Source organism: Rhinichthys klamathensis, unplaced genomic scaffold (genome assembly GCF_029890125.1).
Source record: "Rhinichthys klamathensis goyatoka isolate OS25496 unplaced genomic scaffold, OSU_Roscu_1.1 h1tg000046l_1, whole genome shotgun sequence".
NCBI lineage: Eukaryota > Metazoa > Chordata > Actinopteri > Cypriniformes > Leuciscidae > Rhinichthys > Rhinichthys klamathensis.
Genome location: NW_026606593.1, coordinates 2,058,850 through 2,111,711, shown reverse-complemented (window position 1 = coordinate 2,111,711; position 52,862 = coordinate 2,058,850). Strand labels below are relative to the sequence as shown.

The window sequence follows — 52,862 nt, the reverse complement described above, 5'->3', positions numbered from 1 at the left end:
ATTGTTGTCTTTTTATTATATTTTAATTGTGTGAGAGAGAGAGAGAGAGAGAGAGAGAGTGTATGTATGTGTATATCTCTCATTCCCCGTTTACACAAAGGGAAGACGCAGATATTTCCCTGCGGTTGAGCCTCTCATTTACATGAAAACCCCGTTTTTATCACAGAAAATGATTATTTCTAAAAACTCCGGCCAAAGTGGAGATTTCTGATAACGCCGGTTATGTGTTGCCGTGTCAACTGGGAGAAACGGGGTTTTAGGTTCTCAAACGTCACCTTATGCACCAGAAAATCTGCAATTGCAGTTATTCGCGGTTTATCAGCTTTACGTGAGTTGTGCCTCGGCACGGCACAGCGCGGATGAATCCAATGTTTTGAGGAGAGAGTGCGGCTGTCAGTCGGTGTGGATACTGGCATTCAGAATCACAGATTATTCTTTTTGGAAGAATGACCAACATAATAATTTTCACCAGAAAATGTCATCTGAACAAGTAAGTAACATCCACTTTTGTTCTGACCAACGAAGGGAAAAAATCATTGCAGTAAATCACGCTGATTAAATCTAACGTTCGCTTAACAATCATATCACGTAAAACCGTGCAAATTATACTTTCTTCTCAAATTGTTAATGTTCAACATCAGCATTGCGTGACTACATTTAATGCCCTTCCGATATTTATCCTTGTTTTCGCATGGGCCCGGTTGCAGTCGGTCATTGTCGTTTGAACCTTTCTGGATCCGCCATCAAATTAATAAGTTTAATTATATCAAGTGCTGTGAGAAAAGGCTATGAATCTCCACCTCCAACATCCTCACTCAATATAGCCTACTAGCCGAGACTCCTTCTTTATGTGTACAGATGTGACGTAATGACGCAAAGTCATGCTCGAATTTCCCGTGGAAATCCACCAGTACCACTGGAGTTAAAAACATTATTACAAGCTTACCGCTTTGAATCGAGCTAGCAGATAATTTTGAACACTGGCTGGTTATGTATTTGCTCAATTTTATTTTGGATAATTTTTAACCCAAAAAAGTTACGGACTGCAGCTTTAAGTATCAATGAAATACCATGGTGTACAGCGTTGCCAGGCTAGGATACAATGATCAACTTTGCAGCTCAAGCGTTAAAAAGGATATATTGTGGTGACATCATTTTGGTGGAGGAAACCACAATGCTAGTTTCACAAGCATTGCATACAGAAGACGATGAAAAAGAGCATCCTGTGCACTAAAATGAATTTTGAATCAAGTATGCTTAAAGGATGGAGACTTGAATTGCAATTATATATGGATATTATTCTAAAATGGTGAATATATTATGGTAATATTATATTGTGTTTAAATAAAATATACAAATATAAAAGATTTATTAATTTTCTATGTTTAATATATTTTATAATATACACCACTTTACCGATATTAATTTGTTACGTTTTTCTTTAGAATTATGGGCAAAGAATTGCCTTGTAATGCATTAGGAATTTAGCATTTAAACACGATTGAATTAATTAAATAAAATGTAATCACATCCACAGATTTCATAGTAGGCCTGTTTTCAAAGAGGCCTTAGAGAGAACTGGAGATGTAATGGACTCCACACACACCTACATCCCAGTAGTGATGGGAGAAACCAAGGCTGCGACTGAAATCGCATACTGTCTTGAGTAGGTTTTTATTTTGAATGAGTACGTACTTTGCGAGTGTTCAAAAAGTATGTTCTATATACGAATGTCTTTAGTATGAATGTAATCTGGATGTACTACAATCTGGATGTTCTCTTTTATGAGTACTGTGAATTCGGACGTACGGATGACGTGGAGCTGGAGAGGGGTGTAAACTGATTCAGTTGATTCCCAATTCTGCAGCTCGTATCATAACCCGGACTCCATCTATTCAACATATTACCCCATCACTTCAACAGCTCCATTGGCTTCCTATTAAATTCGGGATTGAATTTAAAATTCTCCTCCTACAAATCAATTCACAACCTCACCTTTCAGATCTCTTACAGCCCTACACCCCTCCTCGAAGTCTCCGTTCCTCTTCATTGGGTCTCCTCCATACACCTTCTGCTCGCCTAACCACCATGGGCCATAGGGCCTTTAGCCGTGCTTCTCCTCGCCTTTGGAATTCTCTCACAGTCAACATCCGTAATTCAGGATCGATAACCCCACTTAAAGTCAAACTTAAAACTCATATGTTCAGAATTGCTTATCCTCCATGATTACTTTGTGCACTCAAATCTATAGCCTACTTTTTTATTCTATTTATTTTATTTTTTAAGTTAGGGTTAGTTAGGGTTAATTGTTGCTCTCCCCTTATTTATCGTTCATTTTATGAAATGAACGCCATTGTTATTTACTGTTATCTCTTATTTTAATATTGTTGTTGTTGCTGCTACATGATGTATGGTGACCTTGAGTGATTTGAAAGGCTCCTTAGCTAAATGCATTATTATTATTATTATTAAACAAACAACGTGGAGGGTGGGGGGAGCCAGATGTTGGTCCAGAGACCAGCCAGGGTGAAGTCGAGGGAGGGAGGAGCCATTGGGAAAACTTGGCAGACAACACCCTAGGGATGACCGGTGGAGATGGAGCTGCTGGAGATGATGAGCCAAAGCACCAACGCAACTTCGATGGCGCTGGAGACCGAGATGGAGCTGTGGCGACAAGCATCCGAGGTGGAACGAGGGAGCCTGACAACTGCGGCTTAGCCGGTGGGACTGAGGACCAAGGTGGAGCCGGGAGAAAGACGGAGCTGAAGGTGCCGGCATGGCGGGCTCACGCATCTGGTCAGACTCTCCGTGTGAGTCAGGCTCCAGGGCGAAGTCATTCTCCGTCCTCATTGCAAGCTCAGGCTTGTCCATTGCGGTAGGCCGTTTTCCACAGTCTGTGGCGTGCTCTCGCAACTCCACCGTGCAGCTTGCGCAGCTGTGGAGTGGGTGCGGGTATCCTGAGGATCATCCTTCACCGTTTATGACATCACCAGCCCCACTCCAAACCCAGTGCCCAGCCAGAACCCATCTGTCGGGATAATGAGCCCACGGCAGACATCAAGCCCTTCTCCACCGCAAGCCAAATGCTGGCTATGCTATCCACCTCCAAGGGAGCTGTCGTGGAATCAGAGGGTATCAGTTGCACACTCGTTATAATGGTGCATTGTGGCATTGAATGAGTGCACTCAGTAACGTCCACTATGGTTTCAGACACCACTACAAATGGCTGACCCCTCAAATAGTGCCCATAGCTATTTAAGGGAAAAGGGGGCGATTTCGGACACAGCCTGGGTCAAATGACAGACACAGGGAAAACAGAACCTAAACAATCAAAATAGAGCATAAGTTATAATAGTTAGTGTTCTTTTTTGTTTTATTTTTGTTATTATTATTATTATTAGGGGCCAAGCACAGAATGTGCAAAGACCCATATTGTTTCCGTTAGTTGTCGTCTTCTTCTTCCACTCTGGAGTCTACGGCAGCCCATAGAATACCTTGTGGAAAAATAATGAAATTTGGCACACAGATAGGAGATTGTCTCAACATCTACAGCAAATTCCCAAAAGAAATTCAAAAAGAGTCTCTAACTTAAACCCCCAGTGCCACCAACTCAAATTTGCGCCAATGTTTATGCTAATAAGTAATAATTTTTTAACCATAAGGGCTGAAAAACATTTTCTTTTCTGATTCCTCGGCTCATGTCTTTCTGAAAACCCTACTTTTTCACACTTGCACTAAACATTTAGTCCGATTTTCACCAAAATTGGCTGTGATCATCTTCAGACCATGCTGGCAAGAAGTTGTTCAATTGACCAAACCATGCTCGTATAGCACATCAAGCTGTGGCATATTGTGACGAAATTTGGTAGCCTACCTGTCCAACAATCTTCTTCTTCTTCTTCTTTAAGAGTTTTATGGCGGTTGGCAAACCAGCTAAAAAGGTGCATTTCTGTCCAACAATCACAATCATGACTTGAGGGTACTTGCAGTTTCTAGACACAGTGCCACCAACTGGTCAGGAGATGTGACAAATTAAAATTTTGGCTACACAACCTATGTTTTTAAATCGTCCATTATAAAGGGCTTTGTTAAACTTGTTGTTCAGGTTGCACAATTATTGACATGCCTTGTCAAATAAAATGCTTATTATTTTTCAACATATGCTTCGGCTGTCATTTACTGAGGAATATTATTAAAACGATCATCACACTTTAGATTATGGTCAGGGGCGGAGTGGGACCAAAAAATCTACCGGGAAATTTCGTAGACCACCGGCCCTCGTCGCCGGCAGGGCCAGATTAAGAGGCCCCTGGGCACAATGTCTTGTAGGTCCCCTCTTAGGCAGGCCAAATGTATATTTTGTCCAGGGACATTTTAATATGGCATTTACAGTTTTACTGATTTAAAAGTAACTTTGTTGTACTATGCTGGAGTAAAGTTCATAAATGGACGTTCTTTCCCATAGGAATTTGTAAAACTATGTTGGGTGGACCTCTGTGCCTCTAGGGGGGTTCGGGGGCATGCTCCCCCGCAAGAAAATGTTTTACATTTTAAGGTTAAATGCATCAATCTTGTGCTCTTTGAAGAGATCAAAATTAAGAGCTTCAACCCATGAACTGCTCGTTGAACAAAGAAAAAGCATTGATTTGTACCAGGACAATAAAGAGGGCATCTTTTTAGTTATGAGAGTCTCCGTCTGCATTACATTATCAATGATGTTTTAGGATGCCAAACAATTATTATAATAATGTAATAATGATTTATATAATTATTCCTATGACGTTAAATCCATTTAGCCTATAAATGTACTATATAAATGAAAATTAATATTTCAAAAGTATATTTTAGCCTACATTACACTATAATATAGGACAATTAAAATATTTTTGTCCTAATTTCTTCACTTGCAAGAAATAAACCCTTGAGCTTTTATTTAGGAGAAAACACCAGATAACCATCCTGATCGCGTGAGCAAAGTAATCACGCAGCGCAGACAGGATGCCTATTCTTAAAGTCTTGTGCTGTTTTATAAAGACACAAAGCCATATCATGGTTTTAATTTTAGTTCGTTGGCAAAATATAACGCTAGAGACCTTAATGTTAGGTTATACATTTTACATCTTTACATATGTGTTGGGAAAAGGGAGAAGAGAGAGTTCGGCAAAAGGCGGATTCGAACTCGGGTCGAGCGCATCAAAAGCTGCTTTCAAGCACTTAACGACCTACGCCACTGTAGCTATTTCGTAACGGGCGTCTTTTTGCTGAAAAGACAGGCACTTAGTGCAAATATACGCTCCGTTATAGAAAATGTTAAAAAAATATATGTTTTCTTCCCCTCGCTTGGGCCCCAAGTGCACATGGCAAACTTGCAATGAATACATTTTATCAGACCGGCCCTCGCAGCCTCGAAACACTACCGGCCCACCGGGAAAACTCCCGACTCTCCCGATTGCCACTCCGCTACTGATTATGGTCCAATTCTCACTATTAACTAACTAAACTACTTTAGCCTCATTAAACTCCTAATCACTGGTTTTTAATAGGCTAGTTAGTAAAGTAGTTGTTCGTTTGGGTATTGGGCAAGATTAAGGAATATGGTCATACAGAATAGGGCATTTGTGATTTATAAGTAATAATAAACAGCCAATATCCTAATATGCATGCTAATAAATAACTAGTTAATAGCGAGAATTCAACCGTAAAATAAAGTGTTACCATTAAAACTAAATTAATGAGTAGAAACAGTTAACTACATGTTAAATAGCACTACTGTTTGTTTATATGTATCATGCAGGGCTCCTAGCAACAGTACAATCCATTACGTGATGCTACTTTTCTCCGCGCTGGCTATAATGGACCAATCACAGGTGTTTGTGATCACTTCATTGAAAATCCTTTGGTAAAGATTGTAGGATCCATTTATTTTTTTTAATTTATTGTCATTTTAAAATCATTTTAGAAAATACGTTTAAACTACGATACATTTCAGCATACAGATGTTTAGACTAAAAATGTCCTTAGATATAAATAGACTGTAAAATATGAACGCAGCTCAGTAGGACAAGCCCGTAAAGCGCCCCCTGGAGTATCAATCCTGCGTTCTCCTTTTACCCACAATTCTGTGCGCCGGAGGTGTTCCGTGATTAAATAAGATGGCGGACTCCTCGGTAAGCATCTCCCAGTCAGTGTGGTTTTATGCATTTAGTGATGTTTTAAAACATTTCTCTGTTCCAATTGACCGCTGTCGTTTATAATGGCATTATGTCCCAATAGGTGGAAATCATTGAAGGGTGCCGTCTTCCCGTGCTGCGAAAAAATCAAGAAAATGAAGACGAGTGGCGTAAGTAAGAATGTAAACAAAAGACTCGCAGTCCATATTAAACTGTTCTGTCGGTTTATTTAATTAGGTTTATTCTTCTTACCGAACGTTAATCATTTGTTATAAAACGCGATGTGGTGATGGTATGCTTTACTGTATGTGATATGCAACTGAATGCTGTGTGATTTAAGTTAACTTACATATTCCAAGATTCACATGTAGAATACCATTGTTGTGCTATACTACGTTTTGTTAGAGAGAGGGCAAACGTGTTTTTTTGTTTGTTTTTTTGGTCTGCTGGTGATGTGAACACATGACATTGTTTAATTCCTTATTATTAAGTTAAAATCTTAATCCAGCAAAAAAAAAAAAAAGCCTGTGGTTGTAACTTAAGCTGGTTTCACATGAGTTCAAGCTGCTCCAGGCTGGTCTGGATGTGTGTGTTGCTGGACTATCAGCTGGTGGGGCCACATAGTTGACATCTAGCTGAAAAGCACATTTCTAACGGGATTCATCTGAAATACAATTTTCCTTGTTTGATATGAATGGATCCGATTTAAGCTTTCAGCTGTGTGAATGCTTCTTTATCCTTTTATTCCTTTAAAGCGCTGGCTGAAATTCTCAGTGTCAAAGACATTCCTGGGAGAAAGCTCTACTATGTCCACTATATTGACTGTGAGTATCAAACATTTACCTGAAAATTAGATAAATCAGTTGTACCTGCCTTACGAATACAGTTATATTTTCATATTACGATTCTTTTTGATGCAAGATTTGTTCAGCCTTTTTGCTAACTGCAAAGAAAATATACATTTTTTTGGGGGCAAGTCAACAAGCGACTGGATGAATGGGTGACTCCAGACCGGTTGGACTTGAAGAAGCTCCAGTTTCCCAAAAAGGAGGCAAAGACCCCTACGAAGAACGGCCTGCCGGGGTCTCGCCCCAGTTCTCCAGAGAGAGATGTGGTAAGAACGTCATTTCAAATCTGCCTGCGATGTTAGGATTTCTGAGATGAAATGTGACACGCCCCCACCTCAGTGATTGACCTTCATTTTGAAACATTGTGTCACAAGCGGTTGTTTACGTGCCATGTAATCCTTTACCATCCTCTCTTCCTTTCTGTTCAAATTCAGAGGAAGAGTCTAGATCTCAACGTTCAGTCTGCTTCAGCTCCATCAAGAGGCAAAACCCTCCCCACACCGGTACAGACAAACCTGCCCATTTACACTAATAAAACTCAATCTGTCAAGCAAGAGCTTTTAATCAGTGGGCTGAATTTAGTTTATAAAAACTCATTTCATATTTTCCAACAAGTGAGAGGGATGCAATTTTTGCCTCGACTCAATTTACATTCCCGATTATCAAGCAGCTTGAACATTTTATGTAATGATAATGTTACCACTATTAAAAGTTTTTCGTTCACAAACGTTTCTGTCATTAGTTACCCTCATGTTGTTCCAAACTTTCTTCTGTGGAACACAATAGAAGGTTCTGTGTGTGTGTGTGTGTCCATCCATACAATGAAAGTCAGTGTCAGTGATGTTCATTGTTGTTTTGGATCTTATTGACTTTTTCTATAAGGACAAAACTCTTCAAATTGTCGGCCCTTTTTTTAATTTTATTTTTTTATATCTTCCACAGATGAAAGCATTACAGGTTTAGAACAACATGAGAGTAAATGATGACAGAATTGTCCTTTTGGGGTGATCTGTCATTTTAATAAGATAATATTTTAAACATTATCCATCCCATACAGTTCTATATGTAAGATGTAGTATCTGTTTCAATTCATAGTATCTGTTGTAAAGTTGTTGTTGTTTTTCCCCTCCTAAAGAAATCTATTCAGTGTTTTCTCAAAATGTATGTACACTAATGGTCAAAAAGTCTGCATGGTTTCAAGGCTGCATTTGTTTAAACAAAAAATACAGTAAAAAAAATTAATATTGTGAAATATTATTGCAATTTAAAATAACTTTTCTAATTTAATGTATTTTCAAATGTAATTTATTCCGGTGATGAAAAGCTGATTTTTCAGCATCATTACTCCAGTCTTCAATTCTTGAATGTCACATGATCCTTCAGAAATCATTCTAATATGCTGATTTGGTGCTCAATGTTTAATAATATATGCATTTATATATTTGTCATTTATTCTTAAAGTATTTATATATTTAAAAATTATTTTTCTTTTCTTTTGTTTATTTGTTTAAAAAAATATGAAGCAGGAAAAAAAATCACATTTTACGAAATATAATGTGAGACTAAAGACTGGAGTAATGATGCTGGAAAAATTGCTTTGCCATCACAGGAATAGGCTAACATTTTAAAATAAATTTGAAAAGAAAATTGTTGTTTTAAATTGTAATGATATTTAACTGTTACCGTTTATACAACATTTGATTAAATTCTTGCAGCCTTGGTGAGCATAAGATGCTTCTTTGACCTATTGTAATAATAAAAAAAAAACTTAATTAAATTTAAATTTTAACTTGTAGTGAATATGAAAGCATTTATCATATATTCTCATCACTCATTACCAACATACTCATTACTTCCTGTAACCTTTCTTTTAGAACATAAGGTAAGTGACTGGAATTTACTCACATCAGCTGTTATTTGTGATTATTGTTATTCATACTTGGGTTTAAAGGATTGTTCAAGTCCGTAAACCTAAGTAAATAACAGTTGGTGAAAAAATCCCATAGATTTACACTAAAGCAGAGACCCAAGCCGTATCCAGGGACCAGAATATAGGATAATATCAGGTTCGGCGCTCCTATTGGTTTTTTATTTGAGTGTTGTTGTAGGAGAAGACACACTACAGGACTGTGCATCAAATCTTCTGACACTGACAGAATTTTGTCGGAAGTAAAATTTGATAAATTTGATTTAGTGACTAACGATTTACTAAATTAGTCTCAGACGGCCAAACCGTGGTCAAAATCGTACCGTGTGAACCCTGCCTAATGATGCGTTCAAGTCCTGGGAAGTTCATCTTTACGAGTTGGGAAGTTGTTTATGATGTCAAGTCACTTTCGTCAGAGCGAGATGGTGGTGTACCTTCTCTTATTTAACTACGCAGAAATACAGCAAGGTTTTTAAGCTCTACTTCTAGAAAAGTTCTTGAGGAACAAATAATGTGCGTCAGGTGTGTTTTGCTCTTATGTTTTGAATTAATTTATGAAGCCACTGTAAACTTTGTTACATGTTATTTTGTTATATTACAATGCTATTATATTTTGTGCAGGCAATTAGCTTATTTTGTTGTAAATCAAACAGCCTGGCAATGTCACTCTTTCTCACTGACACGCCTCCAACTGGTAAAGATCGGGGCTTAAAGAAAATCCAGAGCTTCCCACTAGTATTTACGACTTTGTGGTGGCGTTTATGTGCGTTCAACTTGTAAACACGACCTTTCTGACATTCTGCCTTCACGTGCTGTTGGAAATGTCCTACTTCCCACTTCTGTAGTCGTGATTACGAGCTTGTCGCGTTCAAGTGCTATGTTATTGGAAATAAATCATGGAGGACACTAGGTATAGTCTTGGGGGACTATTTCCTATTTCTTGGGGAAATCTTATTAAAGCCAAAATGAATTGAAGATATTTACATTGACATTGAATTGACAAACATAAACATTGACTGTGCTATCTAGAGAGTTAGCCTGCTGGCAATTCTGGATTTTCTGTCAAGTTCATGCTATTTTTGCTGTGTATTAAACATACAATGCTTCAAATGGTTATGTAAATATGAATTACTGCAAACGACAAGGCGATGTAGCTGTTGTGGAAAAAAACAAATAAAGAATACCAGTCAGCAATCGTTCTCACCTCGGCTATGTTTAAAATTTATGGCCAACTTGGAAACTCAAAATTGTCCGATTTTTCCAGTTACCGGTTGTAAATATGACTTGAAAGGGCATTTATGTCCAAATTCTGACTAGGAAACCCGTATTTACGATAATTCCGATAGCACGTGAAGGCAGCATAAATGTGTCGGATAAGAGGGACATGCAAATGTGCAGAGTGGTGGGTTTCCAGGAGAAGAGTTGAAAACCACTGATCTAGAATGACCTAGCGCATCTTAGCTAACATATAGAAATGCCTTTTTTCTTCGTTTTTTAATTATTATGGTGTTATTTAAGAATTTTGTGTTTTACTGTCTTTGCAGAGAAAAAGTGATTTGTTTTTCTGATTGCTCTTTCAGAAGAGAAAAGCAGAATCTGTGTCTTTGGCAACACAAGTTACAGCAGCGATTCCAGTGCCTTCACTTCCTAGCTCTGCAGAGGCAAGTCAGGCCTCGGTTTATCCAGCCATGAGGGACTCCTCCTTCAGCATTAAATCCAGAGAAGAACATGAGCCGCTCACCTCTCTCTCCACGGTAAAAAAAAGACCCTTTTTTTTGCGTTGAAATGAATCATGGTGTCTGTTTAATCTGTCACAGGAGTTAAATAGCTGCTATTTAATTATCAGAATACAAAGAACATGTTGACAGCTTATACATTTTGACTTTGCTTTTTTCTTCTTGAAGAATGGAACAACACGTCGTCTTATTCCTTCTCAGCCAGGGAGAAAAAGGAAAAATTGTGGAGGAACGGATGAGGTAGTTTTACCATTTTTTAAATCTCTATCAAATCTTAAAATGGCTGAATCCCAAGTTTTGATTATCACTCATTTTTAATACATTCTTACAAATATCACACATTTTATTGTTATTTACCTAGAAGTTGCTAGCATAAAGTTATCATATCTTGTTGGTTAGCATGAATCTGGGTGTGTGTATCTTCAAAAGAATGTAAACAAGTAAATATAAAGTGATCTAAAAAAAACGTTGTGTTTTTCTCCACTTGTGTTTTTCTGTTAGATGGTAAAGGTGTTCCAGAATAACAACCCTCGCTGCTCCACCGTCTATTTGCCACCAGGAGAGGTCCGGCTCCTTTACTTCCAATTGCCTTGATTGTGTGTCTGTTAAAGTGGAGGCATTTAGGAGAGGCTATTTAGAGAAAAGTATGAAACTCAAACTATAGAAATTTAGCTAAAAAGCCATTGGATCTCATAAATGCAAGAGTCATGGAAGATAATAGTATTTCTTTTTTCAGTGAATTGAGTAATAGTAAATGAGTAATTCCTGCTATTTACAGTGATAGCAAGATTTCCCTCGAGATATGATAAAGTTCAGAGTTTTTTTTTTAATGCACAGGACATCTGCTTTTGTCATTGACTGCTGTTAGATCTCTCTAACTCTACTCTCTGCTCTCAGGATTCGCAGGACAGTTCTGATGGTATTCCCTCTGCCCCTCGCATGACTGGTAGTTTGGTGTCGGACCGCTCACACGATGACATCGTCACGCGAATGAAGAACATAGACTGTATCGAGCTGGGCCGGCACAGGCTAAAGCCGTGGTACTTTTCTCCATACCCACAGGAGCTCACCACCCTCCCCATCCTCTACCTTTGTGAATTTTGTCTTAAGTACCTCAAGAGCCTCAAGTGTCTCCAGAGGCATCTGGTAAGAGCTCAAGGACTGTAGTTAGACTGCTTTAGATAAACTGTCAAACCCTCTTACAGCATCATATTGGTGTCTGTTTTCATCTCAGTAAAACTGCACCAAAAAAAAACATACACTACTGTTCAAAAGTTTTTGAAAAAAATACTTTTATTCAGCAAGAACACAATTAATCAATTAAATTGATCAAAAGTGATAATTTATGTTACAAAATATTTTAATTTCAAATAAATGCTGCTATTTTAAACTATATTCATTAAATAACCCTGAAAAAATATATCCCAGTTTCCACAAGAACATGAAGCGGCAAAACTGTTTTCAACTTTGATAATACAGGTGAAACTCGAAAAATTAGAATATCGTGCAAAAGTTCATTTATGTCAGTAATTCAACTTAAAAGGTGGAACTAATATATTATATAGACTCATTGCATGCAAAGTGAGATATTTCAAGCCTTTATTTGTTATAATTTTGATGATTATGGCTTACAGCTTATGAAAACCTTTTCACAATATTCAATTTTTTAATTTGGGGTTTTCATAAGCTATACGCCATAATTATCAAAATTATAACAAATAAAGGCTTGAAATATCTCACTTTGCATGTAATGAGTCTATATAATTAGTTTCACCTGTACATGTTTCTTGAGCACCAAATCATCATATTAGAATGATTTCTGAAGGATCATGTGACAGTGAAGACTGGAGTAATGATGCTGAAAATTCAGCTTCACATCACAGGAATAAATTACATTTTTAAAATATATTCTAAAATAAAACTGCTATTTTAAATTGTAATATTTCACAATATTATTTTTTTCACTATATTTTTGATCAACTAAATGCATTCTTGGTGAAAAGAGACTTATTAAAATGTAAAAAAAAAAAAAAATCTTTTGAACTGGAGTGTATCTTTTGTAAAAAACAACAACAACATAAACCTTCCATCATATTTTAGTTTTGATGGTTTAATGCAAGGTACATTGCACATGAGTGTCATTTATGTGGGGGGGAAAAAACAAGGCATATAGTCTACCTAATTTGGTTCTAAGGTAATGTTGATATAACAGTCACAACAGATGTTTTATAGACTGTTCTATATTTGAATTGCTTATGTCCTTTATTTGTGCAGGTCAAACTATTCTTACAGGTCAATTTGTCAAGCTGTACTTGCATCTGGCGATGTTCTTACATTATTTAGCTGATTACATTACAGGTATTATTATTAAATTCAGTCTAATGAGATGTTTCAATCACAGTTAATCAAAACCCGATATTTCATATAATCAGTTTACCATAATCAGATTAATTTTTTTTTATTTACCTGATTTGCCGCTTACACTTCTTTTTTGGGTTGAAAGGCACCTGAGCACAGACACACTTAAAACAACAAGCTTTAGTGTGTTCTTGGCTTAAGCAACATACCCACAGATAACTGTCACCTCTCTATAACTATTACAGACAAAATGCAACCTTCGACACCCTCCAGGAAATGAGATCTATCGCAAAGGAACTATATCATTTTTTGAAATAGATGGCAGGAAAAACAAGGTGGGTAACCTCTAGTTTGTTATAATTTGCTTTAAACTGACTTATCGTGTGTGTGTGAGGTGAGTGAGAATAATCTTAGTGTATTTCTATTTTGAATGGGTGGAAAGATCACCATTTTAACTGAACGCATGAATGTCAGGGAATAGAAATATATTCATGAATATGAGACAATTGCCATTTTGTCTAAAATCTAGGTCACCTGAAATTGCCAAGTTTTTGCAAATGATAGCATTCAGCACTTTACTGCAGGGCCGTAACCACCATAGACGTTGAGGGGGATTGAGACGTAGAAATAGTCAAATTGTCCACACACCCCCCGCCTCCAATATTTGAAATTCTTGCTCTGCTATGCTGTACTCCATTACGCAGCGCTCTGCATGTTGCTACAATGACAAAAGTGTTTGGTTACACTTCATTTTAAGGTGTCAGTGTTAGTGTAATTATACATTTAAAGGGATACTCCACTTTTTTTGGAAATAGGCTCATTTTACAACTCCCTCAGAGTTAAACTGTTGAGTTTTACCGTTTTTGAATCCATTCAGCCGATCTCCGGTTCTGACGGTACCACTTTTAGCATAGCTTAGCATACATCATTGAAGTGGACAAGACCATTAGCAGTTCTCAAACAAAAATCACCAAAGAGTTTCGATATTTTTCCTATTTAAAACTTGACTCTTCTGTAGTTACATCGTGCACTAAGACCGACGGAAAATGTAAAGTTGCGATTTTCTAGGCTGATATGGCTAGGAACTATACTCTCATTCCTGCATAATAATCAAGAAACTTTACTGCCGTACCATGAGAGCAGCAGGCGTAATGATATGACGCAGCGCTTGAAAATAGGCTACCTTCCGTCAACACAACGGAACTATTTTCAGGCGCTGCGTCATATCATTATGCCTGCTGCACTCATGGTACGGCAGTAAAGTTTTTTTATTACTACGCAGGAATGAGAGTATAGTTCCTAGCCATATCAGCCTAGAAAATCGCAACTTTACATTTTCCGTCGGTCTTAGTGCACGATGTAACTACAGAAGAGTCAAGTTTTAAATAGGAAAAATATCGAAACTCTTTGGTGATTTTTGTTTGAGAACTGCTAATGGTCTTGTCCACTTCAATGATGTATGCTAAGCTATGCTAAAAGTGGTACCGCCAGAACCGGAGATCGGCTGAATGGATTCAAAAACGTTTAAACTCAACAGTTTACCTCTGGGGGAGTTGTAAAATGAGCCTATTTCCAAAAAAGTGCAGTATCCCTTTAAGTACTGAGTATTTACTATAGGGTTAGGTTTAGGATTAGGGTTTGGCTTATTTTATGCATTACTTGTAGTCATTAATACAGCAACTACATGTGACGTATAACAAGGACTAATAGAAGTAAAAGTGTTACCAAGGGTTTAAAAGTACACTTTTTAGTCTGGTCTGCCTCAGCGGTCTAACTACGCTTGTCAATGTCAAACTGATTGAGATGGCCAATCAAATCAAAGTAGGCAGGGTTTCTGTTCACAGAAGCAGAGTGTGAAGTACAGCGCAGCGTCAGTTTAACATTGAAAGAGAGTGAGGTAATGCATGTCAACTGTTTTACGATAGAAATGTTAAACGACCAATAGTAACATCAAGGGATCTAAACTACTCGACTTTTTTCTCAAATATGGCCGTTTTGAATTGAAAACATATTTGATTCATGTAATTCCTAACTGAGTATGACGAGACAAGAAACGCTTTACGTTTTCGGCATGTAAGGCATGCAAATAAAGGTACCTGTCCATATTTCAATGCAAATTTATGCAAATGTTACGTGCCGCTACGCGTGGGTTGTTTTTTTCCCCCATGTTTTATAAATTTTCTACTATGAAATAGCCAGTTAAATAAAGGCTTTTTATTAATTCCTAAGAAGAGTGCCTTGGATTTCCTTCTACTACATGTCATTGAATTCCCGACCCCAAAGAGCACCTTCACACACTTTTTTGAACTACTTTTTTGAACTCCTTGAGCACCCTGGACACTTTTTTTCCTTTTATGCAAATGTTATTTGCGAATGGTTCAAAATTATTAATTTCCCAACTAGAATTAGACCTATATTTTCCTTCACTGTTCTATTTCTTTATGCTTTCTAAAAAATTGTTGACCCTATTAAACCAAGACATGGTTACGGCCGTAATTTACTGGAGCTGGTATGGTTAAACTAACATGTTGGTTTGTGATGCACATGTTTATGGAAATATATTTCTTGATGGCCTGTTAAAATCTGTTTTTTTCCTTCTCCTATTGCACAGACATATTCCCAAAATTTGTGTTTATTGGCCAAATGCTTCCTGGACCACAAGACCCTGTACTATGACACGGATCCTTTCCTCTTCTATGTTATGACAGAGTATGACTCGAAGGGTTTCCACATAGTCGGCTACTTCTCCAAGGTATAATGTAGCTTTGCTTCCATCAGTGCACTGATATTCTAAGTGTTTTACAATTTTGGCTAGTCCCCTTTTTTGTATGATAGGCTTGCTTGCATTGTGTTTTCATTGGCTGTGTTTTCCCCTCCCATTAAAGGAAAAGGAATCAACAGAGGATTATAATGTAGCCTGCATTTTGACTTTACCACCTTACCAGAGAAGAGGCTATGGCAAACTACTAATCGAGTTTAGTGAGTAATCATACAGTTATGTCTTTTTACTTGGCAACATAGAATGTGATCACATAAGGATTTTTTTTTATTATTATTATTTTATTTTTACTATGCGTTGAAAGTTATAGCTTGCTATCTCAGAATAATGTGTAGGTCGTATAAGCAAACAAACATTTTTTAGTTTTTGTTCACATCTGTCAGGTTATGAGCTCTCAAAAGTGGAAGGAAAGACCGGTACTCCAGAGAAGCCTCTGTCGGATCTGGGTCTGCTCTCTTATCGCTCTTACTGGTCTCAAACTATTCTGGAGATCCTCATGAACCTCAAGTCAGAGAATGGAGAACGGCCACAGATCACCATCAAGTAAGGATCTTCTTCTTTAACCTCACTATCAAAAATCAGAACCATAAAGTGTATGTGGGGGGATTTTACTTAATCTCACTCTTTTCTTTTTCTCCGTAAAGAAATTTATTTTCATATTTTTTTGTATTATGACATTAATTTATTGGCAATTAGCATACACCCTAGTGTTCTCTCAGACCTCTATTTGAGATTCTCTGCAGTGTGTATTTGAATAAAAGAAGTATATAATCTGCGTGTTTCAGAGCGTCACTATATTCTTAAATGCGAGTAGCTTATGATATGGTGTTTTAAAAATCTCAGTGGTTTACATTAAATGTATCGCACTCCAACTCTGCAAGTGCTGAGAGTTTAACATGCATTTGGGAGCATAATATGCTGCAGTTATGCTTTTTCACCTTTCGTATAATTTCCAACATTTTTTGTGGATATATGATAATAGATTTGTAATGAGAAGTGGATGTAAACTAGACAGATCTTCCTGGAGTTTTCTGCCAAAAATAAAAGCTTGAGGGTTTAACTCTTGCAAGTGAAGAAATTCAGTTCTAAGTATTGTAATTTTACTAATTAAAGTAGTAATGATAATATACTTATGAAATATATATTTTTTTAATTTTACAATGCAGTTGTATTGCAATAGTAATATACATTATGTCTGTCATAATATAATAATAATGTTGTGAGGTATCTCAGACAGAGTTTCGGTTGATAGAAAATGGTATTAAATATTAATATTTAAGATATTGTACAAAGAACAGTATTGACACCCCACCCCTAATTATCATTACTGTAAGGATAAAAAATCTTTTTAATTTGAATTTTATTAGAGATATATTGAATTGTAAGTGTATGTACATGATAATATTAGTTGTACTGCCTTTAGTTTATGCAGATTTTAATACTAATTTAATTTTAAAAAAGAGTCTTGACCTGATGATTCCCATGATTTTTCTTGCAATAATGAGAATCTAATGATAAACTTGTTAAATGTGTTTAATTCTCAAAGTGTATTACAATGTGGAATGCAAAATAATTGACTTTTCCTTTGATTTGGGGGTCAGATACGACCCAGAAATGTCTTCCAGAGATTTACCACATCCATTATGATGGCTCAGTTTAAAAAAGCTTGTAATGAACATGTTTTTAACATTATTTGTGATTCTCTCAGTGAAATCAGTGAGATTACCAGTGTCAAGAAAGAGGATGTGATCTCAACTCTTCAATACCTCAACCTCATCAATTATTATAAGGTAAGCGATGGCTTGGGATGTGCTTCAGATTTCCCATCAACCCTAATTGTTAATATATCATTACAATTGGTGGTTTTCTCATTTTTGTTTAAGTTTATTGAGCTTGATTGATCTCCTTGCAGGGTCAGTATATCCTCACCCTATCAGAGGACATAGTGGAAGGTCATGAGCGGGCCATGCAGAAGCGTCACCTCCGTATCGACTCCAAATGTTTGCATTTCACTCCTAAAGACTGGAGTAAAAGGGGCAAGTGGTAAAGACTGGAGGAGGACTGCTAGCACCCAGCTAACACGTCACATCCCGCTCACAGAGCAATTCAGTTCAAGAGACTGTAGCTGTTCCACAAACAGACCTGACCTGAAAATGTGTGTGTACAAGAAGACAAACACAGTGTAATATTGTTAAAGATTCCACTGTCCACATCTGCATGTTATGTGACTGACGTTTACACATTTTTATATTCTGTGAAATTAATGTTAGTCTGTTATTTGTCCGTATGTGAGAATGGAAAATTGTATTCGATAGGTCCTCTTAGATGCCTATATTTATGGTCTGTGCCATGTTTTATTACTCTGACCAACAACAGTATTATACACACAGTGATCAGTGCTCTGTAAAGTGATATGACCTTGTTTATTTTCATTGACTTCCGTGATACAAGCGGCAGAAACCATTGGTGACAGGATGTAGGTTTTCCCAGCTATGTGACAAATAAATAAGCAGCGATTTTCAAGAGCAACTACAAATGCCAGTGAAGACACGTGATCCATCTCGTGTGTCAAGACTGAGAAGGTAATCATATATCAGTTGGTGTATGTAGTTGATTTAATGTTAAATCAAGGATACTTGCCACATGCAAAATTGCCGGCTTTTTTTGTTGTTGTTGAAGAAATGGCTTCCCTTTTGTTTTCACTTTTGTAATCAAACTGAGTTTTTTCCAGAGTACATCAGACAGTCTTCCAGCCTGAATGCTCTCTTGGATCCAGATAGCCCTCGACTTGCACATAGTTTTTTCTTGTATTATACGTTTTATGCACTGATTCCATTTTTAATATTCCTTTTCTCCAGAAAGTCTAATAGGAGAAAGAAAGCTGATTCGATTTCAACAACATGGAAATCTGTTAATGGCTTAAATGTGATTAGGCAACTAATAGTGGGGTTTTTTTCCCGCTAAAGAAAAAACATTTTGGAGAGATAGGGTTATTTAAATGGAATCTGTACATATGTAAGATATAAAAAAGAGGCTATGCCATTGTGGCCATGAATATGCGGCCAAAACAGAGACGTTTCCTATAAACAACTGGCAATTTGGTTGTGTTGAGTACTAGCCTCTATTTAATATAAATTTAAACTACTACATATGCTTACTCTTAACGTCTCTGTCTTGCCGACACATGAAATTCGCTGCTTGTTTGCATAAAGTTCAACTCTTGTCAGCTTTGCTTTGCTGGGCAGGCCTACATCCTGACGCCAATGGCCAGTGTGTCGCTGGAGGTCGGCAGCTCTCCATTGAAAATGAATCCAATCACACTTTATTGCGTGTCACTGGTGGAGTGAACTGGGCTGGAATGGTGCTTTACAGTGTCATCGTGTCTGTATATAATATACTACACGTAAAATAAATGTCTTTTCTACGCGGTATGGTATGTGTCTAGATCAAATGCGCATGGATGTATTTGGATACGTATTACGTGCACATTTATTACTTTTTTTTTTTTTTTTTACTGAATGTAAACCAGCAAACTGCACAAAATTGTTGTATTTTAGGTAAATTTTTTTTTTTTTTACATGTCTATTGTTAGAAATAGTAGCTTGAAAGTATTTAGCTAAAGTAATTTTCTGGCATTTTAAAATGTATCTTACCCTTGGTTTTTTTAGCCTACTAGCTAGCTTACCGAACCTGCTGACTTTATAAATCTATATAAAATAAAAACGGATAACAAAATAGATCCACACCCTTTGCAAAATCTGAAAATGTTAATAATTCAATTTACTGAATAAGATATTTTACATAAAAGATGTTTACATATAGTCCACAAGAAAAAAAAAATGCTGAATTTATAAAATTGTAAAATAATGTAATTAAATTAATAATTATTATTAACAATAATTAAAATTGTAAAAAAATGCTGAATTTATAAAATTGTAAAATAATTATATTGTAAAATAATATAATTAAAATTGTAAAATAATAATTTTTAATTGTTCAAAAGTTTCTGTACCCTTGATTCTTAGTACTTACCCGGATGATCCACGGTGGTTGTTCTTGAGTCCCTTGTTTGTCCTGAGCAGTTAAACTGCCCAATGTTCTACAGAAAAATCCTCCAGTTTTCCAGCATCTTTTGCATATTTGAACCCTTTCCAGCAGTGACTATGATTTTGAGATCCATCTTTTCACACTGAGGACAATTGTGGATAAAAACCTTCCCGTATCATCTCATCAGTTTTAATACATTATAAAACTTTGCAATATGTGGTTATAACTATTAACAGTATGATGTTTTATAACACACAAACACATTATATCTTCTTAAATTAGAGTGAATTATCATTCTCAGAGCATTTTTATATTCTAGGTGAGCTATTCCTTTAACTTACATAAGTGTAAGTCTCCACTGCCTGCATAGTAACAGTAAATCCTACTGTGAATGTTGCACAGAATCAGAAAAGCTGTTAATTCTGTTAATTCCAGGTTGCAATAGCTCTGCCCTTACGTGGCCTCGTGGGTTATGAGACCTTTTTACCACACTTTAAACTGTTGTGATGCTGTGCTGTGAACAAAGTTAAAAGATGTTACCGTGTAGACTCACTATCCAGAGTTCATTATCAGGACTGAAGTGAATGACCTGGACTCTATCGGCCGGGTGATTTCAGTTAAGTGTTTTCTCATAACCACAAAAGAAGACACTCAGTTTGTTCTGTTCCATCTTAAAATGTATCATACGTTCATTTAAATCTCATAACATTCATAACTTTTACATTATAACAGTGCAGTATTTTGTCCTGTCAAAGGTTTAGACTTTTAAATTATTGACAGATATACAGTATATTAGATATTTCCTCCAAGAAAAAGATTACACAATGGAAAAAAGAGCACTTTTTCAAAGCCACACGGTGACGTGTTCATTCACAAAGGCTTTTCTGTTTCATACTCACAACAATCTTCTTAAAAACAGCAGCTTGTTTGTCTGAGTCCCACATCCAACACATAACTTTCAAACACACGCTGTAAAGGAATTCAAGTAGCTGTTATCTTTGTCTATCACAACACAGGACAATATTTAATAATGTTAATAATAATAAGAAACCATACATGTTTGAAAACTTGAATAAAACTTGAGAGACAGCCATAACTTGTGTAAAACTTGACGTAATAAATGTTTTTTTTTTTACAGTCTACTACCTACCCCCCCCCCCCCCTCTCTCTCTCTCTCTCTCTCTCTCTCTCTCTCTCTCTCTCTCTCTCTCTCTCTCTCTCTCTCTCTCTCTCTCTCTCTCTCTCTCACACACACACACACACACACTGAACAGCGCATTTATAAACGCCTGTGACGTCAGTCGAGCGGCTCAGCCTCGGGGATGAAGATGGTTCTCATCAAAGAATAGTGAGTGTTACATTTATTTTTATTCATTTATTTTATAGATGTTTATGTTGCCTTATTTGATATTGAATAGTTTGTATTCCAATTTACCTATGCTGCTAGATCTCTACATAGTTTGCGTGACTTTTACATGTTGTGTGAACAGTGATGATGATGATGTTGATGATAATGTGTGTGTTGCGGGTGAACTCAGGTCTGGCCTACCGGCTCTGACAGCAACTAAACACATGCAGTTGATCATTTATCGTAACGTTCACATGAAGTCATTTTCATACCTCACATACTTTATAGTTTTGTTTTAAGGTAGACCGAGGCTAGCTGTCACAGGGATTATAAACTAAGCTAGCTATGATGGTTCGAGTCAATAGTCTCCAAATTCTTGTTTTCTCTATAGCAGTGGTTTTATATGTGTGTAAAATCTCTAAAATTCGATTTTTTTAATGAATTCTGAAAAAGAAATGCATATATCTTTGATAAATATCAACTGAGTGAGTCTATCAGATGTATCGAACTTGGCCATTTTTAATTTCCTTTTTTTAATTACCTTTAGTATTTGTATTGGAAAACTACCCTTTTGTCATGGTGCACACAAATGACATATTATAGAACTGTATTTAATTACATAGATTATACTTATATGTTTACAGAAACATCAGTATCTCAGCTCAGGATAGTTCTGGCTCCTAGGGACCAACAATTATCTCTAGAGTACAATAAAACAAGACATATGTACACATATAAACACTTTGTTCCTGTTCCTTAAAGGAATAGTCCTCCCAAAAATGAAAATGATCTTATCATTTATTTACCCTCATGCCATTCCATTTTATTTCTACTGTAAAGCAAAATTTAAAAAATGAAAATTAGGGATGCATTATATATCGGCCACCATATCAGTATCGGCCGATATATGTTACTTTTTAATGTTATTGTTATCGGCCCCGATAAGTAAATTAGGCTGATATCTTAAAGCCGATAAAAAATTGATTATTTCCTTCAGATGAGACACTTCAGATGTGCACTGTTGCCATGATGGTTTTGAATTGCTTGAAATATGATTGAAATCACTTCAAAAAAGGAAAAAAAAACAAAAAACAGTTAAGTGCAACATGTGCAGCCAGCGCAAGTCTGTCATATAGTCTACATAACATTATAATGAGAGAACATTATAATTATGTGCTTGGGACATGGCTTTTCAGGGTGAGACTTTTGTTTTAATCAGGCTCTCTAAAATTATGTAAAAATTTGGATATAGATTTATCGGCCAATATAATGGTTATCGACTGTCAAATATAAAGAATGATCGGTTATTGGCCAAAATCTTCATAGCGGTGCATCCCTACATTGAATATTACAGGTGTTATTTTTGAACAAACTGAAAATGAAGTCTGGAAAGTGAATGTGGATTATTCAATTGTGTGTGAAATGTTTATAGTTTAAATATTCACAGCTTGAATGTGTAGAATTTCAGCCCCATCCCCCCCCCCCCTCCTAAATGCAGGCTACTGGAATTGGACACGTCAACAAACAAAAATGTATGGTCCAATATGATAGTTCTATAATATATCTATAAATAGCATATACTTTTGATAACTTCAGTATACTGTGCAGCATATAAATATATTAGTGCTGTCAAATCAATTAATCACATCTAACATAAAGTTTGTAAATATATAATATGTATATATATATATATATATATGTATACATACATACAGTCATGTGAAAAAGAAAGATCACCCTTTAGAATTTTCAGGTTTTACATATCAGAACATAATAACAATCATCTAGTCATTAGCAGGTCTTAAAATTGGGTAATTAAAACCTCAGATGAAGAACAACAAATGACATTACACCGTGTCATTATTTATTTAACAAAAGCTAGGCCAAAATGGAAAAGCCATGGGTGGCAAACGAAGTACACCGTATGATTCAATTGCTTGTAGAGACACTTTTAGCAGCAATAAGTTGAAGGAATCGATTTCTGTATGACAGTATCAGTCCCTCGCATCGTTCTGGAGGAACGTCCCGCTCTTCTTTACAACATTGCTTCAGTTCATTGAGGTTTGTGGGCATCTGTTTATGCACAGCTCTCTTAAGGTCCCGCCGCAACATTTCAGTCGGGTTGAGGTCTGGACGTTGGCTGAGCCAGTGCAAATCCTTGATTCTTTTTCTTTTTCAGCCATTGTTATAGATTTGCTGGTGTGCTTGGTATCGTGGTTCTGTTGCATTTAGGCCAAGCTTTAGCTGTCAGACAGATGGCTTCACATTTGACTCTAGAATACTTTGGTATACAGAAGAGTAACAGTTTATGGTCGACTTAATGATTGCAAGGTGCCCAGGCAAGGTGTTTCACCTAACTTGGCACAGTGCGTTATGGCCAAACATCTCCACCTCGGTCCCGTCTGTCCGAATGACATTGTTCCAGAAGTCTTGAAGTTTGTTCAGATTCAACCTTGCAAACGTAAGCCGTGCTGCCATGTTCTTTTTAGAGAGAAGAGGCTTCCTCCTGGCAACCCTTCCAAACATGCCATACTGGCCCCGTCTTTTTCTAATTGTCATGAACTTTAACATTTAACATGCTAACTGAGGCCTTTAGAGTCTGAGGTGTAGGGTGAATTTGCTGGGACGTCCACTCCTGGGAAGATTTGCAACTGTCTTTAATGTTTTCCACTTCCTTACTGTAGAATAATGGACTTCAGATTGTTTGTAAATGACCATATACGTAACGTAACCCTTCTCAGGTCGATGGCAGCAACAATTGCTTCTCTAAGATCATTGCGGATGTCTTTCCTCCTTGTTATTGTGTGAACACACACCTGAATGCTCCAGACCAGCAAACTGCCAAAACTTCTGCTTTTATAGAGGTGGTCACACTTGCTGATGATCAGTTCATCAAAGACATTTGATTATCAGCGCCACGTTACTACTCACCCTCTTGATTCCTATGCAAGCTTAGTTAGTCACCTATTGCTTTTCAATTTTGGCTTAATATTTGTTAATTAAAATAAATAATGACAGTGTAATATCATAAAATGTAATACATTTTTAGTTTGCTATTGCTGGATCTCATGTGAGTGACAGGTTGTCCCACCCTCGCACCGATAAACACGTCATTAGAGAAGAACCACTTTTAGGAAAAAAATCCTTTGTGTTCCATAGATGAAAGAACATACAGGTTTGGAACAACATGAGGGTGAGTAAATGGTGAGTAAAAAAAGACATAATTTTCATTCTGGGTGACCTACAGTATCCCCTGTGCCTGTCCTGTTCTTTCCTCACCAAGAATATTATGCATAAATTATGTTGCATTGTCTTTTTGTGTGTGTATGTAAGTCTCACTTCAGTATCTCTCGGTGTGTTTCAGCCACATTGTTTTGCCATGCACTGTTGAAGAGGTGAGTTTATTATTGCTTTTCATTTTTTTTAAAGCAGCTGAATATAAATCTATACTGTCACATTAATTTATACATTCTTTAACTCATGCCTCTGTGCACATAGGTTGTAGTTTTACTACAGCAGCATATGGAAGTATTTACAGTAGCATACAGGCAAAAGTTTGGACACCTACTCTTTTATTTGTACAATTTTCCATATTTTAGATTCATAGTAAAGTCATCAAATCTAAGAAATAACACAAATTGAAGTATGGGAATTATGCAGTGACCAACAAATGCTAAACAAACCAAAGCAATCTTATATAAAAAAAAAAAAAAAAAAAAAAATGGTATAGTTCAGTGGTTCTCAACCCCACAAGGGGGCCTCAGCAAACTTCCATGTTGTTGCATGGTTGTTGGAGCCAGACGGGCTGGTCTGAATATTTCAGAAACTGCTGATCTACTGGGATTTTCAGGCACAACCATCTCTAGGGTTTACAGAGAATGGTCTGAAAAAGAGAAAATATCCAGTTAGTGGCAGTTCTGTGGGTGAAAATGCCCTGTTGACGCCAGAGTTCAGAGGAGAATGACCAGGGTGGATTGAGCTGATAGAAAGGCAACAGGAACTCAAATAAGCACTTGTTACAACCGAGCTCTGCAGAAAAGCATCTCTGAACGCATCTTAAAGCAGATGGGCTACATGTCCATCCCTTTATGACCACAGTGTACCATCTTCCGGTGGTTATTTCCAGCCAAAAAGCTCAAATCATCTCAAACTGGTTGCTTGACCGTGGCAATGAGTTGACTATCCTCAAATGGCCTCCACAGTCACCAGATGCAGTAAGCAGTGTGGTAGAATCCATTCTCAACATAGCCTAAATGTTGTTGGCTATTATGATTTGTTTCAGTATCAAGTAGGGCAGCTGTACTCTGTGGCAGAAGCCAGCAAGAATGAGACCGGTGGAGGAGAGGGCATAGAGATATTGAAGAACGAGCCCTATGAAAAGGATGGCGAGAAAGGACAGTACACGCACAAAATCTACCATCTCAAAAGGTATGCAGATGTGGATTTACACACCTGTATGCATACCAGTCATGACTGCGTGAGAAGCCTGGCTTTCAATACAATTTGACAATATATTATTTAACACGTTTTAGGAACATTTAAGTAATTCAAACATCATATGTGTTTTTCGTTTTGTATGTTCTACTGCCCAGCAAAGTACCAGGCTTTGTAAGGGTGATCGCTCCTGAAGGTTCGCTTGTGTTCCACGAAAAGGCCTGGAATGCGTACCCTTACTGCAGAACAAGTGGGTGGAAAACTTTGAAACAAGCTTATTGGTTATGCATCACATATGCACCAACCAGTGAAATAAATGCTTTAAAATGGTTCATTACAGTCCATTTCTATTCTAAACATTCAACCTAATTTAGTTGCACTTTCATTATGTATGATTAATCATGCTTAAATTTTTTATGTTTTAAGAATTTAAATGAACGTGAAGTTTACTTTTAATATATAGAGACTTAATTAGGATAACCGGTTGTAATTCATTGGTGTAACCTCTAATCGTGTCTGTGTTTTTCTATTGTTTTATATACATGTTTGCCACAGTTGTAACGGTAAGTGCACTGAAAACTTTGTTGGTTCTATTAAATTAAAATACCTCTTTTTGTTAATCACATGTAAGGAATGCCAATTTTCAAGACCCTGTGAAGCAATATGACAATTAAAAAAAAAAAATTCTTTAAATGCTTATGTAAATGTCATAGCCCGACTGCCCGACATAACCATAATTTGCTGTTTGCTATTGCTAGTCGATGACTGGTCATTCTAAAAGGCATTTTATTGGACAAATTTTTTGCAAACATGCATACAAGATTATTTGGACATTTTACTGAAAGTCTTTAAGTTTTACATTTGCTACAAGTTTATTTAGTCAACTTTTAGAAGTGCATTGCCATTTAGAATGCCACAAAGTTAATAGATATTGACTAAAAGTCACAAAACCTGTTCTTGATCTTCATTTTACTGGGTCTTTCATGCTGTCAATGCAATGGTATATGGTTGCCAACTGATAAATCAAATGAAATGTTGATTAATCCATCACAATTGCATAATAATCTCTCTCACAAGATATTTTTTTTATAGTAATCATGTACACTAATCTGTAAGATTATTATTATTTTTTTAAATTTTGAAACAAGTTTCCTGTCCTCAACAATTCTGCATTTATTTGATTTAAAATACAGTAAAAAAATGTAATATTATAAAATATGATTTAAAATAACTTGTTTTAAAATGTTTTTTTTTCAAAGCTGAATTTCCAGTCTTTAGTGTCACATGATCCTGTGATATTTCACTGATTAGGAATAAATCAATTCTTACTGACCCCAACCTTTAGAATGATAGCTGATATAGATCTCATTAATTCACCACATTTGATATTGAACCTGATATTGAAGCTTTTTGAGATTCTTAGCCTGTACATTATTTCATATTGTATGCACATAGACCTACCACATGTTCATTTACTGTAAAGACAATACAATGCTTTGATTTTTGTTTTCCCAGAATGAGTACATGAAGGATGATTTTTTCATCAAGATTGAAACATGGCACAAACCTGACCTTGGAACACTAGAGAATGTGAGTGCACTTGTATGTATTCTGTGTTTTCATAAAAAAACATGCTATCTGTGAATTTAATGGGCTCGTGAGAGGGAATACCTATTAAACCGGTTACATCCAGAGGTTGAGGTAAGAGTCAGTGTAAAATTATGATATCAGATCAAATTCCATTTTAACTTTATTATTAAGGTGAACGATATACCAGTAGACAAGTTAAACTGCTAGAAAACGTAAAAAAAAAAAAATGTTGGATTATTGTCACGGTTTCCCAAAGTGTTACAAAGGTTTATCCTTTGAATGCGTTTTGAAGCCTTGCCAGGGGTGCGTTTCCCGAAAGCATCGTTAGCCATATATGGTCGCAAGTTCCGTCGTTATCAGCAGAGTTCAACGAGTCGATGTTTCCCGAAACCATCGTTCCAACGAACATTCGCAAACAGCATCGCACAGTTGTGTGATTGGAACGACAGCTCTCGAGCTGTGGTTAGAAGCATAGTTTATAAATTGCATGACATGTGGACTTACTTAATAAATCCGTATATTGGGCAAAATAAGCAAGCTGACATTCAGTACAACCTGTGTCTTTTATTTAGAATACAAATGTGTTTGACATCTTTGAGTTTGTCATTTAAAGGTGACCTATAATTCAAAATTGAATTTACCTTGGTATAGTCAAATAACAAGAGTTCAGTGCCATGGACATGACATGAATCTCAAACTGGACTGTTTTGGCGTTCTCATTTAATTCACGTTTATGAAAAACACCCCTGAAAAACGGTCGGTTCTCTACACAATACCGACTGTGACGCAATAGTCGGGATCATTAATATGTACGCCTTCAAATATTTGCATAATGCCAGCCCTCAATGCCAGGCGGAACTGCGCAGCCGAAGCATGGCAGTTGCTCAGTGTGGATGTACACATGAACACAAAAGTATTTTTTAGTTCCTTCATCTGAGCCTCTGAAGAAACAATGGGTCAATTTTATTTTCTCTGGAAATTTCCAAACATTTCACCGAGTGTTTCCTCAACTTGGGCCAATACAGAGCTGGCCTCGGATCGAGCTACCAAGCAACACTTTCTGATGTGTAATTGTTCAAGTTCGGACAGGTAATCTTTCTCTCAAAATCGTTCAATACTGTTTATGCATCAGTAAGTCAAGCCAGTGACTAAAATATCAGCTTCACATCGTTTCTTTTAGTAGGATGAAAATAATCGTATTTAAATTGTGAACAAATTATATACAGAAAGCGATCAAAGAACAATCTTTCCACACAGCGCGAGTTTATCTGGACACTTGCCAAACTCGTTATGAAATCAATGACGCACGTTACTGCACAACGAAGCTCTTACTGTATTTACATCATCGTGTTTGCATTGGTGAAAGCAGAGAGAGTGCAGAAACTGCTTTGCAATGATAAGATCTTCATTCTCGCGATCAACAGACTGTCATCTGCTCAATGCTCACCATGGCAACATTTTATGTGATGGGAATAGATCTAAATACTTTAAAAACATCTCACGATTCGTTAATCTCGATAGCTGTTATAGTAAAAACGTATAATAGCAGTAGTAAAAGTATTCGGGAGAGAGTTTCACATGTAATGCGTTGCTATTTCATATGCAAGCATGTCAGCCAATCACAGCAGTGGCCGCGGTTACACTGAATCCCACAGCAGACACGCCCCTTCAAACAGAGTGTTCAAATCAGAGGCTAAAAGCAGGCTAGGAAAAATGCCATTTATTTCTAAATTATGAATATTTTTTATCTAAAAAACATACTAACATTATAAGGGTAACCCAGGAAACATTATAAAAAATAAAATAAAAAAACATTCTAGGGCACCTTTAAAGCACCGTTTTTGAAGACTGCGCATGTGCGAACGTGCTCTGTAAGAACGAGCCTATGATTAAATCTGGAAATAAAGCGAAATAACTGAGAAAAATTTGAAATATTCCTCAGATGCCATGTCTGTAATTTATATCAAAACATCTAGCATTAATTCGATCTCAAACAGTTTAATTAAATTAAGTTATTATTCCACCACGTGCGTGACGTCATAAACCGATGTGGTTGAACACCACTTTGCGACAATATGGTTTCGGGAAACAGTCGTGACTAGCTAGTTGATTTCTTCAACGATGCATCGTACCATGGTAGTTAAGCAGCGAGTTATGTCGTTGTACGGGAAACGCACCCCTGATTAACTCCCAGTTTCACAGACAAGGTTTAAACTAGTCCCAGATTAAAATGCATGTTTGAGCAGTTTGAACTAAAAGCAACTTGCACTGGTATATCTTAAAATATGTCAGTGCCATTGTTTTGTCTTAAGATGCACACCAGTCATGTTTTTTCTTTCTAAGGAACGTTTATAAAATCTACTTAAATGTTGTAATTAAACTAAGGCCTAATCCTGGCTTAATCTAAACCCTGTCTGTGAAACCAGGGGCACGTTCAAATTCAAAACGGTGCGCAACGTTTTGCTACGTTTTCCGGGTTGAACGTCATGTTTCCTGGAAACGGCGTGCACCGGTGTGCAACGGGGTTTGAGATACGTTTTCTCTTTTTTGGTGGGTGTTTCAGAACTGCAGTCCAATCAGCAGCAACATGTATATAAAGCACACGGTATTAAAGAGAACTCGCACAATGGGTTCAAGGAAAGTAATTTACTAATGTGTTCGATGCGGCTCGGTATACGCAACAACTGAGGATATTAGAAGACATGTTTGTCTTAAGTTTTATTGTAAAAATATAGGATATCAACATAATGATAGTTGATTATATTTTTAGCTTCATTGCAAGTGTATGGCATTTGGTATAGAAATAAACAATGGTAATTAAGTGCTTTTCCTAAAAATGAGAAAGAAAATACAGGGTATTAAAACAGTATGAACTACGAATAAAGTCAGTATGTGAGGCTAAATAGATGTGTTTTAGTCTGAATTAGGTAAGATGTGTGCTTCCATTTCAGTTTCCACAAATCCCTTCACTCGATTGGGATGTTCTCTTGTGTTCTGGGTGGCAAGTGCAGTAACTGTAACATCGGGCATATTTTGTAGTATTAAACAAATATTTATACCAACTTCATCAGGCTCCGAAAATTCTTCACAAAGAACACAAAGAATGGCCTTCTCAGCTGCCATAGTTGCAACTCTTGCGTCACCAGAACAGTGCGTTCAACGCATCACCGTTTCTGTTTAAAAAACATTGTGCAACGTTTTGTCGGGATTGAACGCAGCCCTGGCCTAACTGCTTATTGGATTTAAAGGGTGAAATACACACAAAGTAAAATGCAGAAAAGAAAGTCGGATATATTATAATTGTTCCAATAATTAGGCTATAATCATTTAATTGCTGGGCAAAATTACATTGATGTACATGTACATGTACATTTTTTTTTTTTTTTACACACAAATCTCACAAAGGGAACAATAATTTTGATTAGATAAACTCTCAATGTTACAATAAAGATAATTACATCCGATCCCAGGATGGATCAACCACACTTTTTTATTGAATGGATAAAGAGCACAAACAGTAGGCCTATAGCTTTGAAATATTTGTTGTGAGCATTGTTGTACTTATTTGTTGTGATCATAAATCCTCTAAATTATGAATAATAGGTTCACAAATTGGACAGTGGAACGTGGAAGACTGTGGAGGTCACACCCATTGACATTGCAGACAAAGAACAAGTAGCCCCTGGTGTAAGTACCCTGTTCTATTGAGCTGCTGCTCTCAATACAGTTACAAACTCAAATGAATCTTCCTCTTTGAACACCTATTACATATTTAATCACCAGGGTCCCCATGAGCCAAGAAAACCTAGGATTAACAAGAAATTTCACAGGTGTGTTTTCCAGGAAAGGTTGTCAAAACTAATAAATTCTCTATAAAAACTTTGTAGATGATGAAATATTGTAGACTACAATGAAACTTGTTGCAAGCCAGCCAGGGGTGCGTTTCCCGAAAGCATCGTTAGCCAACTATGGTCAAATTGTGATCATAGTTGGATAACGATGCTTTCGGGAAACACACTCCAGCATTAAAACATCAGTCGGTCTGTTGAGCGTAAAAGACATATCAGTTGGCAAATGTTGTCATAACGGTTTCCAGTGGGACACATATCCTTTACTGAGTCACATTCAAATGTCAAGATGTTTTTGTCTTTATTAGTGTTCAAACGTTTTTAATTAGTCTGATAGATAAAGTACTACTATATCGTGTATTATTTACATGTGTGCATTTGGCAGACCTTTTTATTCAAAGCAGCTTATTGCATTGAAGGTATACATTTTTTCAGATCATGTATTCCTTGGGAAACAAACTCATGACACTGACGTTGCTAGCGGGCTGATTTGTAGATTGTTTTTCATATGTCTCATTCGTTTACTATGCAGCAATACAAGTATGACTTTTTAAAGTAAAATTGAGCCTTTTCCAATCTTGTTTTTCCCAATATTTTTTGCACATTCACATAGTCAAGTGCGACAGAGACTATTTATATAGAGACATGCCACTTCCCCAATCCTTAATACAACTATATAGGGAAAACCCGTAACGCCAAAGATGGCGGTTGTATGCACATGCCCCGCCCCTCCCGCTGGAAAGCCAATCGTCTGCTTTTAACAGTCAAGCCGGAAAACATTTAAGCCTATCGTCTGGTTCCACCGACGCATCCGCACAGTTGAGGTTTGCGACAGCGGAAAATATGTTACTGTTTGAAAAGGCGGCAGATGTGGTTCCGGGAGTCTCCCGCAGATTGATAGCGGCTCCCTGATGACCGCAAATTAGTTCAAATCTCCCGGAATCTAGAGCGAGCGAGCAAGAGCGAGCACGACAGAGAGCGAGAGAACCCTTGCGCATGCGCAGTAAAAGTATAACCTGTGGGGAAAAAGGCGTTTTAAACCTTATTTTGGGGCAAAGTCATCACACTTTTTCAGCGATTTTTATCATATTTTATTAGTGTTTGTATACATGCAGTTTTTATGTCCTGGTGACCAGTGAAAGTGCCGTTCTGACTCTCTGCCCATTCATTTAGATAGGAGCCTGGTCTTGTTAGTCCGAAATAGCTGCCCGGAGGCGTTGCCAAGATGGCGGCCGAGTGACATGACTTGCCTAAAAGGACTTTGAGTGCGACTAAATGAATCACCAATTTTGCACCCTTCTGATGAAGTAAAAAATTGTATAAAATAAAAAACATTTTTATTTTGTATTTTTTTTATTTATTACCTTTTCATTACTTTTTGTTTGGTCGCTAACAACCAAAAAAATACCCAAGGTTAAATCCATGTGTGTATTGTGCTCCAAAAAGCCACTTGGTGGTACTGTAGTGATTGGGCCCGTCATCGCTGCTTGCAACTATATTTATTATACTTGTTTCAAGGTTTCAGAGGCTTTGGAAGCCTTTAACATGCTCAAAAACTCATGAAATTTTGCACGTACATCAGAGTCGAAGCAAAAGGTAGCACACGTAAGTGGCAGATAATCTGACATCAGTTTACTGCATGCAAATGTCTTGCAGGATTCTGCAAAGAGCCACAGGGAATTAAAAATGCAAACCACGCCAAAAGCTGTCAAAAATGCTTGTGCTTGAAGCAAGACACTTTTTCTCTTTTTACACACGAGAAGCTTCTGATCTTGGGCCCTATTTTAACGATCGGAAACGCAAGTGTCAAAGCGCAAAGCGCAAGTAACTTTGTGGGCGGATCCCGGCGCTGTTGCTATTTTCCCGGCGGGATAAATGCCTCTTGCGCCTGGCGCAAATCCAAAAGGGGTTGGTCTGAAGTAGCTTCATTATTCATAGGTGTGGTTTGGGCGTAACGTGAAATAAACCAATCAGAGCGTCATCTCACATTCCCTTTAAGAGCAGGCGCGCTTGTTCTAAAGCGGATTCCTATTATAACGGCGGATTTGCCAGGAGCGGTTCAGAGCCGAGGAGAGCAACGTTCTCGTCAGGGCCGTAAAACACAGAGAAGTGACATTGGGGATGGAGAAACCCACCCAAATTAACTTCTGTTAAACAGGCGTATGATAATTTGGGTAAATGTGTAAGCTACATGTTTGCTTTTATAATAAATTGTCTATCTATCTATCTATCTATCTATCTATCTATCTATCTATCTATCTATCTATCTATCTATCTATCTATCTATCTATCTATCTATCTATCTATCTATCTATCTATCTATCTATCTATCTATCTATCTATCTATCTATCTATCTATCTATCGTAATAATGTATGATTTGCAAAAATGAAAACTGCTGCTTAGATGAGAGAATCAAAGTGTATGCGCGTTGTGCACACGCTACATTGATTATGGCCAAGCATGCGCTTATAGCAATAGCATAATGAACAACGCGCAACGCGCCACTGACTTTAGACTAGGTTTTTTCTGGTCAGTGGCGCAATTGTTTTATAGAACAGCAAAATAGCATGAGGGAAAGTTTGCGCCGGAACACGCCTCCTCTTTGCGCTGAACCGCCCCGGGGAGCGCAAGTGTATTTCTTAGTTAACCGACGTGTGTCTGTGGAGGGAAAAGTCCGCTTTGCGGGGGTTCAAAATAGGAATGATACATGCGTCAGTTTACAAAGTCATTTGCGCCGGGTGCAAGATAGGGCCCCTTGTGTTTTCAGTGTCTAGGAACAGCTCAGTCTGCTTTAGTGGTGCTCCACGCAAACGCCATCTCTGCAAGAGCACACCAACCATCATTTCAAATTTGTAAATTATTAATAGTACTGTTGTTGTTGTTGTATAGTCATATTGAATGTGTTCATAAACAAATTAGAGGTGAGTTTTTTCCATACATCTTATTTATCAACTGTAAAGCCACATTTTAAAACTGATAACAAAAATACATTTATGTATATATATATACACATATATATAGTAGAAGCTAAATCTAAAGTAATAAAATGGCATAAAAGAATATATATATATATATATATATATATATATATATATATGTGTTCTTATATATACACATATAAGCTAAATCTAAAGTAATAAAATGGATATTATTTTATGCCATTTTATTACTTTAGATTTAGCTTCTAACTCATTTTATTAAGTAAAGTTAATGACGTATATGAGAAAGCAAGACCAATTTAACAAGGTCTGTGGTTTCAAAAATCATGCGTATAGGATGGAAAATAACTGTAACGTAATGCTCCTCTGGCATTGATTAGCTAGTTAAGAGTGTTTGTGTGAGGGGAAGGAGGGATTATGGTCTAATGAAGCAGTTTTCTCTGGTGTCCTGGCTGTCCGTGTCTTTGGGCCCTATCAGACTCTGGCCTCAGGCATGGCTGCAGGCGTTGTGCTGAGAACCGTGACTTGGGTTCGAGTAATTAAGGGCTTATATAGCCTGGCACACAAACAAACCTCTGCTTTACATGAATTCACACCAAGCATTGTTACCGTATCATCACGCTTTGGCCTCCAGACAGCACACTTGGTATTAAACAGCTCGGTTTGTTCTCAGTGTGACAGTGGTGTGTGTGTGTTTGTGTGCGCACACACACAAGCCCTCAATGCTTGTTTGCCTCTCTAACTGTACAGAAACTGAGAGGTTGTTATTTTGCCGGAGGCGTATCATGATTTATTTACAATTGCGAGGCCCTGGAGGTCCAGTTAAAATTAAATGCTTTTCGTCCATTTATTTTCACCAGCAGCTGTTTTTCTCACCATCTCTCCCAGTTTCCACCCTCTCTGGTTTATTAAGTCTATTATTTTTTTGTTCCGTGTTTTTTCTTCTTCTTAACCTCTCCTTACCTCACTGCATCTCTCCTTGAAAACTTTTTAATGACTTGGGCTCTATTAGGCATAACCTAAGTCTATAAGGGTGTATCTGACTCAAGTTTTGACATATACTGTATTCCCTGATGATCTGCTTATTAAGGGTTTAAATTTGGCAGTTTCGAAGTGTAAATAAGCTCTTCAAAAAAAAAAAAGTGCAGCAGCTTTCCAAATGTTATATTGGTTAAGAATGTGAGTATCCACAAAATGAAGGTTTATTCACTGATTATGATGAGCAAGTCTAATTCACAAAATTTGAGTATACAGTATACATTACATTTCAAACTAAGGTTGATTTTTATCTGTTAATATGCAGGACTATAAGGTAGATGAGGATCCAGCTATTTTTAAGTCAGTCAAGACCGGCAGAGGACCACTGGGACACAATTGGATGGTAGGGACCCTTTTTCTCACCCTTCATTAAACCCATATTACTTTTTCATCAATGGAATTAAACATTTTGAAGATTTTTTTTTCCCCCCAAGCAGTTACAATGAATGAATACCAGAGCGTTTAAACCATCATATAAACCAGATGCTCTATTTGACTCATGTACTATATACTAAAAGTCATTCAATATTTAAGTGTGAGGACTGAAGGTTATGTTGTTATTTACTGATAATTTTCCCTTCTTGTGGCCTGGTAATCTCTGCATCTGGATGGATTTAGCAAACTAAACTCAACAACCAGGGCTGCGATTCCCCAAATCATCATGAGCTAAGTTGATCGTAGAGACCATTGGTGGAGATGGTTCTATGATGTACTTCGAAATTATGTTATAGAAGAACCATTTTGGCTTCCCGTAAAAGCCTTTTAGCGAACAGTTCTTAAAAGAATCATGTTGTTTTTGGTTTGAAGAACATTATACTAATATAAAGAGCCTTTTTTTTGCAATGGAAAGGCTCCAAGGCGGTTTAAAGTTCTACGGGGAACTGTCAATGCCAATAAAGAACTAACTAATGTTTTCAACTGTAAAATCAAACATTTAAACCAGGCAGGGTTAACCTTACAGTAGCTCTCAACACTGATTACTGTCAGACTTTCAAAATCCTTTATCACTTGAAATAAGATAATTTAGGGTAACACTGTCCTTGTTACATATGTTACACGTACTTACCATAGTAATAACAGTAAATTATGCATAATTAAATGCAACTAACCATTAACCAAACCCTAATCCTACCCTAACCCTATAGTAAGTACATGTTGTTAATCTTCTGAGGTTAAATACAGATTTAAATTCATATGACAGGAAACACAACAATGCCTTGCAAAAAACAGTTAATCTTAATAAAGCATATCATAAACAAATAGGAAATAAAACAGTTATCAAATAAGCATGTGGCCTATTCTGTGTCCTAAACTCCTGAAACAAGTGTCTCATATTTTAGAGCAGTCTGTGCAATTTGGGAATAAATTAAATGTGTGTGTGTGTGTGTGTGTGTGTGTGTGTGTCTGTGTGATTAAATTAATATTATTCAACATATCCTAGCTTTTTACAGAAAATATTCAGATGTAATCCCTTTGCAATCGTTAACATTTTCAATGAATAATTACAATTGAATTACACATTTTTTCTCAGTAACTGTAACGGATTACAGTTACATTTATGTACATGCACACACACACACACACACACACACACAGAGCCGGCCCTAGACCTTTGGGGGCCCTAAGCAAAATTTGGTTGGAGGCCCCTTTGACCGTTTTAAGGCCTAAAGAAAAGCAATGACTACCTGTTACGATGTGGTTGAAACAAGGAAGTAGCAGGATCCACTTGCAGCACAATTTATTAAACAAACTCCAAACTGGACAAGGACTCAGACAGGAAACAGGACTCAGGAACAGAACAACCAGCATCAACGTTACAACAACATTACAAGAACTCACAAAGACTGGACTGAAACACAGGGCTAAAATACAGGGGCAAACGATCTAAACAGGATAACAAGGGGGCGTGGTTAACGGGAAACACCTGGGAAGACTAATAGACAGACAGGGAACCACTAAACATGACAAGAAAAACCCACACCGTGACATAGCCCCCTCCCTATGGGCGGCTCCTGACGCCCATAAAACACCAAAAAGTTCAGGAGGGCGGAGAAGCGGAGGCGGACTTGGGGGAGGGATGGAGGGCCAGGTCCGCGCAGGGAACGGGACCAGGGCCTTGCAATGACGGGCATGGGCCATGGAATGTGGGCGGACCTGGGCCATGGAACGTGGGTGGAGCTGGACGTGCAGGTGGCCGTGGGCGTGTCCATGACAGAGCAGGCAGAGGGCGTGGCCACGGCGGAGCAGGCTGTGGGCGTGGCCACGACGGAGCAGGCTGAGGGCGTGGCCACGGCGGAGCAGGCTGTGGGCGTGTCCACGACAGAGCAGGCTGAGGGCGTGGCCACGGCGGAGCAGGCTGAGGGCGTGACCAGGGCGGAGCAGGCTGAGGGCCCTCGGGCGTCCAGGGCGGTGCTGTCGGACCCTCGGGCGGCCACGGCGGTGAAGACCCCTCGGGCGGCCACGGCGGTGAAGACCCCTCGGGGGGCCACGGCGGAGAAGACCCCTCGGGCGGCCACGGCGGAGAAGACCCCTCGGGCAGCCACGGCGGAGAAGACCCCTCGGGCGGCCACGGCGGAGAAGACCCCTCGGGCGGCCACGGCGGAGAAGACCCTTTCGGGCGGCCACGGCGGAGAAGACCCCTCGGGCGGCCACGGCGGAGAAGACCCTTCGGGCGGCCACGGCGGAGAAGCCCCCTCGGGTGGCCATGGTGGAGAGGACCCTTCGGCCGGCCATGGCGGTGCGGCCTTCACAGTCCCATCCAGGGTCCTACGGCCCCCCCCCAAAATTTTCTTAGGTGCAGCCATGGGGTCATCAGCAGGAACAGACACCGGCGCAGGATCAGCGGGCTCTGGCGCAGGATCAGCGGGCTCTGGCGCAGGATCAGCGGGCTCTGGCGCAGGATCAGCGGGCTCTGGCGCAGGATCAGCGGGCCCTGGCGCAGGATCAGCGGGCCCTGGCGCAGGATCAGCGGGCCCTGGCGCAGGATCAGCGGGCCCTGGCGCAGGATCAGCGGGCCCTGGCGCAGGATCAGCGGGCCCTGGCGCAGGATCAGCGGGCTCTGGCGCAGGATCAGCGGGCTCTGGCGCAAGTGTGTGCGCAGCCCACACACACCACATGGCTGTGGCCATAATGGCCATTGTTGCGGTCACTGAGGGCTCAGGCGGCGCATGCGTCGGGTGAACAGTCTCTGGCTGGGAAGACGTGACGTGAACGGTCTCTAGCTGGGCAGACGTGACGCGAACAGTCTCTGGCTGGGCAGACGGGACGTGTACAATCTCTGGCTGGGCAGACGGGACGAGAACAGTCTCTGACGGGCAGGTGACTGGTTCAGGCCTTGGCGAGCAGGCGACGGCCTCGGGACTGGACGAGACCAGTGGCTGGACGGGCTCTGGCTGGACGGGCTCTGGCAGGACGGGCTCTGGCTGGACTGGCTCTGGCTGGACGTGGCTGACGTGAAGCTCTGGCTGGACGTGGCTGACGTGAACTGTTCTCAGGGGGTACTGTGAGCTTGCGGGGTGTTTCATCGGCCAAGCCCACAGTAAAAGCTGAACCGCTCAAGTAAAGGGCCAGGTCAATATAGCCCTCTAGGGTCCAGCCGGTATAGTCATCTGGCATCAGCCTGGCGATATCCACATCCAGCCCGCTCCAGAACAGGTCCATGAGCTCAGCGTCTTCAAAAGATCCCAGATGGCAGCAATTCAAAAAGTCCCTCACGTACCTCTCGATCGGCTGGCCATCTTGAAACATTGAGGCAAGAAATCTTCTTAGCGCCTGGTTGCTGACTGCTGCTGGATCCATTGTGTGGTGAGTTCTTCTGTTACGATGTGGTTGAAACAAGGAAGTAGCAGGATCCACTTGCAGCACAATTTATTAAACAAACTCCAAACTGGACAAGGACTCAGACAGGGAACAGGACTCAGGAACAGAACAACCAGCATCAACGTTACAACAACATTACAAGAACTCACAAAGACTGGACTGAAACACAGGGCTAAAATACAGGGGCAAACGATCTAAACAGGATAACAAGGGGGCGTGGTTAACGGGAAACACCTGGGAAGACTAATAGACAGACAGGGAACCACTAAACATGACAAGACAAACCCACACCGTGACACTACCTTATAACTATACCATACAACTATATTATACTGTATATACTATGTTTGATGTCTAACAAGAAAATCATGATACCACTGAGCTGAATGGCAGTGCAAGACACACACACACACACACACTGATTAACTTATAATGTCTGATGTCGGGTTAGGCCTACACAAAGCAAATCATCTACAAAATTATTTAGTTTTCCTATTTAATGACCGACAATTTAGTTGTAATAATAATTTTGCCATAAGGCTGATTAGCGTTAGGCTATATAGCCTGAAAGGTCTGATTTAGCCTACACACTGTTACAACAGTAACACATTTTTTTTTCACAATGACATTTGAGTTCATGATTTTAATGGGTTTTTTTTTTTGGCAGACTAAAGACTAATGACAGACTTTGATCTTTGAATTAAAAAATATGTTTGGTTCAGGTTTGAAATTCATTATCTTTTAATGTAGTCTAATACTACCCCCCAAATCCCTACAGCATAGTTGTTATACAGATCGCTATACATATTGCATTTGATTTGATTACTTTTTTACATTTCTGTCAAATATTAACCATTTTCAAATAAACGGGGTAGTGTTAACCTTATTCAGCACTGAAATCTGTCAAACTTCTTTCAAAGTCCTTCATCACATATTAATATTAAAATAACTTAATTTCAGAGCACCACAAAGTCAGACCTCAGCACCTTTATGTAGGCTACCTTTAATGTAAGATCGTTCTTAGGTCACATACCAATTTAAAATCATAACATAAAAACTGCAATGGTACTGTTTTTAAAATCATGTGTAGTAGGCCTAAGTGTACAGTAAGTGTGTGTGTGTAAACATGCTTTAATGAAGTAGACTTCAAAAGCTTTTGAATTTGAGCTTACAGTTCTTTCATCAACCTGTCTTTTACATAAACTTACAAAATAGATACTTTAACTTAGTCCTCAGAATCAGATAGAGGTGTTGCTGCTAGCTCCGTTAAGGTATTTCTGTCCCTCCCAAACTGCATTGAAATGGTATGTTTAGCAGCCAGAATTTAAAAATTTTCAGGGGGAGAAACCCCCTGACCCCTCCTAACATGATCCATATCACCCGTCAGAAAACAATTGCAACCAGAATTTTGGCTTGCATGACGCCCCTGCGCCACACTCCCGATTTCACACGCTGAAGTGTCAACCCGGTCGGTCAAATGCCTGAAAGATGAGTTTATCTATAGATCTACCTGTTGAGCCACTCGTGATCGACTAATTATACCGCAAAATAGTTAAAATCTCCCGTAATCTAGAGCGAGCGCGCACGCGAGACAGAGATTGTGCTTCAAACCGCGTAGCGCGCGCGTGACATCATAGGGGCAGTCGGGATCGAGACGCGCGCGCGCCTTCGCGGGGAGCTCCCGATTGATTTGCCATAATACAGAACTAAATAAATAACAACTCTGTGCTTATCATGATGCCTGATAAAGAGCGCTGTAGGTCCATTTCTTTTTATTTATTTCTTTTATGTTACTTTTGTTGTGCGATTTCCCCCCCCTCCCCCCACTAGCTAGCAGTGACTCTAGGGGGCCCTCTGCTGGCCACGGGGCCCTTTGCAATTGCAACGGTCGCTTAGTGGCTCGGCCGGCCACTAAGCGCACACACACACACACACACACACACACAGCAGGGAGAGATGGGCTGAATGTCAAGGTTTTCAGTGAATAATGATTTCAGTCTGTTTTTTATGGGTTTTTGTCCTGGCCTTGTGAATTTAAACAGCAGCACTATCTCAAAAGATACAATCTAAAATAATATTTCAGTAAACATGTACAGTGCTATTTCTACAATGACCTCTGAGTAAGTTACCTCTGAGTGTATTAGTGGAAGTGTTTCGCAGTTAAGAGCTAATGAAGATGAATCACTCCGCTTTGATGGACCGTAAAAGGCATCACAATGATTGGCACAAACTAAGACATGTGCGTGTCCACATGAATATGAATTAGAGATGTCTTCATTTGTGTGTATTGAAGACTAGATTAACCTTCCTAAGGCTTGTTAGATTGTGGCGCACCTAAAATGTGTTTTTGCCGATTATTCTGGAGATCTTCTAAGAAAAGCATCTGCATAATGTAGCCATACTGTAATTATTTGATTTTAGGACCTCTGTACTGTATTAGTGTTTTACGTTAAGATTTAATTTCTGCATGGTCGACATAGCTTCATTCATTTATGTTTGAAACCTCACAGAACGAACTGGTTAATAACCCTGACTGCCCACGAATGTGTGCTTACAAGCTTGTCACGGTCAAGTTTAAGTGGTGGGGCCTGCAGAACAGGATAGAAAGCTTCCTTCACAAGGTAAGATCTCCAGAAATGCATTAACTCATATATATATATATATATATATATATATATATATATATATATATATATATATTAGAAGTGGTTTTAATTTAACTCCACCTAAAGTGAATTTTTATTGTTTATTAGGAATAAAACTGCCGAATTTCACCTTCATCGTTTGATATATGTGTTATAAGTGATTTGGTTACATTTTATTTTAAGGTGACGTCGTTACATTACTTACTCTGAGTAATATTAATTAGGCCTACATGGACTTACTATGGAGTTATGGTTAGGGTTTGGTTTAGGGTTAGTTACTTGTAATTATGCATAATTTACTGTTATTACTATAGTAAGTACATGTAAGTACACGTCACCTTAAAATAAAGTGTTTGCCAATAATTTTAACATTTTAATGTTGAGATTCCTACTTAATATTTTGCTATGTAATTAGAGCAAGTGTAATTCCATCCTGTAAATGTTCTGTGTGTCTGGATTGGGTTATAATTCTGTGGAATGGTTTGTGATTTATGTGCTTTGTTTTTGGGTCATTTACTAAGCAAGAGAAGAGAATCTTCACCAACTTCCACCGGCAGCTGTTCTGCTGGATTGATAAGTGGGTAGAGCTCAACATGGAGGACATCAGACGGATGGAAGAGGAGACACAGAAAGAGCTGGAGGAGGTGCGTACACTCATACACATTTCACAGATTGTGCTGAATCTGTAGTCAAACCCCAACTTAGCTGTCAGGAAGAAAAGCACTTGTTAGTGTGCAATCTGCAAACTGTTTACACTAAGCTTAGTGACCCTTGGCTTTGAATCCATAGTGTTGGGGAAAGTTACTTTTAAAAGTAATGCATTACAATATTTCGTTACTCCCCCAAAAAGTAACTAATTGCGTTACTTAGTTACCTTTTATGAAAAGTAATGCGTTACGTTACTTTTTCTCACCTGGGCTGGGCTAGGCTTGTTTGTTTTTTAATAACAACAAAAAAGTTATATTTTTGGCAAATCTTAAGGCCCTTTCCCACCAGAAGTGAAGTGAATAAGCCTCAGGCTGAAGGAAATGCAAATTTACTCCTGTACAATAGAGGGCGCCGCTCAAACAAACCTTTCAGCCAATAGGATACAGGAGAAGAAAGTTCAACACTCTTATTTCTAAATCTAATCTAAAGTCACTTTTGCTTATAAGTATGGTTGAATTAGATCATTGAAGGTCCGCAGCAAAGGCATTGGTTAATAAAGTGAGATTAAATACATAAAGTATTTGTGCAATTTAATATAGTTAATTATAAAAGTTTTGCGTAAAGGTTTTACGTAAAAACATTTTACTCATTTTATTCATTTTTGAGGAATACTGAATGTTTTCGTGCAAGTGAGATGAATAAATGGATGTTCACGTTTAGTCTAGAACTAAAATAGCCTAACCATCATGTTTACACACACACACACACACACACCTCCTCACTTTAATTCTCTCAACGTGAGGACAGGAGAGCTGTCAGTCAAATAAATGTGAAAACGTAACTTAGATATTTTGTTGTAAATTGAAAAAGTAATGCTTACTTTACTAGTTACTTGAAAAAGTAATCTGATTACGTAACTCAAGTTACTTGTAATGACAACACTGCGTATGACGCTAGTAAAAAGGCAGATTTTGTGCACTGGCCTGTAATCGTTTGCCTAGAGACCACCCACCACCATACAGTGTGAATCCAGACAGAACAAAAATATCATTGTCTCATGGCGCTTCCAATCCTAGAGTGCTTGCAGATTTTCTTTGGAGTGCAGTCCAAATACAGTTCTTCTGCCATCCACTGACGAATAATGGCTAGAAGAAAGCAGAGGGGAGAGGGAAAGAAAATAATTTGGAAACAAAGGATGCGATGAAATTGAGCAGATGGAGGCATTTGGAGATGTCCAAATAATTGACCGACTCTGTTTTGAATTTCAGATTAGTTAATATTCCGATATATTTAGCAAATTCATTTATTTATTCAAATTTATGTATGCAGTGTTTATAAAAGGATTCAGAACAATGTATTGTTGGGTCATTCTAAAATTGATGGCACATGCTGTCACTCGCTTTAAAAATGGCAACAAAGTTAAACAATGTACACAATTCCTTTAGAATCTATTTGTTTTAAAACTATGTAGGAAAACTATATATGATCTTATTAAAATTTACAATTATATCTCGAAAGTCTCCTACCTATTCCACATAATGAAGAAGCCTATTAAATACGTTTGTAAGAGGTGTGTGTGTAGACGTTGATCAGCATTTATGTCCATCTGAAGGTTTCACAGACATAAATAACATTCATATATAAGCACAATTACATATTTCAGATTACTTCAAAGTGGCCTAAACTATGCATATCTTTCAATGATGTTACATTATGTAATTTACTGTCAGATGTAGCGACTAACTCTAGAATATTTATAAAAAATTAATAAAAAAAAAACGTATCTGGGTTGCTCTTCCCAAAGGCATCGTTAGCCAACTATGGTTGCAAATTCATTTGTTACCAGGATAGTTAAAAAATTCTGTTTCCCGAAACCATAGTTCCAACAAACATTCGCAAACCGCATCGCAGAGTTGTGTGATTTGAACTACAGCTCTGGACTTGTGGTTAGAAGCATAGGGCCAGATTTACTAACAGCTTGCTCCAGCGCAAACCCTGTTTTGGCGTTAAAAAATCTACTGTCAGGATTTACTAAAGACAAGCAGTGAAAAATGTGAGTTCTCTTTTCAAAGAGTTTCTCTTTCAGACGCAACATTTTTAGATTGCATTGGTCATTAGGGAAATTATCCGGCTGTGTTCTTTAATTTGAGCAATGGTAGCTTTTTTGGAATTGCGCTCTCACGATAAGTTGCCCTGTTTCGTAAATCTGGCCCATAGTTTCTTGTTAGTATGATGTCAATATATAGATCATGCTCTTGAGAAATAAAATAATTAAAGTGCTTTAATTTAAAATTAAATTAAACTGAGGTAAGGGGGAATTTGCCATTGATTGAAACATCTGGAAATAAAGCAAAACAACGGAGAACAAAAATAGCAAATTGGTCTTCAGATGCCATGTTCGATATTTACAGTCAGCAATAATCTGACATTAATTCAATCTAGAATGGATTATTTAGTTGACGTTTTTACTCCACCACCTGTGTGACGTCTTTATATTGTTGAGCCAACGTGGTTTGAACGACGGATGTGCGACAAAGTTGTGGTTTCGGGAAACAGTTGTGACTAGCTAGTTGGTTTCTCCAACAGTGGTGATTAAGAAGCGAGTCCTGTCGTATGCAAAATGCACCCCTGATTGGATGTTATAATCTTTGAAAAGCTTTCACGAGTTCACACTTACATATAATTTGAGGAAATAAGATTTAATGCGTATTTGGCGTGCTGTCCGGAGGGAGGGCTCCAAGCTCGGAATTCAGCCCGAACCCAGAGTACTCCCCCATATGTAAGTGATTTTTGAACTAGGAGTGTGGAGAACTAGGAGTGTGGAGAAGGGGTGGAGGGGGAATACTGCAAACTGTCAATGGATCGAGGTAAGACTGTTGAGTCTATATGTACCTTTTATCATTGATTGCTGATTGCTGTCCACTCGTGTTAATTATCTGAACGTGCTCCTCCCGAACTTAGTTAATAAAACTTCATATAATTCTATTTGTGCGTCCAATATGCATCAGATGGTCTGTGAATAGGTGATTGTGTGTTATTAACCACTGTTAGGCCGGATTCACATATAGCGCTGGGCGCGCCGCATTCTCCTTTTTCCAAAGCGCTAGGGCGGTTGCGCTCCGGTTGGTTCTTGTCACGTGACCTATACTGTGCGCTTAAGGTGCGCTTGCTGCACGATGAAAAGTTGAGATGTTTTTATCTCGATGCGGCGCGAACGCGCTTGGAAAAAACGAGCGCGTCGCTTCCATTATGAGCGCGCATACCGCGTGCGCCGACATTTAAAATAACGAACTTGAGCGCGCAAAAGACGCGATATGTGAGCAGGCCCTTAAAGGGTTACTTCACCCAAAAATTTAAATTCTGTCATCATTTACTCACCCTCATGTCATCTTTTTGATGAAATCGGAGAGATTTCTGTCCCTCCATTGACTGCTACGCAACTACCACTTTGATGCTTCAAAAAGATCATAAAGAGATTGTAAAACTAATCCACATGAATCAATCAGGGGTGCGTTTCTCGTAAAATTACGTAACTCACTGTTTAACTACCATAGTATGATGCATACCTAGTTACAAAGAGTTAAACAGTTTGGATTGACCTGGGACCTATACCATGAAGCTGGTTTAGGTGGCTAGCCAGGTATGATTCAGTTTAGTTTGCACCAACCCTGTTTTTTAGGCACCATGGAAGTTCATAGCTTCACTGCTAACATATACTGTGTAAAAGATGTCAAACCGAAATTGGACCAATCAGCTGTGAGCAAAGTGACACATGTCTGATGCAATACAGTCACTCCCCCAGTTTCTCTTACTCCAAATTAAAGCTTACTACATAGTAACCGATTTTTAAAGACAATTTGTCGGGCTATAGGGATGATTATTTATTATAATTATTTTATATTTAATATAATTATTACACCCCTATTCTATTACACATGAGCAAATTGAGTTTAACAATTATTATTAAACATTTAGTTTAAATGAATATATACAGATAATATGTAATATATAATACGATTTGGAATCAGTAGCTTATCAACTTTTCTTCTTGTTGTGTAAATCCATTTATGTTCTTCATATTCTTCAATCTCTTAACTTTTCCCCCCGTTTTATTCTAGCTTTATGCATTCCTTTTTTTTTATCAACACTTGAATGTGGGTTTCAACATTTTGAGCAAAAAGCTGAGAATTTTTTTTTTTTTTGTCAAATACTACATTTGGATCAGATTCAGAACGAGCTTCACAGTCCTATAAATCATCCTGGGTCGAAATTTCATTCTGTAACATTAAGCATTTTTGATTTAAATGCTGTTTAATATTGATGATCCCATTATTTTACATATGCATCTGCATACATGAGATATTGTTTGTTTCTGCTTCTTTTTTGTCTGTGTTTTGATCAGGAGATTCTGTACTCTTTCAGAAGATGCATAATAGCGCTCCCTACCGTATAAAGCCGGAAATTTGGGTGAAAGAGTTAATCTTTGGCAGAAGATAGAAATGAATGTTGCTGATTCTCGCGCGAGAATTGAATTGCAGTTTCTTTATGTTTCAAGGTGTAACCGGTCCTACTGCCCCGTCCCGAGCGGGATTCGAACTGTAGTCTTGAGATCAGGGGAGTGAGGTTTACACACAAAGCTCTTACTGGCCTAGGACAGTTACACTCACCCTCCTAAACCTCTCTCCCATCCGGGTCACGGCACCAAATTTAACCAGTCCTACCCAGCTCCGAATGGTGTGGGAGGCGGGCGCTCTAACAAGGAGGCTAAAGACCGCAGCCGCTAGCGTCAGTCGCTAGAGTGCCTTTTGAGATCAGGGGAGTGAGGTTTACATGCACAGATCTTACTGGCCTACGTCAGTTACAAAGATATGCGATTTCACAACTGATGTCACACTTTCATGAGCACATGCTCTATGAACTCAGGATCAAAGTTGACAGAGAAAGTTGATGATCAGCGTCATGGTACAAACAAAGCCTGATTGAATTGGTTTGGTTTCGTCAATTTGAAACTAATGCCGTAACCCTTTTTCAAGAGTTTATTCAACTACCGTCATGATTTAGGCCCCTGAGGAGACCAGCCCCCAAATTCTATACTTTTACAAGGGGAAATAAAACATGGGGTAATAGTTTTTTGATTTTGTCCCTTTTCAAGTTCAAAGCAATCCTCCCACGAACACGCAGTACAATTATTTTGGTGAGAAGGAATTTCTATATAAACAAATGCTAGTTTGATGTAATAATAATGTTATGATATGTCTGATAATAATGTAGACATTCAAATATTATTCTATGTTAAATGTAAGCATGGCTTTTGGCAGAGGAGTTGCCAAAGAATATTTATTCATTTATTCAGTCAGTCAAATCAAGCGGTCTAAAATAAAACATGTGTTGTGTTGTGAGCACAGTGGGACATTTCCTATCAGAAATTAATCTAGGATGCGTAAAGGATTTTTTGACAAATGTTTAAGAATTCTTGCATTAAGTCACCAAAACAGATTAATGAGGAACAAAATCACAATGGCTCCATGGCACATTGTCACTAATATGCAAGTCAAAGAAAATGATTAAATAATGCAACTGTCCTTCCGACAAAATATTTTTAATCAAAACAATAACGGCAAAGTACAGTTTCATGGCCAGCAAGACATATTTATGCCGAGTGGATTTTTCCAATTCACTCTGCATTGGCAATAAATAAATACAATTTGTATATAATACTTCACTTCACATGTTTAATCTTGCAATTAGTTTATCACAGTGGAAATGTATCTGTAGCCTGCTTTCAACAAGAGTCTCACCCATATCAAATAATAGAATTTCTTTAGAGAGCATTTTTGCCGTCTGGAGAGGGTCAATGGATACAAGGTAGAATATCTGGTCCGTTGCCTGGGAAAGAAATGTCTGTTATTGACTAACAGTGACTCTGTCCAACCTCTGACAAATCTCTCTGACTGTGTGACATACTAACAGCCTCTGTCTGTGGTTTTCTGGGGCTCTAACAGTCTGTGTGCGCTTGATGTGTGTTGAGCATGGACGGCATGCTTCAACTTCCTTGAGGGCTCATTAACATACAAATGGATTTCTGCGCTTGAAAAGCACCTGTGCCATGATTCCAAATGAGGAATGGACGGTTTAGTTCCCACTGCTTTATTTTAAAGTGATATTAACGCCTGTCTGTTTAAGAATTCTTACTGAGCTCCACCAATTTCAGCCACTAATTGGCTTTGTCACGACTTGAGCTCAATGTCCTGAGACCTGAACTCAAGTCTGTTCTTCCTATACGTCATTTACACAGAAATACACAGGGCGAAAAAGTCTCTTATGCTCATTAAAGCTGCATGCATTTGATCAGAAATACAGTAAAACAGTAATATTGTGAAATATTATTACAATGTAGGGGGACTGCTTTGTATTTTAATATGTTTAAAATGTAATTTATTCCTGTGATCAAAGCTGAATTTTCAGCATCATTACTTCAGTCTTCAGTGTCACATGATCCATCAGAAATCATTTTAATATGCTTATTTGGTGCTCAAGAAACATTTCTGATTAATATCAATGTTGAAAACAGGTATGCTGAATTTTTAATTTTATTTTATTTTTTATTTTTTTGGGGGAAACTGTGATACAATACTATTGAAAAGTTTGGGCTAAATAGCCTATGATTGAAAAAAAAAATAAGAAAGAAATTAATACTTTTATTCATCAAGGATGCATTAAATTGACAAAAAGTAAAGAGATTTATTAATGTTACAAATGATTTTCATTTCAAATAAATGCTGTTAAAAAATTAGTGCTGGGCGATTAATCGCATCCCAAATAAAAGTTTGTGTTTACATAATATATGTGTGTGTACTGTGTATAATTATTTTTACACACACATGCATGTATAAATTTAAGATTTTTATTTATTTATATATAAATATTTATATATAATATAAATTATGTATATACATATATATACAATATATGCAAATATTTCTTAAATATATACATACACGTGTGTGTATTTATATATACTAAATAATTATACAGTACACACACATATATTATGTAAACACACACTTTCCCAAAAATATAAAGCTGCAAAATCTGTTTTCAACATTGATGATAAGAATTATTAAAAATTGTAATGATTGACCACCAAATCATCATATTAGAATGATTTATGAAAGATCATGTGCCATTGAAGTCTGGAGAATGCTGAGAAGTTAGGAATAAATTACTTTTTAACATATATTCTTTTAAATTGTAGTAATATTTCACAATACTGTTTTTGTGCACTCTAAAAAATGCTGGGTAGTTTCAACCCATGTTTAGGTCAAATTTTCAAATCCAAAGGTTGTGTTTGTCCATATTTGACCAAAACATGGGTTAGAACAACTCAGCATTTTTTAGAGTGCGATCAAATAAATGCAGCCTTGCTGAGCATATAACTTCTTTCAAAAACATTGAAAATCATAATTATTCCGCAACATTTTGATAAGTAATATACTGTATATGTTAAAGTTTTTTTACTCTGTCCAAACACAAACATCTCTTTCTGCAATTTCTTTTTTTTAGCTTCGCAAGCAAGGTCAAGTGCGAGGAACCAGTGCTGCTGATGAATGAGACCAACCACGACCACCGCTTTCCTCAAGAGGAGAGACCACATCGGCCTGGCCAAATCACACCAGTGGAACCAATCCCATTAAATTTACTCAGTCAGGAGCTCTACATTTAGATTCGTTACTGATATTTTAGATATAAACCTCTCTTCCCCACAGTGCCTTTATCACAAATGCTGAAGAATTTTTTTTTTTCTTGTTCATTCACTTGCTCAGTTTTCCAGACGTTTCCCTCAGGGCAGGGCCAGGCTTTACATTTCACTTCCTTCACTCTTGTCTTGTCCTGCCTGGGCTTTATTAAGAACAAACTTTGGGAACATACCATTTGCAAACACTTTTCGCTCCAAAAATCACAATTGTACAAGCATATATATGCACACAGATGCGCAAACACTCCCAGGTGTGAATTCCTGTGTGGTGATTTCCCACAAGGCCTTTTAAGGGTGAAGATTGCTTTCAGTGCGTTTAATCGCATGCTTCTTTTCAAAATCTCTTATAACAATAGCCTTTATGGAATATTGCAGGTAGTGCTCAAAGTGCTCGAAGATTATGTGCTATGTAGTCTCAGCCTCAGACGTCACGCCCACGGAACGTTGGCTAAACGTCTGATGCATATGGTACACTTAACTGGAAACACTTCAGGAATGTCGAAGTCGTCATCTGATTGGTTGAATTTTATCGGATTTCCGGGGGGCGCGAGTGTCACGTTTATTTTCGGTCCGCCGGGAAACAAAGCGTAGACGTGTGATTGCGGACGAAAAACTGTTGTGTTTACATGAGTGACAATGAGCATTTATCAAGATCAGCTAAACGTAGGATTCTCAAAAGTATGCGAGGTTCACGGCACTCTTTAAGAGATGTCCAGGAGGTTTTTTTTGAGGCACTTAGTGGAGACAAAAAGAGATATTTTAGCCTGTTTGCGGGATTTGGGAAGAGTATTATTTTCCAAGCCTGGCCGACCCTTTGTCAGCATTTAGAAGGATTCCCAGCAGATCCAATTTTACAAGTTGTGAGTGTGTCCCCTCCTATCTATTATGGAAGATCAAGTGAAGTACCTAACTGCGAAGGGGATATCAGCCGCGTTTGCGGGCAAACATGAAACAACAGACGCTGACATCGCAGCTGGCCGATTCAGTATTGTGTTCGGTTCTCCAGAATTGCTTGTGGGTGTTAAAAAGTGGAGAGATATGCTTCAAACAGATGTTTACCGCGAGCGTCTCATCGGTATGGCTGTTGATGAAGTGCACGCCATTGTTGTTATACATGCACGAACAGATCAATGACTTACTGCTTGTTTTCTTCTCCTTCTTTGATTTTCTATGCTGACTGACTTGTTGCACGCCGGTCTGTTGTTGTGGGGACATTTCCACGCCCCGAAACGTGACGCTGAACGAAACGATATGTAATTGGTTGTTTTACATGTCGGTCAAACGGCCTTATGGGCGGGCCTTGGCCAAAGAAAGCTGCTATGAATTCCAGACCTTCAGCCGTCAGTCTGAAGGTCTGGCTACGCGAGACTATGTGCTATGCTAAAGAAAAGGATCAACCAAAAATGAACATTTTTGTCATTGGAAAGATGTTTTTTTTTGTTTTGTTTTTTAGGGGGCTGTATTACATCAGCCTGTTCTCACGTAAATGCGTCTTCATAGCACACATTGTGTATTATCGTGCAATTTATACGCGAAAATTAGTTTTTACGTGCATATGATACGCAGTTTTCGCGTGCATTTGATACGCAGTTCATTTGCGTGTAATACACACGCACCCCACACTAATTCTACCCAAACGTATAATACACACGCACCCCACACCACTACTAAACCTACCCTAACCAACCCATGCGTATCCTATGCACGTAAAAACTCATTTTCGCGTATAAATTACACGATAAACACACTGCGTGCTATAGAGACGCATTTTGTGTGATCGGGTTGATTACATGAATGTTATTAAAGACCCAGTGTTACAGTACATTTGTCAAGGTACTCTCACACTGTTTCCAGGATATTAACCTTTGAATATGTTCCTCCACACTTGTACTGACTAGTCCTGCCTTACTTTTCCATGTGCTCTATGTGTCCCTTCGTACCATTTTACGTCATTGAAAACTGTTGCCTTAAACTAGTCAATTTTCAACTAGCAAAAAAAAAAAACTGTTTGTGTAATGTAATGGTCGTATATCATATTTTTTATAATATTCTGAAATGTGTTTCATGGGTGGCATTTTAGCATCTTTTGATAAATTTGATGTTGTAGAATACATAAGCAGTATTTTTAAGCTTGTGTAACAGCATAAATGTGTTGAATCAAACCATGAAATCCTCCTTCTAAAAACTGTCTACAGAGTTTAACTTCCTAATGCTAGAGCTCTGCAATATTTTGTGTTTACAAACTGCATTGAAATGTAGTTGAATTTTGTTATGAAGATTAATTGACTTTCACAGGGGCACCTTTAATAACAATTCCTGCCTATGTGATGGTTATATTTCAATTTCTCAAGCACTTGCTGTCAAATATGCCTGCTTGGATAATCGTTTCTCTGCTTGTTGATGTTTTTTACATTCCTACTGGTCAGAGAACAAGCAGTAACGTTTCACTCTCACAAACTCTGAGGACTGTATTTCCTGACTTCAGACAAATGTGTTATCAGCGTAAAAGAAAGAAAGAAAGTGTATTGGGACTGGTTATAGACAATATCAAATCAAGTGTTTAATTCGAATTTAGGAAATCTACTTTTAATGCTTTTAGGGATAAAACAAAAAGTGATTTTAAATGCATGTGTGTAAATGCATCTGAAATAAAAAATAGTGAGAATGTTCTTTTTGTGTGTGTTTGAACATTAAAATACAGTTGATAAAATTCCCGCCTAATTTTGCCTTGTCTCATTTGTCATTTTTGTGAAGCCAAGCATTACAATTACTGCTCACACACAGAGTTACAGACTTTAACAAACCACACAACCAAAGCTATAGTTTAGAAGATGTCTGGAGCATTTGCTTGGGTCTCTTTGCCATTTATTATGGACAGAGTGTTCCACATTCCAGTTTTTTCTGAACTTCCGAATTTAAAAATATAAATT

The 52,862-nt window shown here is 38.1% G+C and overlaps 2 protein-coding genes across 3 annotated transcripts; both read left to right on the top strand.

Moving 5' to 3' along the window:
* Positions 1-6,137: 6,137 nt before the first annotated feature.
* Positions 6,138-18,154, top strand: kat5b (K(lysine) acetyltransferase 5b). 2 transcript variants are annotated; one of them, XM_056247346.1, is made up of 15 exons: positions 6,138-6,167; positions 6,274-6,340; positions 6,926-6,994; positions 7,148-7,284; positions 7,453-7,521; positions 10,526-10,699; positions 10,850-10,921; positions 11,183-11,245; positions 11,579-11,827; positions 13,285-13,374; positions 15,651-15,791; positions 15,925-16,018; positions 16,202-16,361; positions 17,527-17,608; positions 17,731-18,154. In XM_056247346.1, exons 1-15 carry the CDS (start codon positions 6,153-6,155, stop codon positions 17,863-17,865), a joined length of 1,617 nt encoding a protein of 538 aa, XP_056103321.1. In that variant the 5' UTR covers positions 6,138-6,152; the 3' UTR covers positions 17,866-18,154. The 2 variants fall into 2 exon arrangements, with proteins under 2 accessions (XP_056103321.1, XP_056103322.1); XM_056247347.1 differs by lacking the exon at positions 7,453-7,521.
* Positions 18,155-21,134: 2,980 nt separating this feature from the next.
* LOC130082491 (phosphatidylinositol transfer protein beta isoform-like) lies at positions 21,135-50,299 on the top strand. The gene is made up of 11 exons (XM_056247345.1): positions 21,135-21,213; positions 24,578-24,608; positions 25,496-25,641; positions 25,806-25,897; positions 26,203-26,210; positions 27,163-27,237; positions 30,841-30,924; positions 35,330-35,407; positions 41,394-41,504; positions 42,050-42,172; positions 49,740-50,299. Exons 1-11 carry the CDS (start codon positions 21,188-21,190, stop codon positions 49,785-49,787), a joined length of 822 nt encoding a protein of 273 aa, XP_056103320.1. The 5' UTR covers positions 21,135-21,187; the 3' UTR covers positions 49,788-50,299.
* Positions 50,300-52,862: the final 2,563 nt, after the last annotated feature.

Coding starts and splice junctions, on each gene's coding strand:
- LOC130082491 (XM_056247345.1), top strand. CDS start 21,188: ATGAAGATGGTTCTCATCAAAGAATA. Junction 27,238..30,840: donor ACCTTGGAACACTAGAGAAT/GTGAGTGCACTT, acceptor TATGAATAATAG/GTTCACAAATTGGACAGTGG. Junction 42,173..49,739: donor CACAGAAAGAGCTGGAGGAG/GTGCGTACACTC, acceptor TCTTTTTTTTAG/CTTCGCAAGCAAGGTCAAGT.
- kat5b (XM_056247346.1), top strand. Junction 7,522..10,525: donor GCAAAACCCTCCCCACACCG/GTACAGACAAAC, acceptor TTGCTCTTTCAG/AAGAGAAAAGCAGAATCTGT. Junction 16,019..16,201: donor CAAACTACTAATCGAGTTTA/GTGAGTAATCAT, acceptor CACATCTGTCAG/GTTATGAGCTCTCAAAAGTG.